At 36.3% G+C, this 72,089-nt stretch overlaps 3 protein-coding genes and 1 long non-coding RNA gene across 4 annotated transcripts; 3 read left to right on the top strand and 1 right to left on the bottom strand.

Annotated features, from left to right (window-relative positions):
* The first annotated feature begins 47,466 nt into the window (after positions 1-47,466).
* On the top strand, positions 47,467-49,336 carry LOC145103021 (trihelix transcription factor ENAP2-like). Its single transcript, XM_079040555.1, has 2 exons — positions 47,467-47,650; positions 48,015-49,336. Exon 2 carries the CDS (start codon positions 48,053-48,055, stop codon positions 49,178-49,180), a length of 1,128 nt encoding a protein of 375 aa, XP_078896681.1. The 5' UTR covers positions 47,467-47,650; positions 48,015-48,052; the 3' UTR covers positions 49,181-49,336.
* A 1,511-nt stretch (positions 49,337-50,847) lies between these two features.
* Positions 50,848-51,519, top strand: LOC145103020 (uncharacterized). Its single transcript, XR_013706334.1, has 2 exons — positions 50,848-51,151; positions 51,244-51,519. It is a non-coding gene; the product is annotated as an uncharacterized LOC145103020 (long non-coding RNA).
* Positions 51,520-53,621: 2,102 nt separating this feature from the next.
* On the top strand, positions 53,622-54,080 carry LOC145099057 (secreted RxLR effector protein 161-like). The gene has a single exon (XM_079036643.1). The coding sequence runs from the start codon at positions 53,622-53,624 to the stop codon at positions 54,078-54,080; it is 459 nt and encodes a 152-aa protein (XP_078892769.1).
* A 3,097-nt stretch (positions 54,081-57,177) lies between these two features.
* On the bottom strand, positions 57,178-60,391 carry LOC145103019 (Pentatricopeptide repeat (PPR-like) superfamily protein). Its single transcript, XM_079040553.1, has 3 exons — positions 60,023-60,391; positions 59,526-59,627; positions 57,178-59,391 (listed from the first exon to the last, which is right to left on the bottom strand). The coding sequence occupies exons 2-3, from the start codon at positions 59,608-59,610 to the stop codon at positions 57,554-57,556; spliced, it is 1,923 nt and encodes a 640-aa protein (XP_078896679.1). The 5' UTR covers positions 59,611-59,627; positions 60,023-60,391; the 3' UTR covers positions 57,178-57,553.
* Between the last annotated feature and the right edge of the window lie 11,698 nt (positions 60,392-72,089).

The raw sequence follows: 72,089 nt of genomic DNA, 5'->3' as shown, positions 1-72,089 counted from the left end.
TTAACATTAGGTTTTCCTTTATTAAGAACTTCATAAGGGGTGATGGAGAATCTTTTATTAATCAGAGATCGATTATGAGTAAAACAGGTTGTGCCGATAGCTTCTGCCCAGAAGTAAAATGGTAAGTTCGCAAACGATAACATGGTCCACGCAGCTTCGCACAGAGAGCGGTTTCGTCTTTCAACAACTTCGTTATGTTGAGGAGTGTAAGGAGCAGAGAAGTTGTAAGCAACTTCCTTTTCAGTCAGGAATTCTTCAAACACGTGGTTTTTGAACTCCAAACCATTATCGTTGCGAACAAATGGAAGTAGCTTTTGCAGTTGAAGCTCGATCTGCCTGATAGAGTCCTTAAAATTGAAAGTTGCTTTAGATTTATGTTTAAGAAAATAAACCCACGTAAATCTAGAAAAATCATCAACAATAACTAAAATATACTTGTTACCACCAATGTTCCCGATGGTAGATAGACCACAGAGATCTATATGTAAAAGCTCAAGTGGTCGATCACTTTGGTGTTTATAATTGTTGAATGACTCTTCCTGCTTTGCTTCCCAAGTTCGCAGGCTGCACAGAGATGTTCTTTCTCAAACTTTAGAAGTGAAAAGCCCCGTACGTGATCACTAAGCACGAGTTTGTCGGTATCCTTGAATTTTAGGTGTAAGAGCCTTCAGTGCCAGAGCCAACTATCGTCTGAAGATGCTTTCGTAAGAAGGCATATGGCCGGCTTTCCTTTGATAGGATTCAGATTCAACGGATACATCTCGCCTTTTCTCTTGGACTTTAGAAGCACTATTTTGGTCTTCTTTTCTATGATCTCAGATCCCTCATCATCAAATAACACTTTTAATCTGGTACCTAGGACCAATTGAGATACACTAATTAGGTTATGTTGCAAGCCCTCAAGATAGGCTACCTTTCGAATCGAAAATTCCCCATTTGTAATCATGCCATATCCTTTGATTTTTCCGAGTGATTTATTTCTGAACTTGACTCATCCTCCATACTTCAGCGATCTAAATTCCCTTAATTCTTCCTTCCTTTCGGTCATGTGACAAGAGCAGCCACTATCAATATACCATTCAGAGTCAAACTGCTCGTCACGAATCACCTACAAAATTTAAAGAGATTTAGGAAGCCAAAGTCTTTTTGGTGTGAGGTTTTCGTAGTAACGGGAAAAGTTATTGCTTCATCAACCAAGTAAGATCGTTTTTCCAAGGTGGAATTATCTTTTCTCATGATTTTGAAAACGACAATCCTATTATCTTTAGGATTCTTTTCTTGGAAAAAGGAATTTCTTTGTTTAGATGCGATTTGTTTTTTGTCAATATTTTTCTCAAACTTCTTTTCCTTCCCTTTTAAGTGTGTCTCAGATTTCTTGATGGGAGTTTTAGGTTCCAAAACAACCTTTGTTTTTCCCTTAACATCTTTCGATGTGTTGGCAGATTTTGAAACATTAGGATTTGGAGAAAAATAAGGCTTGGCCTTTTCAAAAGATTTCATTGGTTTTGAAAGTGATGGTTTTTGAAAAACTTTTGGTTTTGAGGTTTGTGAAGATGATGACTAGGGTTTTGAAAATCTTTTAGGATTCGTATTTGATGAGATATTCGCATTCGGAATTACAGGTCTTTCTTGAGTGACAAAATTGTAATTTTTGAATCTCCAGAAATGCTTTCTTTCTTTTAGATTTCTATGATATCTAGCGTTTTGTTGACTATTTTGAGCAACAAATTTCTCAGCAGACTTATGAATACTAGCCCTAGGTTTTGCTTTTCTAACAGTGTTTCTGTCTATTCGGATGACGTTTTAGTAGGAATGTCTTTCATTCTACTCGGACTTCCTTTCCCGTATCTTGAGTTGACCTTGTTCAGTGGTTTTGCCACATATCTTCCCTTCTTTTTCCAAGAGGTCATTTTGGAAAGAACTTTGGTTTCATCTGCATTGTCTATAGGAGAGGACCAAAGGTACTCGTCACACCTATCATCAGCATTGTCTTCTTCCATGAGGGATGATAATTCCAAAGTCTGATTTTTGTTCAGTCCAGAAGTTGCGAAAACCTGCTTTGGAACAGTGTAAAGTTTCAGAAAAACTGTTGCCTTTTCTTTTAAAATCTTTGAACCTTTATTTTCATAAACACGAACATACTTAACTAAATTTCCAAAAATCAGATTTTTCTTAGGTTCAGATTCACTTGTTATAAATTCCAAGCAATCAACCTCACCCTCCACAGAAATCTCACTCATGTCACTATCATCATCAAATTCAGATACATTTTCAACATTAAGAGTATTTTCTGAACTCAACTTAGTGCATAATGAGACAAATTTCTATACAGTATCATATTTAATTTACTCTTTATCTTTTTCGCTCAAAAAAAAATCAGCATGTCTTTATGTTCTTTGGAATGTATGTAAGCTTCAACTTTGTCCGATCCAACTTTGTAAGAGTCAAAGACATCGTCAAAGGAGACAATGGATTCGCATTTATAGCAGTTCGCATCGATTTTGTCCTCTTTCAATTCGAGAAAGGGAAAAATCATTTTATGGATATTCTTTCCTATTTCACGGTCAATATGTAGCTAGGTGGTATTAAAATAAAGACGTTTAGCAATCAAACAAAAAATGTTTCGTTGTTTCAAAAGACCTAAACTGTCTCATTGCAAATAAATCAAATCATCCCTAGACCTAGACAAATCCGACTCCAACTTCTCAATACACAGTCGTCTCTCTTCACTCTTTGATGTTACCCTGTTGATTTGATTAGTTAAGTTAGTATTACTTAAACGGGTTCTTTTTATACTATCACTTAAACTACAGACTGTAAATTTTAAATCATCTAATTCAGTTTCATAATGAGAGAAAGGAATATTTAGAGATTTGAGAATAGAATGTGCCTTGTTGATCAGCTTCTCACGTTCGCTGATCTGCTCGGAGACAAGTTTAGTAGTGAAGCAGTTGTCCGAAGTCTTGCCGCCATCAGTGGTGTATCCTCTTTGCTCCAAAACGTCATTGTGAACCATCATACACTTTCCCTCGTACTTAGGGAACTCAGCATTCGCAACAAAACACTCGCCATGTGTGGGTCTGCGAACCTCTTCATCCTCCGAATCAGACGACCAGACTTCAACTCTTCCGAACTCATCATCATCTTCCTGCACAATCAAAGCAGGCTTAGCGTTGCCAATGTTCTTTTTATTTCTAATCTCTTCTATCTTCTAAACATAGTAAGCTTCATATTTTTCTTCTTCATCCTTCTTCTCATTCATTCTCTTCAACATACACTCCTTTTCTAAATGATTCTTTCCATGACAATAATTACAATCATAGCCAGAATCTCCCACCAGCTTGTTTTCTTTCTTCACTTCATCCTTCTGCGAGTTATTGTAGATTTCATCCTTTGCCTTGTTTGAGCTGTAGTTCCCTTGCAGTTCTTATTGTTGAAGCTTCCAAAGTTCTTCTTTGTAAACTTTCTGGGATTTGACACCATTAGAGTGTATTCCTCTATTGTAAGTTCGCAATCAGAGAGATCAAACTCTGAATTTTCTTCTTCTTCAACCTTCTTGCCCTTCACAACCAGGGCCAAAGATCCCATTCCAGAAATAAACTTCCCTTCATTTGTCATTTCATCTTCGTGGGACCTAAGAGTTCCTACTAGCTTTGCCAATGAATAGTTCTTAAACTGTTAATGAGCTTTTACAGTCAAAACCACTACTTTCCATTCTTACCGCAAACCGTTCATAAATGTGACCTTTTGTTCTATTAATTCATGTTTTCTCTTTTGTTTCATCATCCTACTTAAAAGATGGTTGTAACGATTGAAATTTTGATCAAGTTTATCCTCTGTCTTCTGAATAAAGGCACCAAACTCTGAAAGAAGTAGCGTCTGAATGTAGTGCTCCAAATCTGCATCACTCGAGTAGAGCTCTCGTATCCTATACCAGATCTCCTTGGTTGTATCACAGGAACTCACTAGACGAAAGGTGTAAAGCCCAGACTTACTTCTATTATGGCTTGCCAAATCATTGTTCCATGGTCTTCAATACCTAGAACATAGTCCTAAAAATGTAAAGCCCAGACTTCATAGTCTTTTGGGAAGAGGATAGGGATCCTAGTAGTAGATTCGATGTTGCTTGAAAGATTAAAAGATAAAGTGTGTGGATCTTCAGGTTGCATGTTGTCGATTCACTTAAACCTGTAAAGAATCAAATGTGTAAAACTTTGATCGAGTTAAGGGCAAAATAATGATCAAGATCCAACGTCTACAAGCTATGAAAGACGATGAAGACGGCTAGAATAGATCCAATAAAATCCAAAAACCCTAGAATACTCGACATAAGAATTGTGTATGGTTTACACAATCTCCTACTCTGATACCAATTGTTAGAATAAATAAGAGTAGAGCAAAAGATTCTTAACAGAAAAGTAAATCAAACAATGAATTCAAAGATCAAGTTTGAGTCAAATGATTAAAAACCAATGCCTTAGAATATCTCGATGAAGAACTTCTACTGTAAAGGCAAGTTGGGTAAAATACAATTGATCCCCTAATACGGTGCATGCATGCACTATATATAGTTTAACCCTACAAACATTAATGACTAGGTGGACAGGACCAACCCATTACAAAATGGAATATTCTAGTACAAAACATAATTTACACAACACTAAATAACCCAACAAGCTCTCCATGCTTTAGTGTCACACTTTCCTCTAGTCCTTGCATATCCATATCAAATGCGACTACCACATTCAGTATCAAGAACCCAAGAATTAGAAGTTGACATACTATGGAGTTTTATCATAAAAATACAGGGAGTATCACACCCTTTGGCCTAGTTCTTCTTCAACTCTTCCAAGTGCTTCGGGAAGCTATGTTTCAATGTCCTTCTCTTAGCAGTAGAAATATATGGCCTCTTTGGGGTCAGTGGTCGGAGTTATGTCATAATCGAAATTTCTATTAAGACCTTGGCTGGCCATTCCTTCCTTGGCCTTTCCTTTAATCTTGGGATGAGAAACCTTCTTCTTCTTAGTAGGATGACCATGGTTAATGGCAAAGACGGGAGCAGAGGAGGTGGAGCCTTTAGACTTAAGCATACTTGCTTTGATGGTTTCAACATGTCATGAAGCTCTATCAAGGTATTTTCTAGATTGTTCATGTTAAAGTTCATAACGAGCTAGTGGTATGAACTTGAAAGTGAGTTGAGAACCATGTCAATGGCCAACTCCTTAGGAAATTGGACACCTAGATTTTCAAATTTATATATGTATGACTTCAATTTTTGAATGTGGGTACATATAGAAGTCACATATTGATGCTTACAAAACATCTAGGATTTAACTATCTTGAATATTTATTGCGTAGCTTGCTCTTAGAACATTTCTTTAAGTTGATAGTTTATGTCATATGCACCCCAATTCTCAAATCCCTTTTGGAGCTTAGAGAACATGGTTTCCAACATAAGGCAAGCAACATTAGTCGACTCATCGTAATGTTTGTTATAAGCAATAATGTCTTCATTTGAGGATTCTTCAGTGACTTTAGGGAGCTCTTCATTGAGAACAAAATCATTGTTCGTGTACCTTAATGTGATCCTTGAGGTTCAAATCCAATCTAAGTAGTTTGGATCAGTGATCTTCTACCTAGAAAGAATTGATAGGGGTGAGAAGTTTGAGGGAAGTGGTGGAGGAAGAGGATGAGGAAGATTATTGTTGTTTTTGTTTGGGATCAGAATTTACAAAAGAGAGAGTATATTTAGTGTGCCTTCATCCTTAAAATAGTTTACCCTTGAGAATTATTTACTAAGGCTAGGATCCATATTTGGCTTTGTAATCCGTAAAGGGATGTCTTAAACACACCACAATGTTATTTAAGTAGGAAAGGCCCTTTGTCAATTTCATTCGTTATGAAACTCCTAGATCGTTTGATATTTAGTGACTATCAATGGCATATTAATCTCAAATTATACTCATTTCATTTTTATGACAGGGATGTCATGGATCATAGAACAAATGGTGAATCAACCATGAAAAAATTGAGTGATCATCGGCTCAAGTTACGCTTCATATTTGCAAGATGCAAATCATTTCCAACCAAAATCCTCACACTGATGTGACGGCTAACCGCACACGCTCCATCAAAAGATTATAAGGAAAATTGTGTATTTCATAAGTTACACATGATTCATGTTTTCAATTATATAAAGTTGTAATTTTTTATTACTTTAGTTAATACTTTTAACATTTAACATATATCCTATCAAACTATATCGGTAACCCCACTCTCATAATGCAAAAGGATAGTGAGGTTGGTATATTATGAGATTTTAAAAACCGATCTCATTAGGAATATAAGAGACCTCCTGTCACACCCCAAAACCACGAACGGCGGAAACGTTCAGGGGTGGAGGACGTCATGTACAGTATCACAACAGTGTAATATAATAAACAAGCAACAACATCATCCATTTCATTATAAGTAGAGTTTAATACATGTGTGTTCTTTCATTGTAATAAGACACCAAAAATATACAATCAAAATAAAAGACGAGACTTGTCTGCTCCGACTTCTCAAAACCTGGCCTCCATACCTGTCTACTGATGACCTAAGAATACAAGTTATTTTTGAAAGCGAGTATCAGCTTTAAGCTGGTGAATTCATAAGTATATAAGTGTCATTGCCTTGTTTGTGAAAATCTGTTATGAAAGCCATGTAAACCTTTAAATGAAAATGTTGAGGTAAGTATGAAATCCCTAGAAAAACCCTTATTTTCTATAAGTATGAAATGTAGTCTTCTACCAAGACCCGAATGTTCTGTATGTATGAAGTGTAGTCTTCTACCAAGACCCGAATGTTTTGTAAGTATGAAGTGTAGTTTTTCCTTTGTATTGGCTAGTACTAAAAGTGCTTAGTCTAACTCATCGTTTATGTGAAAGGTATCACAAAATAAAGTAATAGGAAATACATAATAAAGTAAATGTTAGCCGGAGGTACTGGTTCTAACATGTACTTATATAACCTAATGAACATCCGAAGATTGTCCAATTGTCCTCTGTAGCAGCAGCAGGGCGAGGGAAGGGTTAGTCCCCGTAAAGGTACTCCTAGTATAAGTAATAACCGTAGGCATCCGTAGATGTTCATCACCCACTGTTGCTAACAGATGGGTTCCGGAATGGTTAGTCTCGTACGTATATCCCGAGGTACTGTGGGATAGAGGCCCATCTAGCTATCCCGAGGTACTGTGGGATAGGGTCCTGTCTTAGATATCCTGAGGTACTGTGGGATAGGCAGGAAGATTTACACAGAAGGTACTAATAAATCATCCTCGCAATTTGAGATACAAATATTCACGATAAACAAGTATACACAGGTAAAGGTATCTACGTAAAGGTACTCTTGTAATGTGTTCATGTATCATGTAAGCATATGAAAAAGTACTCATGAATGAACTGACTCTTGTGTGATTCCTTGTAATAGAAGTAATGTTTGATATCTTCAAATTATCCCTATGATAATCTACTGTAATATAACTGGATGATCATGTAGGTTTGTACACTCTTACTACTCAAGAGTGTGGGAAACTAAATGAAAGATGTACGCTATAACATCAATACATATATAAGAATATAAGTGTATATGCATAGTTTAGTTCAAGAATGAAAAATGGTTTTTGTAAGACATCTATGGGTTTTGAACAATAATTAACAATGACTTGATGTCATTTTAATAAACATTTCAAAGGTAAAAACATTTGGTAACAATGTGTTTTTAAGATGTAAAACCATTTCATGCATCACATTTTGTAGCATGTGAAATATGTTAAATGACAAACACAGTTATAAAATACATATCAATGATTAAATAACATGTTTGTTTCTACTTGTATTCCCCCCCCCCCCCCCATTAAAGCATTTAAAATCATTTAAAATATTGATTAGGGGTATGAACTCACTTGAAAGTTTGAAGATAGCGAGATGGAAAACCGGGCAGAGTTTCGTCTCGGGAAACGGATTTTTCTCGGGATTCTCGGGAATAAAATCGACCTTTGGGATTTGAGCAAAAAGACCAGGGCTTCGGGTTTGAACGGGCACGGAAAACGAGGCAAAATGCAAGAGAAATGAGAAGAAATGAGCAATTTTTTTGGAAACCCTCGCATTCTATTTATAGGGGTCTGAGAAGCCTCGGTACGCGGGGCGTACGCTCGTACGCAGCGCGTACGCGTACGTCATGCATGACCAAGTCCTCGACTGCCTCGGCTTCGGATGGGACGGGTCGGACGGGGCGGGTCGGTAGCTTCGCATAGGGGCGACATGGACGGACCGAGACCAAGGCCCTCGGGTACGCGGGGCGTACGAGGTTACGCAGCGCGTAACTCGGATGAGGACGCTGACTCCTCCCTCGGATATTACCGGATTTTTGAATTAATTTTATATATAATTTATTTAATAAACTTCAAAAAATCATATCTCCTTCATACGAACTCCGTTTTCGATGGTCTTTATATCCACGCGAAGGTGAGACTACGCTCTACAACTTTCGTTTAGACTCCGTTGGCAAATTCCGAAATTATTTTTATTATTTAATTATAAAATGACGTGATTAAGGAATTTCTTTAAAAATTCATAACTTCTTTATCTGACGTCGGTTTTCGCCAGACTTTTCACCGTTGAAATACCATTGTCGAGACCTTCGATTCTCGTTTAGGTCATTCCGGCCAAAAGTCGCTCGATCTCCGATTCGAGTTTTTAGCTGTCTGTTGCTAAGCCGAACTTGGAAAAATCTTAACTTCAATATACGAAGTCGGATTTTGGCGTTCTTTTTACGTAAGATCCCGGTTTAATGACATTTAAACATAGAGGGAATTAAAATAGAACTTTTTGGACATTTTATTATCAAAGTTAATTTTATTAATTCAAAAGTGGTTACAATACTTGACTTTTTAGGTCATTACAAAGATTTGAAATATCGGGTTGTCACATCATCCCCCCGTTAGAGGGAATTTCGTCCCAAAATTTAAAGTAAGAAAACACTTGTGGACTAGGGAAATAGATGTGGGTACTTGTGTTTCATCTGATCTTCGCGTTCCCAGGTGTATTCAGGTCCTCGCTTTGCATTCCAGCGGACCTTCACGATGGGGATGCGACTTTACTTGGTTTGCTTGACCTCTCGGTCCATGATTTCTACTGGTTCCTCCACGAAGTTGAGGCTCTCGTTGATCTCGATCTCATCGAGTGGAATAACAAGAGTCTCGTCGGATAGACACTTTTTCAAGTTTGACACGTGGAAGGTAGGATGTACGTTACTGAGTTCTTGCGGTAGATTGAGTTTGTAAGCTACAGGACCGATCCTCACAAGAATCTTGAAAGTCCCTACGTATCTTGGATTGAGCTTCCCACGCTTTCCAAAGCGTATCAAGCCCTTCCAGGGTGAGACCTTCAATAGGACTCGGTCGCCTACCTGGAACTCCAATGGTTTCCTGCGCTTGTCAGCGTAGCTTTTCTGTCGGTCTCTAGAGGCTTTCAATCGTTCACGAATTTGAACGATCTTCTCTGTCGTTTCCCGAATGATCTCCGGACCCTTAAGAGTGCTTTCGGGAGCTCGTTCCTTAGCTAACTGGGTATCACCCACTTCAGCCCAGCACAGAGGGGATCTGCACTTTCGGCCATAGAGGGCCTCGAATGGAGTTGCCTTTAAGCTCGTATGATAACTATTGTTGTAGGAAAATTCAACAAGGGGTAAATGAGTATCCCAAGCTTTTCCAAAGTCAATCACACAGGCACGCAACATATCTTCTAAGGTTTGGATAGTTCTCTCACTTTGCCCGTCGGTCTGTGGATGGTAGGTTGTACTCATGTCCAGCCTAGTTCCTAGGGAACTTTGTAATGACTGCCAGAACCTCGAAGTTAATCTACTATCTCAGTCGGAGATGATAGATAAGGGAACACCGTGCAGCCTTACAATCTCCCTAATGTAAGTTCTGGTAAGTTTCTCCATCTTCTATGTTTCCTTGATCGGTAAGAAGTGTGCAGACTTGGTCAGTCTATCGACGATGACCCATATGGAATCAAGTCCCCCCCATCGTCTTGGGCAACTTGGTTATGAAGTCCATAGTGATCCACTCCCACTTCCATTCTGGTATCTCCGGTTGTTGTAGAAGACCGGAGGGTTTCTGGTATTCGACCTTAACCTTTGCGCAAGTAAGGCATTTACTCACGAAGGTAGCAATATCTGCTTTCATGTTAGGCCACCAGTATAACTTTTTAAGATCCTGATACATCTTATCTGAACCCGGGTGGACGGAATAACGAGTGTTGTGAGCTTCGGTCATGACCAAGTCTCTAAAGCCACCGTGTTTCGGTGTCCAGATCCGATCCATGAGGTATAAGGCTCCGCCACCCTTGACTTCCAAGTTCTTATCCATCCCTTTAAGGGATTCACCCGCCATGTTTTCAGGTTTCAAAGCGTCGAGTTGAGCCTCCTTTATTTGCGTGGACAAGTGTGAATGGATGGTTAGAGTCAAAGATTTGACTCTACGACCAGTATATTCTTTCCGACTTAGGGCGTCGGCTACTACATTGGCTTTACCCGGATGATAACGAATTTCGCATTCGTAATCACTAAGTAGCTCGACCCACCGTCGTTGTCTCATGTTGACTCTTTCTGGTCGAAAATGTGTTGTAGACTCTTATGGTCTGTAAAGATCGTGCTTTTCGTACCGTATAGGTAATGTCGCCAGATTTTCAGAGCAAACACAACTGCTCCTAGCTCGAGATCGTGGGTTGTGTAGTTAACCTCATGTGTCTTCAGCTGTCTCGAGGCATAGGCTATGACTTTACCTCTTTGCATCAGTACACATCCGAGTCCTTGATTGGATGCATCGCAATAGACAATGAAGTCTTCTATTCCTTCGGGAAGGAATAGTATCGGGGCAGTGCACAAGGCTCGTTTGAGCGTTTGGAACGCTCTTTCCTGTTTCTCTTCCCAGTCGAAGGCCACGCCTTTCTGGGTCAGGGTTGTAAGGGGTTTCGCTATGCTGGAGAAGTTCTGAATGAACCTGCGATAGTAGCCAGCTAGACCTAGAAATTGATGAATTTCAGTAGGTGTCTTTGGTGCTGACCAGTTCTCGATGGCCTTAATTTTGGAAGGGTCCACGTGTATACCTTCTTCGCTAACTACATGGCCCAAGAATTCGACTCGTCGAATCCAAAATTCGCACTTTGAGAACTTTGCGTAGAGCTTCTCCGATCGCAATGTTTCTAAGATTTTACGGAGATGTTGACTATGCTCCTCCTTACTTCGAGAGTAGATGAGTATGTCATCAATGAAGACGATGACGAACTGATCCAAGTAAGGACGACACACCCTATTCATCAGATCCATGAATACTGCGGGTGCGTTAGTTAATCCGAATGGCATCACTACAAACTCGTAGTGCCCATAACGAGTTCGGAAGGCTGTCTTGGGAACATCCTCCTCTAACACTCGTAGTTGGTGGTATCCGGATCGCAGATCTATCTTCGAGAAGTAGTTGGCTCCTTGAAGTTGATCAAACAAATCGTCAATGCGGGGCAAGGGGTAACGATTTTTAATGGTAAGTTTGTTGAGTTCTCTATAGTCAATGCACATGCGAAACGATCCATCTTTCTTCTTGACGAACAAGACCGGTGCTCCCCATGGCGAGAAGCTTGGTCGAATGAATCCCTTCTTGAGAAGTTCGTTAAGTTGACTGGAAAGTTCCTGCATTTCAGCCGGTGCCAGACGATAAGGAGATTTGGCTACGAGGGTAGCCCCTGGCACTAAGTCGATTCTGAACTCGACTTGGCGTTGTGGTGGTAACCCGGGAAGTTCTTCTGGGAATATGTCGGGAAAGTCGCGTACTTCTGGGATTTTCTGAATGTCTTTCTGTTCTTGGCTGTTATCGACGACGTGTGCTAGGAATGCATGATATTCCTTTCGCAAGCACTTCTGGGCTTGAATGCACGAAATGATGCGAAGGCTCGTACTAGGTTTGTCGTCGTAGATAATTAAAGTTTCGTTGTTAGGAAGGTTAAGACGAACTGCTTTTTCAAAGCACATAATATCGGCATGAAGAAGACTCAACCAATCCATACCGATGATAACGTCAAAACATTTAATTGTGACTGGCATGAGATCTATCTTGAAAGTATGGCCATCTAAAGTTAAGGTGCAACCTACGTATATGCAGTTTGTACTCTCTGTTTTCCCGTTAGCCATTTCTACCGTGAATGAACTATCTAATGCACATGGTTTTTGTTTAAGCAGGTGTGCAAATTTGTGACTTACAAAACTTTTCTCGGCTCCGCTATCGAAAAGTATGCAAGCATATGAGTTATCGAGGAGGAACGTACCAGTAACTATCGTTGGATCAGCTACTGCGTCCTCGTGGCCTAAGGCCATAACTCTTCCTACTCCGCCAGCCATCCCCGCTTTAGGGCAGTTCCTCTTGTAATGGCCCACCTCGCCACATCCGTAGCAAGTTTGGCCCATCCCGACGTTTGGGACCTGGGCGGATTGAGCTGTTGGAGCCTTGCAGTAACGGGCGGTGTGCCCTTTCCTGTTGCAGTTAGATCAGAACATCTCCTTGCAAGGTCTGTGGTGGTGGTAGTTGCACTTGGTGCACCTCGGAAGAGTTCCAGCATAAGTTTTTGCTGGTAAGAGGTTCGCAGGGGCAACAGGAGTCACTGTGGCAGCATTGATCGCCACAAGTTGTTGCGTATTGGAAGATCCTTGTGGAGCCCCTCTTTTCCTCTTATTCCACCCCTTCTTGTCGTAGTCGGGGTTGGATTTTTGTGGTACAGGTGAAGGGATTGTTGTGTTCTGAGGTTTCCGGTGATCGATAAGAGATTGTGCTAGTTCCTTGGCACTATCAAAGGTAATGGGCCTGGAAGCGATCACACTTGACTGGATCTGGGGCGACAGTCCCCAGATATATCTCTCGATCTTTTTGCTCTGGAGAGCAACCATATCAGGGCATAAGTTTGCCAAATCACAGAACCTATTTGTGTAGGTAGTGATGTCGGATCCAACCATTTGTAGACCTCAAAATTCTTGCTCGAGTTTTTGTATTTCACCTCGAGGATAGTATTCCTTCATCAGCATGTCTTTCAACTTTTCCCAGCCGATGGAATACGCCACCACCAAATTTAGATAGTTAACATGGCTGTTCCACCATGTTAGTGCTCGGTCAGAGAAGGCACAAGCTGCGAACTTGACCTTGCTGCCTTCTTGGCATCCGCAGATTTCGAAGACAGATTCCATCTTCTCAATCCACTGTCTTAACACCATAACACCCCCAGTTCCATTGAAGCTGCGGGGTTTGGCGTTAGTGAAGTCCTTGTAGGTGCATTCCCGAGGGTGTCCATGGCTTTCGCCGTGGTTCGAGGGTGGTGCACCTGTTCCTGATCCGCTAGGGGCAGGAACGTTGATTGCTGACACAGCAGCTGCAACTGCTGCTGTGAAAGCTGCCTGGAACATGTTTGCATCGAAAGGATTTGGTGGTTGAAGAGGTACAGGTGGTGGTGGAGGTGGTGGTATTGGTGCTGCGTTGTTTGGGTTCCTCCTTGGATTCCTGCGTGGCGGCATCTTTAACTATACGTTTAAAAGATGACGAAATGGATAAGAATAAATGATTAATGAATGTGTCTCATGGACTAAATCCCCATAGCCCAACAACAGAAGGAATAGCTAAAATAGACGAACTGACTAAGATAATTACAGTAAGACCAAATACCCCTATGGTATTTCTTTATGGTTGTGTTGGTAAGTTTTTAGACTTGCTGCCATATCACAACCATTCTCGGGCATATTCTAATCACTCCTCGGACCAGCATAGTTGATCAGGCTATGTCATTCCCAAGACTGACCATATATCCCCAGGCTTACTTGTGATATTCAACAATCGTAATACTTTTTTTCTTGTCGTTGTGACACTGATTTTAGTATGAATGCAGGCACGTATACTTTGTTAAATATTTTATTATTTAAAAGTATAAACTCTTAGACAGAGTGTTTTAATCCCATGTATTTATAGTTAGTATATCTTTTATGGGTTGATATAGTTAATTCACTATAAACAATGCTCTGATACCAATCTGTCACACCCCAAAACCACGAACGGCGGAAACGTTCAGGGGTGGAGGACGTCATGTACAGTATCACAACAGTGTAATATAATAAACAAGCAACAACATCATCCATTTCATTATAAGTAGAGTTTAATACATGTGTGTTCTTTCATTGTAATAAGACACCAAAAATATACAATCAAAATAAAAGACGAGACTTGTCTGCTCCGACTTCTCAAAACCTGGCCTCCATACCTGTCTACTGATGACCTAAGAATACAAGTTATTTTTGAAAGCGAGTATCAGCTTTAAGCTGGTGAATTCATAAGTATATAAGTGTCATTGCCTTGTTTGTGAAAATCTGTTATGAAAGCCATGTAAACCTTTAAATGAAAATGTTGAGGTAAGTATGAAATCCCTAGAAAAACCCTTATTTTCTATAAGTATGAAATGTAGTCTTCTACCAAGACCCGAATGTTCTGTATGTATGAAGTGTAGTCTTCTACCAAGACCCGAATGTTTTGTAAGTATGAAGTGTAGTTTTTCCTTTGTATTGGCTAGTACTAAAAGTGCTTAGTCTAACTCATCGTTTATGTGAAAGGTATCACAAAATAAAGTAATAGGAAATACATAATAAAGTAAATGTTAGCCGGAGGTACTGGTTCTAACATGTACTTATATAACCTAATGAACATCCGAAGATTATCCAATTGTCCTCTGTAGCAGCAGCAGGGCGAGGGAAGGGTTAGTCCCCGTAAAGGTACTCCTAGTATAAGTAATAACCGTAGGCATCCGTAGATGTTCATCACCCACTGTTGCTAACAGATGGGTTCCGGAATGGTTAGTCTCGTACGTATATCCCGAGGTACTGTGGGATAGAGGCCCATCTAGGTATCCTGAGGTACTGTGGGATAGGGTCCTGTCTTAGATATCCCGAGGTACTGTGGGATAGGCAAGAAGATTTACACAGAAGGTACTAATAAATCATCCTCGCAATTTGAGATACAAATATTCACTATAAACAAGTATACACAGGTAAAGGTATCTACGTAAAGGTACTCTTGTAATGTGTTCATGTATCATGTAAGCATATGTAAAGGTACTCATGTATCAGGTAAGGTTCTAGTAAGAACTCATGAATGAACTGACTCTTGTGTGATTCCTTGTAATAGAAGTAATGTTTGATATCTTCAAATTATCCCTATGATAATCTACTGTAATATAACTAGATGATCATGTAGGTTTGTACACTCTTACTACTCAAGAGTGTGGGAAACTAAATGAAAGATGTACGCTATAACATCAATACATATATAAGAATATAAGTGTATATGCATAGTTTAGTTCAAGAATGAAAAATGGTTTTTGTAAGACATCTATGGGTTTTGAACAATAATTAACAATGACTTGATGTCATTTTAATAAACATTTCAAAGGTAAAACATTTGGTAACAATGTGTTTTTAAGATGTAAAACCATTTCATGCATCACATTTTGTAGCATGTGAAATATGTTAAATGACAAACACAGTTATAAAATACATATCAATGATTAAATAACATGTTTGTTTCTACTTGTATTCCCCCCCCCCCCCCCCCCATCATTAAAGCATTTAAAATCATTTAAAATGTTGATTAGGGGTATGAACTCACTTGAAAGTTTGAAGATAGCGAGATGGAAAACCGGGCAGAGTTTCATCTCGGGAAACGGATTTTTCTAGGGATTCTCGGGAATAAAATCGACCTTCGGGATTTGAGCAAAAAGACCAGGGCTTTGGGTTTGAACGGGCACGGAAAACGAGGCAAAACGCAAGAGAAATGAGAAGAAATGAGCAATTTTTTTGGAAACCCTCGCATTCTATTTATAGGGGTCTGAGAAGCCTCGGTACGCGGGGCGTACGCGTACGTCATGCATGACCGAGTCCTCGACTGCCTCGGCTTCGGATGGGACGGATCGGGTCGGATGGGACGGGTCGGACGGGGCGAGTCGGTAGCTTCGCATAGGGGCGACGTGGACGGACCGAGACCAAGGCCCTCGGGTACGCGGGGCGTACGAGGTTACGCAACGCGTAACTCGGATGAGGACGCTGACTCCTCCCTCGGATATTACCGGATTTTTGAATTAATTTTATATATAATTTATTTAATAAACTTCAAAAAATCATATCTCCTTCATACGAACTCCGTTTTCGATGGTCTTTATATCCACGCGAAGGTGAGACTACGCTCTACAACTTTCGTTTAGACTCCGTTGGCAAATTCCGAAATTATTTTTATTATTTAATTATAAAATGACGTGATTAAGGAATTTCTTTAAAAATTCATAACTTCTTTATCTGACGTCGCTTTTTGCCAGACTTTTCACCGCTGAAATACCATTGTCGAGACCTTCGATTCTCGTTTAGGTCATTCCAGCCAAAAGTCGCTCGATCTCCGATTCGAGTTTTTAGCTGTCTGTTGCTAAGCCGAACTTGGAAAAATCTTAACTTCAATATACGAAGTCAGATTTGGGCGTTCTTTTTACGTAAGATCCCGGTTTAATGACATTTAAACATAGAGGGAATTAAAATAGAACTTTTTGGACATTTTATTATCAAAGTTAATTTTATTAATTCAAAAGTGGTTACAATACTTGACTTTTTAGGTCATTACAAAGATTTGAAATATCGGGTTGTCACACCTCCTTAAACCTTTCTTATAGATTTAGAGTGAGTGAGCCTAATCAAGGGTCGACTGATAATGTTTTAATTAAATATGTGAGGGCGCATGTTCTAATTATGTGACACTTATGGTAATCATACTATATAATAAATTTAAATCCTCTAAATTTACGTCTTATTGAATATTCAATTTTAATTCTTCATTAAGTAATTTTAATAATTTAAATTATATATTCATATTTACATTTAATTTAAAAACTAGTGATGTGGCCCATGCTCTGCATGGGTCGGGAGGGTTATTGTTTTTTATGGTGCATTTGATTTGGATTTTATGAACGGACCGTGGTTATATTTACACAGATGTAGACACTATGGTTCAACAAAGGAACAAATAAGAGCAACATATCATCACATTATTGGAAAGAGTGTCCAAAGTCATTAACTATTGGTAATATTTCTAATAATAACATGGTCATTTTGGGTTTCTCTCAAGACCTAAATAGAGTAGAATAAATAAATGAGAAATTGGTTTATTAATTATTATGGTTAACAATTTATTAGAAACTAACTAAAAAATATTTTCAGAATTAATTAGATGGTTTAATTAGTTAAAGGGATGAATATTCATTAATCGATAGTTGATTAATCACGAATTTTCCAGAACCCTTATGGAATTTAGGTTGGATGAAAATCACTCCAACCAACATGGGAAAATGAGTGAATATCTTTTTGGCCTCCTATCCCACATGGGAAGGAGTACAAAACCTAGGAAGATATTTAAGGCTATAAATTGGGACTTAAGGATTTCATTCTTCCTTGCATCTTGGTTTGAAGTTTCACCAACACTTCTTCATCCCCCCTAAGGGAAGATTTCTAACCTTATTAGGATTTGTAAAATTGACCCTTCTCCTACTTATTTTTATTCCACTCTTTGGTGTCATTGGGTGTGATACCATTAGAGGGATTATGGTTTGGGTCCTCTCATCCAAGTAACTTCGTAGAGGACAAGATCTCAAGCAAGGAGATCAAGGGCATACATAAGAGGTATGTTATTCATCTTTATTTTTATGTTTTCTTAGGGTAGTTTTAATTAATAGGAAACTATAGATCCTAGGGTACATGTACACTTAGTTATATCATAGTTTTTTTCTGCTACCTATTTTATGTGTATTTGATGCATAGAAAACCCAACACACATAACTTTAGTCATAGCCATTCATCAAATGGATTCACAATAACTCAAAATTGATTCAAATTATATGACTTTGTTTAACTACAATAAGCAACAAAAATGGGGAAAGAGTGAGTCTTATAGGGTCAATTACGTTGGATGAAAAAATGAGCCAAACCCCTTTCATTATATGTAGTCTCTATATTGATCTGGATGACATTAGTGAAATGCATATTTTTGTGCAATCATATGCCACATAAAGATGGGGGAATAAAGAGTACTGACCTCTAAATAGGAAAATAAATTACTGCAAACTAAAGTGGGGTTTCAAGTGATGATTGCAAATTGAAGTGGGGTTTCAAGTGAGTGTCTTGACTCTTTACATCCAACCCTAAAAGACAAATAAGAAATTCAACCAATAGAGTCACAACAAAAATTTAAAGTTACAAAATTAGAATCACTTCCTTTTTGAAAGTTTGAATTTAGAGGTCAAACCTGATCATTTCAAATGAAAACCCCACAAAAATTAGGAACCAATGGTAATTACCGTAAAGTTGCTTAATTATTTTACGAAAGAGATAAAGTTGCTTAAATAAGTATAATGTAAATGCTATCTTAGAGGGTAAAAGTTAGCAACCAGGCTGGGCAAAGAAAATAGCCTTTTCAATACTTAGTTGGATAAGATATAATAGTTTTAATGAAATATTGGATTCAATGGGTTTTAAATCAAGACAATGTAATATTGAGTTGATGAGGTTGTTTTTTTTGTAAGCAGAGACATTGGACTTCATCGATTTTATTTAGTATATGGATTGCAAATTAACTTACAATATATATATATATATATATATATATATATATATATATATATATATATATATATATATATATGCAAGTTTATATTGTGTAAATGGTGAGATGTAAATACGTTACATGTAGTAGATGATGCAAAAGAATTTTTGAGACTTATTTATCAAAAATATTAAAACCAACATACATATAATTAAAGCCAATGAAAGTTAAAAATGATTTAAACACCTGAACATTCATTTCAAATGATGACTAACATCAGACTCGAAATAATTATGCAATAAAAATATAATTTAATTTATTTTTTATTTACTACGTTTAGCAGCACACTTTCCTTATCCCATCTTTGGGGGTTCCTTTCCACAACGCTTCAACATATTAATTTTTGACAAACGCCTGCAACAAACAAATAAACAAACATTCTCAATATCAAATAAAAATACATGTATTTTAATTTTCAATTTCACTATATCTAGAAAGAAAAATGCATAACTTAACAATGTTATAATAGAAAAAAAAAACAGAAGAATGCTACAAAAAACAAATACACTAAAGTACACTACGATTTATTGCATTTATCCGTAGTTTATGTAGCTAATTTGAGCTAACTCTAGTGGTTATTAAATTTTCAAAAAATGAATAAGTGCACAGTCAATTCTTAATAACAACATAAAGCAATTAACTTGAACAAGAAATAACAATATGACATTCAAAAGTTATTACTTGTATTCAAGTATGTGTGTGTAAAGTAGAGGAATATTACTGTTGTTCTTTGCATGAGAAGGTCTTCTTTCTGGATGTCATTTGGATACCATAAAGCAACTGTTTCACCAATGAAATTTTTGCGTAAAAATTTATGAGCAGACCTTTGACCAATTATGATAAGTACATGACTAAATATCTTTGCCCTTACTTTGCTTACACCTCTAATTGTTGCTTCAGTCAACATGCTTCTTAATCTCTTCTTTCTTATCTCTTTTCCAACAAAAAAGAAATTTAACATTCACTTATTCATAATTATAATCTAACCTACTCAATCATTTGCCTCATGCAATCAACCAAAAAGTTAAATGTTATAATAAATATAACAACCATAGGCTATATCAAGGTTAAGTTAGATAATTGTGTGTCTTGGCATCACATTAATTTGAAAATGATAGATGTACATTAGATAGTAGCAATTTTCTAACACCATTACACAATCACAGTCCACCTTGCAGAAGATGTGCGACAAAACCCGAATCAAATGAATGAATGGAACCAGAATAAATACCAATAGGGTGAGAAAATCATTGTATACAAAAAGGGGGATTCCATATTTATCATTTTATCGCAAAAAAATATCAAGCATTACGTTTCTAATACATAAATTATATCCAAGTTTTCACGAAAACACATCAATAAAATTAAGAGAGAGGGGGAGAGAGAGAGAGAGAGAGAGAGAGAGAGAGAGAGAGAGATCATATATTGCATGAGTGTGTCTCAGCTGAGCATCAAATGTGAGAAACTGGATAAAGTTACATACTATATAGATAATGAACACTAAAACAGTAACATATAACCATCCGTATTTCGCAAATTTGCTATATAAGTTCTAGGCCAAATACATGTCTCAATGGAGTTATCAATACAATCAAACCATGGAAATTAAAGAGTACAAATATGATTATAACATTACAATCTTACATATGCTAAATCGGATTATACCATTACAATACAAATCATATTCAACAAATTCATAGGTAGTAATTTGCAAACACCAAACACTCAAACCAGATTTCTGATTCAGGGGTTCAAGAAAACATCCGAGATATGAGAAAGTGAGAATGAGTAGTGAGAAGGACTTACAGTGGGTCAGATTCCTTGCGTCTATTTAGGGATTGTAAGTTGCAAAATCTAGAGAAGACAGGTTAGCACCTGAGTGTTTGAATGGAAAATCCCCATATTTCTATCCTGCTCCTTCCATTTCACCATTTTCTTCCACTAGAGATGTCACCAACACTTTCCCATGCACAAAGAAAATACGAATACCGACTGTATTCTTCCTCTCCATCCAGATTGTCAGACCTATCCACCTCTTTTCTACATCCAATTTCGATTATTTCACAGGTAGCTTCGAATTTTCATTCGAAGTCAAAAACGGGATCCATAGGCGGATCATTTGAAATAATGGTTTGGAAGTTGTAGCTCTCCGATTGAAGAAAAACGTAAGCAAAGAGAGCTGAGATCTAGAAAAAAAAATTGATGGTTGCTAAGACTTACCCATTTATTTTGTTTTTTCCTTAAACTATTCCTCTTAGACAACACTTTTTATCCTTTTTCATGCTGAAATGCAACCATCGAAAACATAAAATCTTAACCCTAAATCGTATAAATGTTTTCATGAGAAAGGGAAGAAGAGAAAAAATTTGGAATAAGAACCAAGCAATATCATGAATGAAAAGAAAAACCCCTAAAACCACACTAAATCCTCACCCATAATAACATCCTTTGAAACCAACACAGCAGGTATCATCGGACCACTAAAATTTGCCTCCTAACCAAACCTCCATATGCGAGTATCGATAATCGAAATTGCAAACAGCCATCAGACCAGGATTCCTTAATCTTAAGGATAGAAAAAGAAAAATCATTGCCACCTATGAAACATTTGTGAATTGAAGCAGATATTTGAATCTATGAACCCCAAAATTGAAATCAATAAGCTACAACGGTGTAGGTAGAGTAGAAAACGACCTTAATTCGATAAATATTTCATTCATAACCAAAATATAAAAGTTGTGTGTTGACAAGTGGTAGGGAGTGATTTTTAGGAAGAATTTCATTGGACAAAAAAAGGTGGAGCAAGAAAGTAACACATAGTAATTGGAACGCAAGCCTCACTAAGCCATTGACCATGAGGGACTAAAGTTACCAATCCCTCAAACTATTGTGACCAAAGTCTGAAGAAGAGTAAGTTAACTATTCCTAACTCCTTTCACATTGTTGCCAACCAAAAAGAACCCAGGGGCCAAAAGTGTCAACGCAACAAAGAATTGTGGCCAAAATCTGAATGAGCAAAACATTACTAATCATTTTCCATCCCAAAATTTATATGTATATATATAATTCAAAATTTCAAATCTAATTAAAATAATATTTAAAATTAAGCTACTTATCAATTTAAATTTATCTTAAATATTCAAATTTATTTAACTATTAAATAATATTTAAAATTTGAATTAATTTAAATATTCATATTTAATTCATTTTTACATAATATTTTAAATTAAGTATTTATGTAAACCGAAAAATCAGCAAAAATTCTGACGGGGCGGGTCGCGTCGTTCTACAAGTGTCATATCTTCTGAACATTTTTTTGTTTTTCTTATTAGCAATGCATATTACTAAAACCTATTGAAATTATACAACTGTTAGGAATTAATACAATCTTTACACAGTAGTTTTACGTAGCAAAATCAGACTAATAAACCCTATGTGTACATGCACCCTAAGGATCTAGATTTTTACTATAATAGTAATCTACTTTAAAATAAGATATTACTAACCTTTAGTTCTTCTTAATTTATCGATTGAGATCTTGTGACAGCCACAATTACAAAAGTTGACAAGGACCCAAATCAGGAAGCTCTTTAGTGGAATCACACCCAAAATACCAACTAACACAAGGATCTTTCGGAGAGAGGGAGTATAATAAAAAAATCTCAATAACCTTAGCAGGGTTATAAATTTTGTCTATATGAGAGACTGGGGAGAGATGAACGGTTTTGGAGTGCAAAACGAATACCAGGGTTTGACCACTAGTAGTCTATTTATAGTCTCTAGTTTAATTCAAATTTCCAAGGAAAATCCTTTTCCTTATTTGAATTAGTTAGTATCTTTTAATCGCTAGATAAAATCAATCTCGTTCTTTATTATGGAAAGTTCTGGAATATTCCAATTATTTATTAATGAATTAATCAAAATTCAACCCATTTAATTAGTTAAATAAAATAATTTCTAATTAATTTATTAATTCATAATAAATCAACAACATATTTTCTCTTAATTTCGTATTGTTTAATTGGTTATTAGGTCAAAACAACCCTACTATTATTTTAAATATTACCAATTAGTTAATGACCTTGGAGACTCAATCCAACACGTGCCCATTCCACTCTTTATTCCTATGCAATCCCCTTTGAATCCTTAGAACCTCTCTCGTTCAGTTTTTCAGATCTCTCAACCGTTCGAAATGGTGAAATCGTGGAATTTGTCGGCTCCTAAGGACAAGTACAACATTGCATCTCATAATTATGTGGCTGATTTTGATCTCAGCAACTATGATTGTCAGGTTCACATCATCATAGAGATCATCAAGAAATCAAACCAATTTCTCCCTTTCACTCACACCATAATTAGGAACCCACTCAATTTTCATCATAAAGCTTCTTCAACTGCTATTATTCTGAATGATAAAGTTTACATCTACTTATCTCTCATTAAAAACACCAAAGTAACTAAAGTCAAAGACACATTCCTCGAAAGTATCAGTTTTCCTCTAGAATCCCATGAACCAATTTATGAGAATCCATCAACATAGTAGTTAGTAACAATGATGAAGAAAATGGGATATGATGATCCAAACCCAAATCCAACCAACTGAAAGAAAGCAAGGTTTCCAATAGTTTGGCATTTATTTATTCACTTCATCATTTGTTGCCTTTCAGGGAAAATAGGTGGAACATATTTTTTTTTTAAAAAAAACTCATGGTTAAAGGTTATGTGGAGCTTATTTTATAATAGGTCAGTAGATGTTCGTACCATTATGTGGAAGGATTTCAATCTATACAATAACAATGCAAAGTTGGCCAATCCAAGTGTTAGGTATTGGGCTTTGTGTATAAAGAAGGTATGTGTTGATTTGTATGGAACTGATGATACGAAAGATTTTCTAGCACCCAAGTCACCAGGTATAAAGTTATTGACTTAATCTATTTTATTCAAGCTAAGGTGATGGAGGGCTTTTGAATATGATGGGCGTACATTAGGTACGCACGACGTACTCGTTGGATGCGTGCCACCGGGGGATCCCCATCGTACGTTGGGCGTACCCATGTGTATATGTTGGGCGTAATCAAGCCAGGGGAAACCCTAATTTTTAGGGTTTGCAGCCTATTTAAAGTCCTTAACTCCCACAAGACCTTTACCCTTCAGCCTACATTGTCCTTTTAGTGCAAATCTTGAACCCTAGCTTTCTTAAGTGCATCTTTGAGCTTGCGTTGGGTATTTTGGTGTTCTTTTGTGCTTTTGAAGAATAATGAGGGTTGGGAAGAAGCAAAGGAGAAGAAGGAGCTTGTAGATCCAAAAGTTTTGCACCATTTCCATCCTAGTGAAGGTATAAAGTTAGAACCTTGATCATTACAAGCTTACATCTAGGTTTAGGGTAGAATACGGCATATTTTGGTCCCATAGTTTGGTTTCTCCCCCTGGATTGGACTTTTGTGGTTTACCGGTGGAGTTACATGTATTTTAATTTTCAATTTCACTATATCTAGAAAGAAAAATGCATAACTTAATAATGTTATAATAGAAAAAAACATAAGAATGCTATAACAAAACAAATACACTAAAGTACACTGCGATTTATTGCATTTATCCATAGTTTTTGTAGCTAATTTGAGCTAACTCTAGTGGTTATTAAATTTTCAAAAAATGAATAAGTGCATATATACAGTCAATTCTTAATAACAACATAAAGCAATTAACTTGAACAAGAAAGAACAATATGACATTAAAAAGTTATTACTTGTATTGAAGTATGTGTGTGTGTAAAGTAGAGGAATATTACTATTGTTCTTTGCATGAGAAGGTCTTCTTTCTGGATGTCATTTGGATACCATGAAGCAACTGTTTCACCAATGAAATTTTTGCGTAAAAATTTATGAGCAGATCTTTGACCAATTATGTTGAGTACATGACTAAATATCTTTGCCCTTACTTTGCTTACACCTCTAATTGTTGCTTCATCCAACATGCTTCTTAATCTCTTCTTTCTTATCTCTATTCCAAAAAAAAAAACTTAGCATTCAGTAACTCATCATTATAATGTTACCAACTCAATCATTTGCCTCATGCAATCAACCAAAAAGTTGAATGTTATAATAAATATCAAGGTTAAGTTAGATAATTTTGTTTTTTGGCATCACATTAATTTGAAAATGATAGATGTACATTAGATGGTAGCAATTTTCTAACACCATTACACAATCACAGTCTACCTTGCAGAAGATGTGCGACAAAACCCGAATCAAATGAATGAATGGAACCAGAATAAATACCAATAGGGTGAGAAAATCATTGTATACAAAAAGCGGATTCCATATTTATCATTTTATCTCAAAAAATATCAAGCATTACGTTTCTAATACATAAATTATATCCAAGTTTTCACAAAAGCACATCAATAAAATCAAGAGAGAGAGAGAGAGAGAGATCATATATTGCATGAGTGTGTCTCATTTGAGCATCAAATGTGAGAAACTGGATAAAGTTACATACTCTATAGATAATTGAACACTAAAACAGTAACAGATAACCATCCATATTTCACAAATTTGCTATATAAGTTCTAGCCCAAATACATGTCCCAATGGAGTTATCAATACAATCAAACCATGAAAATTAAAGAGTACAACTATGATTATAACATTACAATCTTACTTATCCTAAATCGGATTATAACATTACAATACAAATCATATTCAACATATTCATAGGTAGTAATTTGCAAACACAAAACACTCAAACCAGATTTCTGATTCAGGGGTTCAAGACAAAATTCAAGGTATGAGAAAGTGAGAATCAGTAGTGAGAAGGACTTACAGTGGGTCAGATTCCTTGCATCTATTTAGGGATTGTAAGATGCAAAATCTAGAGAAGATAGGTTAGCACATGACTGTTTGAATGGAATATCCCCAGATTTCTATCTTGTTCCTTCCATTTCACCATTTTGTTCCACTAGAGATGTCACCAACACTTTCCCATGCACAAAGAAAATACAAATATCGACTGTATTCTCTCCATCCAGACTGTCAGACCTATCCGCCTCTTTGCTACATCCAATTTCTATTATTTCACAGGTAGCCTCGAATTTTCATTCGAAGTCAAAAACTGGATCCATAGGCGGATCATTTGTAAATAATGGTTTGGAAGTTGTAGCTCTCCGATTGAAGAAAAATGTAAGCAAAGAGAGCTGAAATCTAGAAAAAAATTGATGGTTGCTAAGACTTACCCATTTATTTTGTTTTTTCCTTAAACTATTCCTTCTAGACAACTCTTTTTATCCTTTTTCATGTCGAACTGCAACCATCGAAAACATAAAATCTTAACCCTAAATCGTATAAATGTTTTCATGACAAAGGGAAGAAGAGAAAAAATTAGCAATAAGAACCAAGCAATATCATGAATGAAAATAAAAACCCCCAAAACCACACTAAATCCTCACCCACAATAACATCCTTTGAAAACAACACAACAGGTATCATCGGACCACTAAAATTTGCCTCCTAACCAGACCTCCATATGCGAGTATCAATAATCGAAATTGCCAACAGCCATCAGCCCAGGATTCCTTAATCTTAAGGATAGAAAAAGAAAAATCATTTCCACCCATGAAATGTTCGTGAATTGAAGCAGATATTTGAATCAGTGAGCCCCAAAATTGAAATCGATAAACTACTATGGTGTAGGTAGAGTAAAAAACGACCTTAATTCGATAAATATTTCATTCATAACCAAAATATAAAAGTTGTGTGTTGACAAGTGGTAGGAAGTGATTTTTTGGAAGAATTTCATTGGACAAAAAAAGGTGGAGCAAGAAAGTAACACGTAGTAATTGGAACGCAAACCTCACTAAGCCATTGACCATGAGGGACTAAAGTTACCAATCCCTCAAACTATTGTGGCCAAAGTCTGTAGAGGCAGATGTTAACTATTCCTAACTCCTTCCACATTGTTGCCAACCAAAAAGAACCCAGGGTCCAAAAGTGTCAACGCCACAAAGAACTGTGGCCAAAATCTGAATGAGCAAAACATTACTATTCATTTTCCATCCCAAAATTTATATGTATATATATAATTCAAAATTACATATCTAATTAAAATAATATTTAAAATTAAGATACTTATCAGTTTAGATTTATCTTAAATATTCAAATTTATTTAACTATTAAATAATATTTAAAATTTTAATTAATTTGAATATTCATATTTAAATCATTTTTAAATAATATTTTAAATTAAGTATTTATGCAAACCGAAAAATCAGCAAAAATTCTGACGAGGCGCGTCGCGTCAATCTACAAGTGTCATATCTTATGAACACTTTTTGTTTTTCTTGTTAGCAATGCATATTACTAAAACTTATTGACTTTGATACAACTGTTAGGAATTAATACAATCTTTACACAGTAGTTTTACGCAGCAAAATCAAACTAATAAACCCTATGTGTACATGCACCCTAAGGACATAGGTTTTTACTATAATAATAATCTACTTTAAATAAGATATTACTAACCTTTAGTTCTTCTTGATTTCTCGATTGAGATCTTGTGACAACCACAATTGCAAAAGATGACAAGGACCCAAACCAGAAAGCTCTTTAGTGGAATCACACCCAAAATACCAACTAACACAAGGATCTTCCGGAGAGAGGGAGTATAATAAAAAAATCTCAATAACTTAGCATGGTTATAAATTTTGTCTATATGAGAGACTGGGGAGATATGGATGGTTTTGGAGTGCAAAACGAATACCACGGTTTGACCACTAGTAGTCTATTTATAGTCTCTAGTTTAATTCAAATTTCCAAGGATAATCCTTTTCCTTATTTGAATTAGTTAGTATCTTTTAATCACTAGATAAAATCAATCCCTTTCTTTATTCTGGAAAGTTTTGGAATATTCCAATTATTTATTATTGAATTAATCAAAATTCAACCAATTTAATTAATTAAATAAAACAATTTCTAATTAATTTATTAATTCATAATAAATCAACAACATATTTTCTCTTAATTTCTTATTGTTTTATTGGTTATCAGGGCAAAACGACCCTACTATTATTTGAAATATTACCAATTAGTTAAGGACCTTGGAGAATCAATCCAAAACTATTATGTGCCCATTCCTCTCGTTATTCCTATGCAATCCCCTTTGAATCCTTAGAACCTCTCTCGTTCAGTTTTTCAGATCTCCCAACCGTTCGAAATAGTGAAATCATGGAATTTGTAGGCTCCTAAGGACAAGTACAAGATTGCATCTCATAATTATGTGGCTGATTTTGATCTCAGCAACTATGATCATCAAGTTCACATCATCATAGTGATCATCAAGAAATCAAACCAATTTCTCCCTTTCACTCACACCATAATTAGGAACCCACTTAATTTTCATCATAAAGCTTTTTCAATCGCTATTATTCTGAATGATGAAGATTACATCTACTTATCTCTCATTAAAAACACCAAAGTAACCCAAGTCAAAGACACATTCCTCAAAAGTATCAGTTTTCCTCTAGAATCCCATGAACCAATTTATGAGAATCCATCAACATAGTAGTTAGTAATAATGATGAAGAAAATGGGATAGGATGATCCAAACCCAAATCCACCCAACTGAAAGAATGCAAAGTTTCCAATATTTTGGCATTTATTTATTCACTTCATCATTTGTTGCCTTTCAGGGAAAATAGGTGGAAATATTCTCAAAAAACCTCATGGTTGAAGGTTATGTGGAGCTTATTTTATAATAGGTCAGTAGATGTTTGTACCATTATGTGGAAGGATTTCAATCTATACGTTAACAATGCAAAGTTTGTCAATCCAAGTGTTGGGTATTGGGCTTTGTGTATAAAGAAGGTATGTGTTGATATGTATGGAACTGATGATAAGGAAGATTCTCTAGCACCCGAGTCGCCAGGTATAAAGTTATTGACTTAATCTATTTTATTCAAGTTAAGGTGATGGAGGGTTTGTGAATATGATGGGCGTACATTAGGTATGCAGGACGTACTCGTTGGATGCGTGCCATCAGGGGATCCCCAGCATACGTTGGGCGTACCCATGCGTATTTTGGGCATAATCAAGCCATGGGAAACCCTAATTTTTAGGGTTTGCACCCTATTTAATGTCCTTAAGTCCCTCAAGACCTTTACCCTTTCATCTGTCATTGTCCTTTTAGTGCAAATCTTGAACCCTAGCTTTCTTAAGTGCATCTTTGAGCTTACTTTGGGTATTGTGGTGTTCTTTTGTGGTTTTTAAGAAGAATGAGGGTTGGGAAGAAGCAAAGGAGAAGAAGGATCTTGTAGATCCAGAAGTTTTGCACCATTTCCAGCCTAGTGAAGGTATAAAGTTTGAACCTTGATCATTACAAGCTTACATCTAGGTTTAGGGTAGAATATGGTATTTTTTGGTCCCATAGTTTGGTTTATTGGAGCATAAGAAACTGCAGGCCATTTGAGTTGTCGTTTTGGACTCTTAGGAGTGTTTTGAGTCATAAAACTTGGATCTTGGTGGGTAAGACTCAACCATGCAAGTGTTAGAACCATCTAAGTGAGTTACTGGACTTAATTCATGGTTTGAGTCCCATACATGCATGAAAAAGCATAAAGGTTGCAACTTTATGGCTTAAGACATTAATATTGTTGGATTAGGTGTCTAAGCCCATGACTATAATTGGTATATACTTGAATTGATAGTAGGACAGTCCTTTTAGGTTGCCTTCATACTAACAACTAGACAAGATGACCTATTGAGGAAGAGGAAGAATTTATTATTTGATTAATAAATTGAAATGAATGATTATGTATTATGGAAATAATATATTAATTAGAAATCATATTATTCAATTAATAGTTAATCAGAAATTAATTGGAATTAATTTTGGGATTTAATGAATTAATTAAAAGTGAAGGGGTTGTTTGGCTATTTATTGATAGTTGAGGAAGAATCTCTAGAACCCTCCTAAAGAGGCTTGGACGAAATCTTCTAGCAAATCCCAAGAATTTTCATTCAAGGGCTTATGGATGGAAGGTTTAGGGTTTGCTTGGTCCTTAAGCAAAGCAATTAGGGTTTCCTACTTCTAACCCTAGCTTTGGCTCTAAGTCACCTCACTATATAAAGACCCATACCCTTGTTAATTTTCGGCCACTAGAAACTCTAGAGAGTTATAGTTGAAAATTGAAGCTTCCTCCTCCCTCTCATATCTCATCCTCTTGCTAAGTGTGTTTGTGATTCATTAGAGGTGTTACACTTGTGACACTTGCTCTCAAGCTTCAAGATCTTAAGGATTATTGGATTATTGTTAGTACATAACAAACAAAGGTATGTATCATAACTCTTTATTACGTGAATTTCGATTATTTATCATAGATCTAGGGTTTGCATGATGTTGTTCATATTATATGTTCAATTAGAGAAAACATAGATCTTATTAGGGTTGCATGCACACATAGGATTGTTTGTTATGCTCAAAACTCATCAGTGGTATTAGAGCCTAGGTTTAGTTTTCTATTGAATTGATACTGATATGAACTTGAACAAAGAGAAGAATAACAAAATCGTCATTCTGTTACGCCACCATGACGTGGTGATTTTCAGCACGGCGTGGTGCCTTTTTATTTTGCTCTGCCACGACGTGGTAATGTTTACCAGGACGTGGTGGGCTGTCAAATCCTATTTTCGAATTTACTTGCCTAACTTGATTTATTTGGTTATTATTTGGTAATTATCTTTTATTAAATTTGCTATAATCCAAATTTTGTTAATCAAAGATAATTTAATAAGACCTAAATTTTAGGAGATAATTATAGATTACATAATGATGAATTTATTTGATTATAATTATCTTTGTGGATGTTATTGTTAATTTAATTAACTAGTTAATTAGAGGATAATTAATAAATCCATATTTGGTTTAAATTTAATTAAATTAAAAGTTTAATTTATTAAAAGATTAAACTCTTGCTATTTTAAAAATATTTTTAAATTCACCCGTATATTAAATGTAACATTAAAAGTTATATATATATATATATATATATATATATATATATATATATATATATATATATATATACACACACACATACACACATAAGAAAGGTCAGTCGAACCACTAGTACGTCCCATTCACGAAGTCGGTCTATAGAGGGAGTTTAAGGAAGCAACCTATAAAATGACCGTCATTGGATATCCACTATTACCCACCGCTCCCCTGATTGGTGGAGGTTCGTTAGCCGAATGGGTTTGATTGGACATAACCTCATTAAAAGTATAATAATAAAATAGTAACTAAACTATTCTCTAAAATCTCACTATTAGTTACTTTAGAAAAAATGTGAATTTGATGCTAATCCATGAAATTGCACATTGCACTTTTTATAAGTCGTTGGTGGAGCGTGTGTGGTTAACCGGCACACTGATATGGACTAATATAGGTGGCAATGGGTGTATTATAAATTATTGGTGACTAATAAAGCGTATCTGACTAACCCACACATTGATTAGATGATAAATGACATCGAGAGTACCAAGCTAATTTTCATGGTTATTCACATCTCGTTTGTGATCCTCGGCATCCCAGTCACAAAGTGAGAGCATAATCAAGATTAAACATACCATTGAATAGTTCAATGAATCTCAAAAGATCTAGGAGTTTTATAAGATTGAAATTGGTAAATGTTTTACCTACATAAAATAGATTTGAATTTGATTACGGCATCCCTCTTCAAAGTTCGAATCAAAAATATGGATCGTAGTCTTAATTTAAATTTTTGGGTTAATAATTAAGTAATAAAATCAACTAACTTTCTCTTATTATAGATGTCAAGTTCGGACAACAATGGTCTTCCTCATTCTTTTGGAAATGTTTTTACTCCCTCTGAAGATAATCTTCCGCATGTTGATCAAGATGAAAGAATGTTCCCTTCTTCAAGCAATGGTGGAACTCGAGATCATGCTTCTTCAACTCTTCCTCCACCTCCTCCAGTGAATCTCCCTAAGTCATGTATCCTTCAAGCTGAAAAATACGAAATTACTCAAGCCATGTTGGCATGCAAACATCAAGATGGAAAGTTTGTGTTTGCGCATGTTCTGAAAATGAAATCGTACATTGATAGATTAGGAATGTTGAGTGTCATTTTCCCAAGGGAGATAGCCATTGACTTGGTTCTACTTTCGCTTCCTAAGTCATATAGTAAGTTTATTAAGGACTATTATATGAGGGACCACGACGTGACCCTAATTTATCTAACACATATGTTGATTCTTGTTGAAGTAGAAATGCTTAAGAGCACAAGTTAAGCAAAAGTGTTTGAAGGATTTGAGTCCCAAATTTCCATGGATATTGACAGTGGAAACAATGGTAGTCCAGAAAAGGTTTCTCTTCCCAATGGAAAAGGATCAACAAAGGTCAAACCATTTGACCATATGGTAAAGAGAAAGGCTAGTTCTGAGATAATTCCATGTGCCAATCCTAAAAGGTCCATATGTTTCTATTGCCAATTGGAAGGGCATTGGTTGCAAAGCTTCCCAGACTACCTGAAAGATCTTAGAGATGGTAAAGTCAAGTCGTGTGACTCTGCTTCAGGTACATCCATTATACATTATTTTAATAAGTTCTTATTCGTAGATTCTTAATACATGGTGTGATGATCACATTTTGATGTTTTGCAAGATCTAAGAGAAAGAATGAAGCTTAAGAAGAGTGAGTTGAATCTGATCGTGAGAGATGGATTTCGGTCGCATGGTTTGATGATCAGATTTTGGAAGCTACTCTTAAGAGTGACGATAACTTAATTGATTGCTTAGGAGATGTTTAGAAGCAAAGTTTTCATGTTTTTGCATTGTAAGGAAAAAAAATTCGCTTATCATCAATACAAGTGAATTTTTGATTTATGTAGTTTACTTTATATTTCCTTGCAATGGCATTTATGAAAATTGGTGGTTACATTTCTATTATTAGCAATGTTAAATGTGGATTTGAATCTTGATTATTATCGTTTGTGGTATTATCATACTTAACCAAGTAAAAAGGAATTCTCATCTCCTAATTTTCAATTGGATAGAGATTTAGAGTCATGCAATTTAAATAGTGCGATGAATGAGAATCTTGATCATTGGAAAATTATTTCTAATTCGTTGATCACATGTTTTTGTGAGTCAAATGAAGGACTAAAGGATCTAGTATACATTGATGTGGAATATTCAGATCCGCCACAAAGGATGATAAATTTATTCGTCATGATTGTGGAACCATGTCATAAATTGATCTTCGAAGAACGTCTTGGTGTAATTGTTTGACTAACAATGGGAATCAGATAATGTTGAAATGGTTCAATCATGAGACAAGTCATACTTTGTATCCAATTAAAATTATAGAGTCATACTCTAGTGACTATAAATCGTATCTTGATGCTTGTTTCGTACTAATTAGGTTATAACACCTCATGAAATGTGGAGTAATAATGTTTTCTTACTCTAGCATATTGGAATTGGAAGTTGTGATGTTTTGGTTAAAACAAAGGATGGACTAAGGCCAATTCCATGAAGTGTTTCTTGTTAGGAATCCACACTAAATTTTGAATATTTGTTTTTGGTCTTCAAGGAATGTTCCTTGAGAGAGAAACTTATATGTCAAGAAGTTAGTTGGAGTCTTAATGATCTTGAAGAGTTTCAGGAGTCAATCAAGAATAAACCTTTTAGTTATCACTAGCACACGACCTGAGGTTGATCGTGTTAAGTTGGCACATTCGTGTTTCTCTGCATCTTCCAGTTGATTTGGCAATTCTTATGAATTATATGGTTCTCATTTGACTTCTAAAGGCAGAGCACATTGGTTAGTGAACGCACATTGATCAATATGGGTGAGCTGCTTAAAAAACATGGGAGCACTGGTAGACCCTTGTGCTGCCAGAAGATAAGAAATTAAGAACAAGTAAGGTTCAGTCCATGTAAGCGAAATTAGAATTTGAGTTTGTCATAAACCTTGTCTTATGATTGTAGGTTAGAGATGATAGATTCACATGGATGGGAACGCATACACCAAAAAATCTAGGTGGCAAAAGGTTTCGCTCTAATTCATGAAAATGATTATGAGGAAACATTTTTGCTAGTACATTTTAAATCTGATTAATATCATTATGGTCAACAGTTGTGAAATTGCATTCTCAAATTTGAAATATGATTACATCATCCCTTTTCATAGTTCAAATTGTGAGAAATGGCAAAAAATAGTTTGAACGTTCGGGACTTATAACTATAAGTTCTGAAAGGGTTTGAACACACACATAGGCTATCTAATGAAAGGTGTATGAGCTTGAGAAGTCTGACTGAAGAGTTATCGAAGCATTACATATCAGAAATATGCACTTTAGAAAGAAAGTCAAAAAGTATTGAATTCTAGAGGTTCAGTTGATTTTTTGATACATGTCAAAGCTAGTAGGATCATAATTGTTATGCTAGTGGGAGCATAGTTGTTATGCTAAGTGTTGCAAGTTGGCAATATTAGTTGTAGGAAACAAAGATTTCGAATTTGAAAATTGCAAAGTATGGGAATTGTTTTGCTATAGAAAGGATTTAGGGGAGAGTGCACTCATACTTCATTTTAGATCTAAAAGTTTAGATTGAAGGTTTTTAAATGGAACTTGGTCTTGGACATATATGAATATCGTGTTAAAATAGTTCAACATAGGAAATTTGATACATGGAAATATTATAGCAACATGGAGGGAACAGATATCAGGTCTCTATGTAAGAAATTATGAATCAAGTCATACATACTTCAGATATAGGATTGATTACATATGATATAATATTCACTTGTTCTGATTTTTTTTCCAAATGCTTTGGGCATTGAGAGGGAAAGGGGACTAGAACCTTATTGAACAACTGTCAAGAACATTCTAAGGTTATACCAAGGGATTGGATTCTTGTGGATAGTTGGAAGTATAGTATTATATTATACACGCCATATTGACATAATTATGGGTGGAGGTGTTTCTTATCCAGAATATATGGTCATATGGGAATATGAAAATGTTTCCATAAGTAAGGTTGAACTCTAACACATTTTAGTAGCAACAAGAATTTGAAATTGTGAAATGAGCATCATTGGAATAGTGTCCAATCGATTTCTTCACAAAGGAAGGACCACAGACAGACATAGTATCCATGTTTATAACATGGCATGATTGATGTTTAAATCAAGTGTTTAGTTGATTATTTGAAAAATTATACAATGAATAAAGTCTAATTAATATGGTGACTAAATAACAAGATTTTTATTTATATTCAATAGTTTGAGACCATAGTTAATTTGGTTATTATTGTGTTTCACTTCACATGTTTTACTTCCCGAATAATTGGATTATTCATGAGTACTTGGAAATGGGGATTTTGATTATTGGATAAATCCACACTCAAAATTACTTCATGGATTTTATCACGAGTAATTTTGAGACGATAATATCTTATATTCTTGAAACGCAGATATATGAGTTGTCGTTTACGAGTTGGTTGTGCATTGATAATACGTAAATGCATTAGTTCGGCGAGGGCTGCAATCATTTGCGCTTGAAACGATTCAGCTTGGAATTGGGCGTTGTCTTGCATCTTGTCCAGCCTATGGATGTCAGAAGTGTGAACCTGCACTTCCACGTTGATATCCCGGAGTCGACTAGCTTGTACTCCAGACTGATAGGACTGATTGGCTAACTTACCCACCATTGCCGGGAGTGCTCGATCAGCCGAACCTCCGCCGCGGACATCATAGAATTCCCGGCACATGTCGTAGGGAGGGCGTAGGTTTTGCTGTTGGCTCCAATGGTGGAGGTGACTTCCCCAGACGGGAGTCGGTCCTTGAAAGTTCCTTATGAAGACGGGAGGTTGAATGGGTGGTGGATCGATAACTTCCGGCTCTGAGTCGGTACCGGAGTCATCACCCACTTCTATGGGTTCCTCGTCCCCTTCGGGATCATCTTCGATCCATCCTCCGTTGCCTTGGTTGGGAAAGTAGGGGTCGCCAGGGTGGTGAAATCCAGCCATTTGGCTGTACGAGAAATAGGGTTATAAGAATTGAGTAAAGTCGGAACATGTAAAACATGTAAGTTAAACTAGTTTAGATAGCAAATACTCCTATAGTATTTAAATTCTTGTGTTTGATTCTTGAAATGGTTTGGTAAGTTTTGACTTGTTGCTTACTATGATCATTCCTCGATATACGTTGGTCCAATCTTGGGCAAATATAGTTGATCACGCTATATTTGTCCAAAATCTGATTACATATATCGAGTCTCAATCGTAGTGTCAACTTGTCTAAATACTTGTATAGTTGTATAACATGAAAATAGTTCGTGGTATGCATGTATTTGTACTTAAATGAACTACCAATTTAAGTTGAACGAAATGCTGCTTAAGTGTAAAAAAGAAAATTTGTTTTGTCAGAGAGTATTAGTCCCTTAAGCATTTATAGTTTGTATATCTTATGTGGTTCGATATACTTAGTTCACTATAAACATTGCTCTGATACCAATCTGTCACACCCCCAAACCTGAACGGCGGAAACGTTCGGGGGCGGATGACTTCATGTGGTAACGTAACAAATGAATACATAGTAAAGAAAGCAATACAACCATCATATATATAATTGAAAGTTTACATTTGTCAAAAGTTACATGTTCAAAACTCAATTACAATATGATGTCAAAATACGAGATTAAACTGGCGCCGCAGCATCCCTTCATCAAAAGCGAAATGAATACCTGAAATTACTGATTTCCTGGGACATACAAGTAATTTTGAAAGAGTAGATCAGCATTTAAGCTGGTGAATTTCATAAGTATTTAAGTGACAATGTTTGAATGAACTGAAATGTTTTATCTTCGTTTGTTTGTGGTTAGAAAATCCAATATTTTCTACTAGTATAAAAGTAGCCTTCACTCAAGACCAATGTTTGTTTCTAAAATGTATGTAAATGTAAAAGAACCAATGAATTTGAAAACCTTGTAAATCAATGAATTTTAATACCCCTTGTGAGTTTTATAACCATACTATTGACTCTGAATGCCTATACACAACGTTCTTCAGGCGTTGAAATGTTATGACGTTTGTCACCCCAAACGGTGGACTGCAGCTAACAGTCAGGGCGCGGGTTTGTCAAGCCCGTATAGATCTATACACAAACACCATGCTCCCCCTCCAAGGGATTCCGGTATATAATACAGGACTTGAAATGTGTACTCGAACGTACATGAAGTTAGTGTCTCACAAATCCGTGGTATAAAAACAGATCTACTTGTTAAAATGTTACGTTTGTTCTTGTATACGAAAGTAAACTTCTTGAAATATGTGTTTCTAGTACATAAGAGTTAGAAATCTGTTCGTAAACTATACCTATTATAGTTTCCAAAAAGCGTGTCTTGTTTGTTTAGAAATATTGAGAAAAGGAATCACTTGTTTATGAAAGTATAGATTTTTGGTGTAGAGTCTAGGATAGACAAGAAAAATCTAAGAACAGTTTAGTTTATACATGCATTACAACAACATTATATTTTAAAAGGTAAAATGCTATTGTGACATATGTTATATATATATAAAAGTTCCTTTAAATGTTTATAAATCGCATGATATTTGAATATATAACAGTATATAAAAGAGTTTCCTTATGGAACACACGATAATACTCGTGTGTTTTACTTGTAATCCCCCCCTTGAAAGCATATAAAAGTATTTAGAATAATTAAAACGGTTGATTAAGGGGTATGAAACTCACTTGAAAGTTTGAAGATAGCGAGATGGAAAACCGGGCAGAGTTTCGTCTCGGGAAACGGATTTTCCTCGGGATTCTCGGGAATCTCGGGAGTAAAATCGACCTTCGGGACTTGAGCCAAAAAGACCAGAGCTTCGGGTTTGAACGGACACGGAAAACGAGGCAAAGTTGGGAGAGAGAGAAGAGAAATGAACCCTTTCTTTGGAAACCCTCGCATTCTATTTATAGGAAGGCTGGTCTGCCTCGGTACGCGGGGCGTACGCTCGTACGCGCTGCGTACGCGTACGTCATGCATGACCGAAGCCTCGACTGCCTCGGTTCGGATGGGACGGGTTGTTGGGTTCTCGGGTCGGATGGGACGGGTTGCTGGGGAGGTGGGTCGGATGGGACGCCGGGTCGGATGGGACGTCGGGTCGGACGGGTCGGATTCCTCGGATATGGCGACGTGGACGATCCGAGGCCAATCCTCTCGGTTACGCGGGGCGTACAAGAGTACGCAGCGCGTACTTCGGAGGAGGATGCTGACTCTCCTTCGGATAATATCCGAATTTTGAATTAAATAAATAATTAATTTATTTAATAAACTTCAAAATTCCATATCTTCTTCATACGAACTCCGTTTTCGATGGTCTTTATATCCTCGCGTAGGTGAGACTACGCTCTACAACTTTCGTTTAGACTCCGTCGGCAAATTCCAAAATTATATTTTTATTATTTATTAAAAATCCATCGTGTTTAAGGAATTTCTTAGAAAATTCATAACTTCTTTATCTGATGTCGGTTTTTGCCAGACTTTTTACCGCTGGAATACCATTGTCGAGACCTTCGATTCTCGTTTAGGTCATTCCGGCCAAAAGTCGCTCGATCTCCGATTCGAGTTTTTAGCGGTCTGTTGCTAAGCCGAACTTGGAAAATCACATCTTCGTTATATGAAGTCGGATTTGGGCGTTCTTTTCACGTACGATCATGGTTCAAAGACATTTAATCATAGAAGGAAATTAAATAGAACTATTTGTACGTTTTATTATGAAAGTAAATTTTATTACTTAGAAGCGGTTACAATACTTGACCCATTCTGGTCCTTACAAGGAGTTGAAATATCGGGTTGCCACAGATGCCTTTTTGGACTTTGTATAGATTTGAACCTTAGAAGGAGGGAGTCCCAATGGGACAAGGGTAAAGAAGCCCTTTTTGCCTTAAGTCAAGAATTAGGGTTTTGAACTTTCGGATTAGAATGTGGCTTAATTTCTAATTAGCATTGTATGCTTGTATGATAGGGAGAGGAGTTCACGAGTCATCCACTAAGTACGATTTGATACCTAGAGTCTGAGTTGAGTCTTCCTTCTCCGTATCTGCGGGTCAAAGGCACCAATGTCGGCCCACTAGTTTATGATATAGTGTGATGATTATCTTTGTGACAATTGTCAGTTATGCCTGTATTTGCTTGATGATTCTATGATTCTTGTTATGATATTATATGGTAGTAGTAGGGGTGAAGTAGACCCGATATCGGTTGAAATAGACCGAAGGGGATTGTAAGCACCCATATATGCTTGATAGTATCCGATTGAAATAGACTGAAAGGGTAGGCAAGCACCCATATATGCTTGATAGTATCCGATTGAAATATATCGAAGGGGTAGACAAGCACCCATATATTCTTGGCAATATGTTGATTAGTATGTGGTATTTTGGGGGAACTCACTAAGCTTTGTGCTTATAGTTTTTAGTTTATGTTTTAGGTACTTCTAGTTCGAAGGGGAAGAGCCCGACATGATCGCATCGTATCACCCTATGATTTCCGCACTTGGTGATTTGGGAATTTGCACTCTGATAACATGTCACTATGATACTCTTTTGACTATTTTGATATTAGTGTCGTGTGATTTGAATAAAATTAAAAACAAAATTTTATCCATATTATTAGGATGTTACAGATTTCAAGCAGTTCCTTTAAAGCACTATATGCCAAATGAAAATTCTCAAGTTGATGGAGTCAGACTTTCAATCACAATGCTAAATTTGCTAAATACCAACTCTAAACTCTTGAAGGCTTATCTATCATATTCAAAGCATCTTCTTTCAGACACACATCATACGGAATCTATAACTGCTTAAAGCAAGCCATCAAAATCACCTACTGGTGAAGCACCAAAACCCATTGTTCCCAAAAGAAAAGCTACTCCTATGAATATTTCAGATACCCGTAAGAATCATAAATTTGGTCTTGTATTGCAAACGACCTCTCCATGGAATAAGAAGAACACACTTAATGAAATGGCCCTGCCATAGTAGCCCATGCTACCAGAACAAAAGGGATACCCTTTAATCCTAGGATCATATATCAATGATCCTTTGGAAATTCGACCAAGTTGGCAATGAAAATTGGTTTTGGGTTTTGACCGCTTGAGTGATCTAGTTGGATCTGCTTATAATGAAGTTGAGCTCCACGGAGTGTCGAGTACAAGTCCCACCTTTCGAGAGCTGGAAAGCCAATTCGTTGAAGAGAGGTATGATACAATAGTGTCAAGTGATCCTCAATTCGGTACGATTGAAGGTGAGCTGAGTGATTTTGGTGAATTTCTACAAGTTTTTGGTCCAATTTTAATTTATAGTGAACAGAAGCTAGCATACCGAAAGAAGAAACATGAAGCTCGTGAACAGTGCATGGCTAAGATAACAACAAATACAAGTAATGTCACTAAAGGTGCCAAATTGATTGCAGGTGCAATGACCTCTGGGAATTTAACTAACGTAGAACAACAAAAAGAGAAGGACAATGAGGAAAATAAAGTGAGGTGCTATGTTAAAAGCTCTACAAAACAAACTATAATATCTATTGGTCATCATCAACGTATACTTGTAATTATTACACTTTATATAAAAAATTATGTAAATTAACTTTAATTTATCTATATTGGTCATCCTAAATGAACCTCTTTAGGTACATGTATGTTTAGGTCCCACACCATATGTATAGGAGGGAGATTCATTTAAAATCATATTATATTAAAGCGAAATAAGTCATCATGGTTTTATAGCTCTTACATATAATCTATATCTAGTTTATAACTAAATATTTTTTATTTTACTTGTTAGCAATAAGATAGAGTTTTTAACAAAGTCATAGTAGATTGAAAAATTAGAATATATTTACAAAATGATGATATAAATATAGTTATCTAAAAATAAATAAAATAATAAATGGTTATCCTTTCTTTCCTTCAATTAATTCTCCTCGAACATGATGATCAATGGACGATGTGTCTTCTTTCTCGAGTCGTACTCCTCAACCATCCATCATCAACTTCCCTTACAACCAAGCCAATCAAACTTGATGTCATCACTCCCAACTACTTTGGACGTTTGTGGGTATGCAATACCCGATCCATTGGTTCCACTAATTCTCCTGCATTATTGAGGAATACAGATCTAGAAAAATCGAAGGAAGTAGAGGTGTCGGAGTGTCACCACCCCTCTATTCACCCTAGACAAACCATATGTAACTAAGACAAATACAACAGTAATGGAACAAAGGGATAAAGAGGATGCAAGCATGAACAAAACTGACTTTGGATTTCTACAGGAGGTGAAGCATTCTCGGAAGCGAACTTAAAGTTAAAATACAACTTCACTCATGAACCTTTCATATTGCACCATCAGTGAACTTCTCTTCCTTACGTAGATCTGATGAACCCATCTAATTCCCTACGCACATACAATGAACATTTCAAGACAGACTCATTCATTTTCATTGTGCACACTCAGCAAACATCCTACTGCACTACAAGCACTGATGTTGAACCCTTCTCAATTTTTGGGTTTGCTATTAAAATATCCAACAAACAAGACGTAAAATGTTAACTTTGTTATATAGTTGATCTTTGTATGTGGATTCAAATGCATAATGGTCACCCACCCACGAGTAATGTTAGTAATTTTACATCACTAGTATTATTTAAGTGTAATCGTATTAATTTGTTGATCAATGTCACCTTGATAAATATTGAACAAGTTAGGATGGTGTGTAGTGCAAATTTGTTTAAGTTTCTCTTGGTTGAAAGTACATTTCTATTTAGGGTAGAAGCCCCTAAACGAACGGGGGTCTGGGGGCAGCGCCCCTAGGAGCGGGGTCCAAGGGGCAGAGCCCCTAGATGGGTTCGAGCGGATTTTTTTTTATATATGCTATGTTACTATATTAAAAATGCATCATAAATCCGAATTTTTGGTAAATGAACCCGTTTTTGTGATCCATATTCTAGACTCAGATTTAAGTTGGTTTATGACCGTTTTCGACAGTTTTAGGACATAAAACTGTCATGTGGTAGTTTTAAGACAATAAGTTTTTCTTGTTATATGATCACTTCGAAATCAGTTTTGGTACTCTTCTTTTTCATAATACCTTTGAAACTCTCTCTTCTGTTTCTCTCTTTTCTGAGTCTTATCCGATTAAATATTGGGAGTACCACCCAAATACTTTAATCTGAAAGTAGATGGCAGAAGAAGATGAAGTTTCTCCTTACCACTCTGAAAGTGGTTTATGTTCTGAGTACACCCATGTCGGTCTTACCAGAATCTGTTGAATATGAACCGTTGGAGGCAACAAAAAGGAGATCAAAGTGGGAAAATGATGATTACATATGTCGTGGTCATATATCAATGGTATGTCTGACTCTCTGTTTGATATCTATCAAACTTTTGAATTTGTAAAAGGACTGTGGGATTCTCTTGAATCCAAGTACATGGCTAAAGATGCTTCTAGCAAGAAGTTTCTTATCGGTATCTTTATGGGTTACAAGATGGTTGGCTCCAGGCCTATTATGGAACAATTACATGAAATGTTAAGGATTCTGGGATAGTTTTCTCAACACAATCTGAAAATGGGTGAAGCCATTTATGTGGCTGTGATCATTGACAAACTGCCCACCTTCCTAGAAAGATTTTAAACACAATCTGAAACATAACAAAGAGGATTTGACTTTGACTCAACTTGGAATCCATTTACTGATTGAAGAGTCCGTAAGGACTCAAGAACTTGATAACAATCCCAATGGCAAGAACCAAGTTGGTTCCTCTTTTGTGAACATGGTGGATAGAGAAGGATCAAAGAATCAAAAGAAGTCTAATGGAAAAATGAAGTTTAAAGGAAAGGATGACAAGTCTTCCAACAATAAGGCTAAAGTGGTTTGTTGGAATTATAACAAACCGGGTCACTTTAAGAAAGATTGTTGTCTTGGTAAAGTGGACAAGGATGGTGTTGGCACAAGTGGATCTAAGGATCCAAAAACACAACAAGGTCAGATTTCTGTTTTCATGCAGAATTCTAAATATATTCAAAATTATATTTCTAAGATTTCTGAAGCATTTTATGTGCAGGATGATAATGTTGCATGGTGGGTTGATTCGGGAGCAACAAGTCATGTTTGCAAAGATCTACATTGGTTTAAGGACTTTCAACCAATTGAAGATGGATCTTTTGTGAAGATGGGAAATGTTGCAACTGAACCAATCAAGGGTTTAGGATCTGTTTTACTTTACTTTACTTCTGGAAAGTGTTTGTGTCTGAACAATGTTTTATATGTACCGAGGATCCGAAAGAATCTTGTGTCTGAAATTTTTTTAAATAATTGTGGTTACAAACAAGTATTAGAACATGACAAGTATATCTTATCAATACATGGTTCTTTTATGGGTTTCAGATATGTATGTAACAGAATGATTAGAGTTAATATTAATTATCCTAATTATGATAATTTTGTTTTCATGGCTTCTTCTAGTACTAGCAATAACTTTAATAAATTTGATTTATGGCATGCTAGACTAGGACACATTCATTACAAGAGATTAAAAGACATGTCAAAAATGAGTTTAATGACTGCTTTTGATATAAACAATAAAAAATGTAAAACATGCATGTTAACTAAAATCACAAGACAACTTTTGAAAGATGTTGTTAGGGAAAGAAAAGTGTTGGAACTTATACATAGTGATTTATGTGATTTCCATGCAACACCTTCCCTTGGAAACAAAAAGTATGTTGTTACTTTTATTGATGATGCATCTAGATATTTTTATGTCTATTTGCTAAATTCCAAAGATGAAGCTCTTGATAAATTTAAGATTTATAAACAAGAGGTTGAACTTCATAAAAATGAATTAATAAAAGTTTTACATACTAATAGAGGTGGTGAGTATTATGTTCTGGTTTATTTTGAATCAACTAGAATAATACATCAAACAACGACTCCTTATACACCATAACAAAATGGTGTAGCTGAAAGGAAAAATAAGACTTTAAAAGAAATGGTTAATTCCATGTTGTCCTATTCAGGTTTAAGTGAAGGTTTATGGGTTAGGCTATGTTAACCGCATGTTATATTTTGAATAGAACTCCAAACAAACGAAGTAAGAATACTTCTTATGAACTTTGGTGTAAAAAGGTACCAAATTTAAGTTATCTCAAAGTTTGGGGTTGTCGAGCAGTTATGAGTCTCACTGAACCCAAAAGGAAAACATTGGGTGAATGAGGTATAGATTGTATCTTTATTGGATATGTTGAGCATTCCAAAGCTTATAGATTCTATGTTTTAGAATCTAATGACTCTGTGTCTGTGAATACTATTATAGAGTCAAGAGATGCTATCTTTGATGAAGAAGATTTGCATCTATACCTAGACCAAGGGACATGATTCAACAATCTTTCAGCAAGAACACAACTCAAGCTGAAGATGATTATGGTGGTACAAGTTATGTATCTGAACTTAGAAATAGTACCAAAGCTAGAAAAGATAAATCTTTTGGATCTGATTTTCAACTATATTTAGTTGAAGGAACAAGGGATGAGAATGTATCTCAACGTCAATATTGTTTTAATATTGAGGAGTATCCAAAGACTTCAAGTGAGGCTAGGCTTCTAAGGAAGTTCATTTCTAGAAAGAGGCAATTAAGGATGAGATTGATTCTATCATGCATAACAATACTTGGGTATTGTCTGATTTACCTCCTGGTTGCAAGGCATTAGGATGTAAATGGATCCTCAAAAGAAAAATGAAGGTGGATGGCACAATTAATAAGTATAAAGCCAGATTGGTTATCCAAGGCTTTAGACAAAAGGAAGGCATTGATTTCTTTGATACTTATGCTCCTGTTGCCAGAACTTCTACTATTAGGTTATTACTAGCTCTTATAGCTACACATAATCTTGTGATTCACCAAATGGATGTGAAAATTGCATTCTTGAATGGTGACTTGGATGAAGAAATATACATGAAATAATATGAAGGGTTTGTGATGCCTGGAAATGAACAAAAAGTGTGCAAGTTGAAGAAATTATTATATGGTTTGAAACAAGCACCAAAACAATGGCATCAAAAGTTTGACAATGCTGTCTTGTCTAATGGTTTTGCATTAAACCAAGCTGACAAGTGTGTATATAGCAAATTTGATACTTCTGGTAAAGGAGTCATGATTTGTCTATATGTAGATGATATGTTGATTTTTGGTACTGATTTAGAATAAGTTGATAAAACCAAGAAATTATTATCATCTAGTTTTGAAATGAAAGACCTGGGGGATGCTGAGGTAATTCTTGGTATAAGAATTAAACAAGGAAACAATGGGATTTCAATTTCTCAATCTCATTACATTGAGAAGATATTGAAAAAGTTTAACTTTGAGAATTGTTCTCCTATTAGCACTCCTATAGATCCTAGTCTTAAGCTTCTACCTAATAAAGGATCTCCAGTATCTCAACTTGAATACTCAAGGGCTATTGGTTGTCTAATGTATGTCATGATTAGTACTAGTCCTGATATAACATATGTTGTGGGAAGGCTTAGTAGATATACTATTAATCCTAGTACACATCATTGGCAAGCTATGAGTAGAGTATTCAAGTATTTGAAAGGGACCAAGGATTATGATTTGACTTATAGTGGATATCCTTCTGTTTTGGAAGGTTATTCAGATGACGACTAGATTACCAACTTAGAAGATCACTCTTCTACAAGTGTTTGGGTATTTCTTTTTGGAGGAGGATCCATTTCTTGGGCATCCAAGAAACACACTTGTATTACTAAATCAACTATGGAGTTTGAGTTTGTAGCATTGTCTGCTGCTGGTAAGGAAGTTGGGTGGCTAAGGAGTTTAATTTATGAAATTCCATTAAACCAATATCTACCATTTCTATAAGATGTGATAGTGTTGCTACCTTGGCTAAGGCTTATAGTCAAGTATACAATGGGAAGTCTAGACACTTAGGTGTTAGACATAGCATGATTCGTGAGCTCATCATGACTGGTGTGATGTATGTGGAGTTTGTGAGAACTCAGTTGAATTTGGCCGATCATCTAAATAAAGGGTTAGCAAGAGATCTTGTGCACAAGGTGGTCATAGGAATGGGTTTAAAGTCCACCTAAAACCTTTCATATTGAGATACCCAATTCCCATCTAATGTGAGGTTAGATGTTGAATTCAATGTGGAAAGCTTGATATTGGAATACATTATTTACTCATCCCAATGTATGTGTTCAGTACTGCAAGTAAAGGAGGTTGATTTTATTTCTTAATAGTTCTTTTGAAAAATTACATTTGTAGGTGCAAGAAAAGGACTACCTATATAAGCATGAAGTTTAGCTACTTCAAGAAGTTGGGACTTGGCTTTGATATGCTTATTGAAGGATGGAACACAAACTAGTAAAATATAGTGTCAAGTTAGAATTTATGAGAACGTAAACGGTTGTGTATATTATCTTCATGTATTCACCTTGAATAGAAAGGGTTCAATCCTTAGTGACACCCTAATATTCAAATATTTGAAATGAGTAATATACTAATTTGAAATTCAATCGTCACGATATTTCATTTATGCATCAGTTTGTTGTTATGATTTTATTTTAAGTTAATCAATATTACACTTAAATGGAGGTGGTTTGTTGTGATTTTACATCACTAATATTATTGAAATGTAATAGGATTAATTTGCTGATTAATGTCACTTTGATAAATATTGAACAAGTTAGGATGGCGTGGAGTACAAATTTGTTTAAATTTATCTTGGTTAAAAGTACACTGCTATTTAGGGGCAAAGCCCCTTAACGAACAGGGGGTCCTGGGGTAGCGCCCCTGAGAGCGGGGTCCAAGGGCGGCAGAGCCCCTGGATGGGGTCGAGCGGAAACTTTTTATATATATGTTATGTTACTATATTAAAAATGTATCAGAAATCCATATTTTCAATAAATGCGCCCGGTTTTGTGATCCGTATTTTAGACCCGGATTTAAGTTGGTTTATGACCATTTTGGATAGTTTTAGGACATAAAATTGTCATGTGGCGGTTTTAAGACAAGAATTTTTTCTTGTTATATGATCATTTCGAAATCAGTTTTGGTACTCTTCTTTTTCATAACATCTTTAATATTTTCTCTTGTGTTTCCCTCTTTTTTGACTCTTATCCGATTAAAAATTGGGAGTACCATCCAAATACTTTAATCTGAAAGTGGTATACACGATTTTCAGAATTTCCAAGTGTTTTTACCCTTCTTTTCTAAAAGTAAACTATTTAATTTCCGGCCACAAATGTGAACTTTTCGACGAGCAAAAGGGTTAAAATGGTTACTTGGTTGAAAAAATGGGGTTTTTTTTTCGAATTTTTATAAGAGAACGTGGATCTGCACTCCACATAAAAACGTTTTTAAGCATGTTTTTGTAAATAGTTATAAAACCACGATATATTTGTAAGTGCTTTTCTAAAAGACGTCATCTTGGTACAAAACTCCATTAAGATTAGGCATTAATCTATTTCATAGGAATAAGGTGCAATGGAAGAATATATGAAGTCCATTCGGACCGTCCACAGTGGATGAGACCCACATCTAATGCGGGTAGGGCCCATATACCCGGAACATTACAGCCTCGCGGCCTACAATATAAATCCCTTCCCGATGCACACTGTCCACTTTCTTAATTTCTTGCATATCCCCAAAACACAATCAAATTTCTATTCTCTGATTTCACATACAGGTTGAATCTAGGGTTTCTATCCGGGTATTTATGTTTCTTGATCCGTGTCTGGTCGAAGAAAAATCCCAAATTTGCTCTTTCCCTGTATAGAATTTCATTAAATCGAGGTAATTTTTCATTTGTAGCTTGTTTTTTCTATCAATGAACTGAAATTGAAGGATGCTTAGATTTGACTTACTTGTTTGGAACCTTTAGTGGTCTTTTTGGTGTATGGTTCTTTAACAGGCCTAGATTATTTCCTTTCGAGAATCGATTTTTTTCTACTGAAAACTGGATTCTTGCTAATTCTGAGAGAAGATATCCCTGTCTAGAAATTGAATTCGCCTTTTTTTTTTCGTAGAGGCGATGAATTTGATTATTTTGAGCTGATATTGATGTTGGTCAGGAGAAATGCATATTATCTAGGGTTTTATTCGAATCATGTGCTGCAGTATAATTATTGCTGAAATATACGATCTTTCATTTCTGCAGTTTAATTCTCGCTGAATACTTGGAGCTGTTATCGCTTGATGGCTGACACTCAGGAAGATTCTAAGTACAGGCCCAATTATGGCTTGAATCAAGGTTTCACACAGTCTCAGATTGTTGGAAAGTATGCTGACGAGGATGACGATGAAGCAGAAGAAGATGATGAAGAACAAGAACACGAACAAGAAGAAACAGATGTTGGTGATAACGAAATGAACGGTACTTCTACTCAGCAGAATGGAAATGATAATGATCATCATCATCAATATGATGATGATGAAGATGATGATAACGATGATGATGATGATGATGATGATGGTGATGATAATACCAGAAGAATGACCAGTGTTAACCTCCAAAGACATCCAAAGAAGCGGAAATTGAAGAGCTTGTTATCAAGTTTTGAATTTTCACCTCGAGTGGCACCTCCATCATCAGTGGCCCCACCAAAACCATCATTTGGTGGAAGAAACACACTTACAGATTGGAGTGAACACGAGACATTTGTGTTACTAGATGCATGGGGGGAAAGGTTTCTTCAATGTGGAAGAAAGAGTTTAAGGTCTGAAGAATGGCAAGAAGTTGCAGACAGAGTTTCTCAAGAGTCAAAGATAGAAAGAACAGACTCTCAATGTAGAAACCGTTTGGATACATTGAAGAAGAAGTACAAAAAGGAGAAAGCTAGTTTAACAGGAAGCAGAGGTGTAAATACTAAATGGGTATATTTTAAAAAGATGGATATGTTATTATCAGGGGAGAATGCTTACATGAACCCTAATGATAATCTAAATCCTGCAAATGGGGTTGATGATATGAGGGATAGTGGTGGGAATTCAGATTCTCAAGAGGGTGATGATGATTCCGATTTGCTTCCGCCCAAGAAATTGAAATTTAAAGGCGGCGGTGGTGGTGGAGGTGGTGGTGGTGGAGGTGGAGGATCATTCAGATTGCTTGCGGAATCGATTAACAAATTTAGTGAGATATATGAGAAGATTGAAAATGGAAAGATACAGCAGATGATAGAGTTGGAGAAGATGAGGATGGATTTTCATAAGGATTTGGAAATGCAGAAAAGGAAGATTCTTGATAGAGCACAAGCTGAGATTACAAAAGTAAGACAAGGAGATTATGAAGAAAATGATGGATCTGCTGAAAATGTTAGCGGGTAATGTATCTTTTTAATTATTAACTAGATTTTAATTTTATTATTGTTAATGTTAGTATATTGACTTGTTGTGTAATATTGAGGATGCAAACTCTGATGAGATTGTTCTCTATGCAATAAATGGATGTATTATTAGTTGCCATACAAGCTTATTTTGTCATATCCATCATCTTTTTTCTAATTTGCTATCTATAATCTGTATTTCTCCATTTTCTTGCGTTGTAACTTTGGATCATTTACTAGTGGATCTTTCATTCAATCTTTTCAAGTAAGCCTTGGTATTAATGTCTTTTATCTAACGGGGGTTTGAAGGTGAAACAAAATTTATATTCATGACAATCCACCGGGATATGATGACAAAGGTTTAATGTCTTGCAAGTTGCAACTAAATTTGGTTTGTTTATTAATTTAGTTAGGGCATCTCTCATATTTTTTAAACTTTTAAATAATTATTGTTTTTGTCATGACTGTTGTCCACTAACTTTTATTTATTAAAAAAAAAAAAAAAACTCTTGTTATAAACTCTCTCTATGGTTATCAACTTAACATTTTTAAAAGCCTATTTTTTACATGAAATACGTATCTTTTTCAATGAAAATGTCAACTAAATTCGAAAGTTGGGATAAACCCTAAAGTTTCTAGCAATTCGAGAGGCTAGTCTCTCCAAAACAAAACCATTGATATCTAAAAAATGCATGATTTTTCTCCCTTCCCACTACGTAGTAAGTACTACTCACATAACAAACTGCAAAAGACCTCTCTTACTAAGTTGCTCTTCAAGCCACCAGAAATGGATTTGGTTTGGCAGCTTTCCCAATTTACCCCTTCTAGAATAAGTACAAATTATTTTGACCTTAGCAATACATTCGCCTCAAGGAGTCACCTTGTCCTCATGGTGAAAAAAAAAAAAAAAAGTGTTGTGAATAGTCTCTAGTCCTCTCATGTGGCCTGTGAAACTGGTAATCCCTTCTTTTTATCAACACTTCTCTATGTGTTCAAATGCCTGATTTTTGGATCACACCCTGAAAGTTTCTTCTGGTTCAACCTCTAATTTCAAGTCAGCGATCAACTGAGGAGGAATGATTGGGTTGAAATTTGATTTCCAATTAATCACTTTAGAGAGTGAGACATGTAACACTTTGTGTGTGCGTGAGCCATGATGTGTCTCGGTTATCTGGAGACGATACACTAGTGGACCCATGAGTTGGACCACGGTGAGTTTGGTGAGGGATTGTTGATATTAGGACTGAAGTTTTAAATATACCTAATCCCAACTCAAAATTCACATCTTTTCGTGTTCTGCCCTCCATCTTCATCTTTTGTTGTCCTTAACATATTGAATTTCAATTCGCATCCCTTTTCATTAGTTGCTCATGTTGGATTAAGTGTCTAAAATCTTAATTAAATTGATATAATCTTAAAAAATAACAGTGAAGTCCTTTTTGATTTATCCTCATAATCAGGAAATAACTTAGATTGATTATATATATGTGTATGTGTGTGTGTGTGAGAGAGAGAGAGAGAGAGAGAGATGAATTATTAATATATTAATTGGAAATAGTAATAATTAGTTAAGAGTTAATCACATATCTCACCATTATTTTAGTTCATCCTAACCTATCATTTGAACAATACTGAGACCATATTGATTAAGTTGCATAATCTATTGCAAACAGCTGAAACTGGAATGAAGAAGTGTCATTCTAACAGTGTTACAAGTGCCTCAATCATGGCTATTCAATAAGGCAAGGGAAAGAAGAGAGAAGCCTATTCCCAAACGAACTTGAAAGGGAAAGCCACATTGGAGATTCCAGTGGGTCAAAGGGAAATGTCAACTTTAATGCTCCTCCTATCGGTGATTCGAAAGAAGATATGTGCTTTCATTGTGGCCAAAAGGGGCATTGGAAGAGAAGATGCCCTAAGTACCTACAAGAAGTGAGAGGGGCAAAGGGAAATGTGTCTGGCTCTTCATCTGGTATGTAATCTATTCAAATTAGTAACATTTATATTTCAAACTCTTGGATCCTTGATATGGGATGTGGTTTCCACAATTGTTCGGATATGCAGGGACTAAAGGAAAGTAAAGAGGTCGAGCATGGGAAGTTGAACCTGATCATGGGGATGATTATGGGGAATAGGTGAAAGTCGGTTGTTACTAGGTTTGGAACTAATGGGCTTTTATTTGATAGTGTTAGGTTTTATTTGAACAATTGTTGTTATTCGTCAAAAATGATAAGAAACATAATTTCATTTCATGTTTTATTTAGACAATGATATCGTTATGGTGTTGATGATAATGACGGTGTAATTTTAGTTTATAAAAATGGTGCATTTATTTTCAAAGCTTATCCTTCTAATGGTGTATATGATTGTGTGTGTGTGTGTGAATAAACTTGGCAATAGTGTTTATAGTATTGATTCTTCTAATGGTTTAGACAAGGCATACTTATGGCATTGTTGTCTTGGACACATTATTAAGAAACGCATCACACAACTCCAAAAAGGATGGAGTGTTAGAATCGCTTGACCTTAAATCAGACGATGAATGCGAGTCTTGCTTATTGGGTAAGATGAATAAATCACATTTCACTTGTACTTGTGAAAGAGGTAAATGATTGTTAGACCTCATCAACATTGATGTATGTGGTCCTTTCAGATCCACTACATGGGATGTTAATTACTACTACATGACGTTTACTTATGATTACAGTAGATATGGGTATATCAATTTAATAAAGCATAAATCGGAAACCTTTGAAAAGTTTAAAGAGTTTAAGCACCAAGTAAAGAATCAATTGGGCAAGAAGATAAAGATGCTCCGATCTGATAGAGGTGGAGAATATATTAGTATCGAGTTCAACGGCTATCTTAAGGAATGTAGAATTGTTTCACAGCTGACACTTCCTAGGATACCACATCTTAATGGTGTATCTGAAAGGCGTAATCAAACATTGTTGGACTTGGTTCGTTCCATGATGAGTTGACTTTTTCTCCCTATATCATTTTGGGGGTATGTCTTAGATACAACCGCCCATATCCTCAATCTTGTTACTATCAAGAAGGTTGCCAAAACACCTCATGATATGTGGACAGGGAAACATCCCTCGCTTGTACATATCAAGATCTAGGGTTGTGAGGCTCTCGTTAGGCGCGAGACTCAAGATAAACTAGAACCCATAACTGATAGATGTATTTTCTTTGGCTATCCCAAAAGTCTTTTGGGTACTTGTTTTACAGACCTAGTGAGAATGTGGTATTTATAGCTCGAAAAGGATTTTTTTTTTCGTGTGAGAGAGCTCATATTCAAATAAGATTGTGAGTACGATTGATCTTGAAGAAATTCAAAAGTCATCCAATGAAGTAACCTTTAATGAAACTAGCTCTCTGAGGTTGAACCTGTTAAGTCCATTGACAATTTGTTATCTTGTCGTCGATCTAGTAGAGTTAGTATGCCACCAAATTTTTATGGTTTCTATAAGAATAGATGGGGACATGTTTATAAGTGATAATACATTGATAAATTTGAATGAGGCGACTAACTATAAGGAAGAGATGGAAGGCCCTGAGACTGCAAAATGGAAAGAGGCAATGGATATTGAGATCAAATCCATGTATAACCAATTATGGACTTTGGTTGATCACATGCCTGGCCAAAAGACAATAGGGTGCAAATGGATCTTCAAGAAGAATACTAACATGGATGGTAATGTACAAACCTTCAAGGCAAGGTTGGTTGCAAAGGGCTTTAGTCAAACATAAGGGATTGACTATGATGAAACATTTTCACCAGTTGTCAAGATTAATTCAATTAGGTTAATGCTTTCCGTAACTGCTTATCATGACTTTGAAGGATGTCAGATGGATGTTAAAACTGCTTTCCTTAATATGAAATTAGATGAGGATGTTTATGGCTCAACCAGAAGGTTTTGAACATGCCAAATTCCCTAATAAGGTGTGTAGGGTTGAGAAGTCCATCTATGTAGTGAAACAAGCATCTCGTAGTTGGAATCTTAGCTTCCATGAATAGGTCATAAAGTTTGGATTTTCTAGAAGTAAGGATGATTCTTGCATGTATGTTGAAGCTAGTGGGAGTGTAGTGACATTTCTAGTTTTATATGTTGGTGACATACTCCTTATAGGAAACAATGTTCCAACTTTTCAAGAACTAAAGTCTTGGCTTGGGAAATGTTTACCTATAAAGGATCTAGGATAAAATATTGAAACGGTTCAATATGGAGAATTACAGGAAAGGGGATTTATCCATGCATCATATTGTCAAATTGAGCAAGGCCTAATGTCCTAGAAGTGATAAGAGTCGAATCTCATATGTTTCGGCTATTGGATCGATCATGTATGCTATGACATGTACTCGGCCTAATGTGGCTTATGCTTTGAGCATGGTTAGCAGATATCAGGGAAATTCTAACATAGCTCATTGGATTGTAATGAAAAACATTCTTAAGTATTTGCGAAAAAAATGTGTGATCTTAGTTTTTGCTGGCAAAGATAAACTTAAGGTGAATAGTTATAGCGATGCTAGCTTTCAAATAGATCGGGATAATAGTTATGTGCAATTTGGATGGGTATTTCTATTGAATGGTGGAGCAGTAACTTGGAAGAGTTCAAAGCAGCAGATGGTGGCTGATTCTACTTGTGAATCAGATTACATCACAGCAAGCGAGGTGGCAAAGGAAGCGGCATGGTTAAAGAATTTCATTGGTGATTTTGGAGTTGTTCCATCAATCCAAGAACCCATGAATATTTTCTACGACAACGAGGGTGTGGTTGCTTTGACCAAAGAACCAAAGGATCATGGTAGATCAAGACACATCGCAGTAAGCGAGGCGACGAAAGAAGCGGCATGGTTAAAGAATTTCATTGATTATCTTAGAGTTGTTCCATAAATCCAAGAACCCATGGAGATTTTCTATGACAACGAGGGCATGGTTGCTTTGACCAAAGAACCAAATGATCATGGTAGATCAAGGCATATCCAAGGTTGTATAACTCATTACTCGGTACCTGTTCGGCCGACTACCGAGTAACGAGTACTCAGGAGTACTCGGGGAGTACTCGGATTCGGTAATTTATGTATAAATATTTTTAGGGAACTTATATATGTCAAAATCATAAGTTAAGATCTTAAGTTGATTGAAATATATAACAAATTTAGATACATGTGAATACAAAAAAACTGAAAAACACATAATGGTCTCACTTCGTGAACAATTATAGAAAATTTAAGATATATATATATATATATATATATATATATATATATATATATGTGTGTGTGTGTGTGTGTGTAGTAATAATCACATATGTGTGTGTTAAATAATAAATCGTTAAATATATTATAGATATGAACCACTGAGTTGACTGGATTTTACAACACTGCTCAGTTCAGTAAGGGGCCGAGTAGCGAGTACTCGGAGGAGTAATCGGCCAACTCGGCGAGTTTTACAACATTGGGCATATCGGAAGGAAATACCATTACATCTGACATCAAGTTGAAGAAGGCAAACTCATGGTGAATCGTGTATCGTCAGAGGATAATCCTATTGATCCTCTCACAAAGGGTTTGAGCAAGATTAAGCACTTCGAGCATGCTAGGAGCATTGGTCTAAGAGATGATATTAGATTTTAGATTTTGGAAGTTAGTTGATAGTTTTGAAACAATGTAACAATAATAAATTGCAATTGAATGGTGATTAAATAATATAAATTTATTTAAGTTCAAATTGTGTGATACCATTTGTCGATTAATTTATTCTTGTGTTTCACTTTGCATATTTTACTTCCCGAATATTAATTTATTCGAAACACCACAATGAGTCATACTTTGGGAGTAAGTATTAATTTAAGATTGTCATGAATCGTTTGTAAATTGTCCATAAGAATTGGACATTGCATATAGATTTCTGCAATATTCATGAGTACTTAGAAAATTGGGATTTTGAGTATTGGTTAAACTTACGCTTAGAGATAACTTCATGGATTTAATCACGATTAATTCGAAGACGATTACATATTTATTCGTAAAATGGAGATATATAAGTCATAGTTTACGAATCTGTTGTACATTGGTTTGCATCAACGTATCCGTAACTAGATGGTATAAAATGTATTCCTATTTGTGACTAGATGAGTAAAATGTGTGATTATATAGTTAAAGTTTATTCGTTTTTTTTGCTTATTAAGGAAAAGCAATATCTTTGGGACCCTTTGTTATTTGATGTTGACATTATAGTGTTGGGCCCGGATGAGACTAAATTGATGTGTTCAATTAGTAGTGTGATGACGTCATCACAGATCGAGAAATCAGGAAACAGAAATTTGGATCATGAGATTGATTCTTATCCATGTCTTGTGTCCATACGATATCAAAAAGAAGGAAAGGATAGTTGATCGCTTATCTAAAGGCTGACGTCTGATTTGATTAGAGTTTAGCATTGTGTTTGAAAACACACTTTACTGATTATTCTGAATTATACTGGCAGTTGTAGTTAGCGATTTATCCAAGTGAAAGACTGTTGGATTAAGTGTCTAAGGTCTTAACTAAATTAGTATAATCTTAAATAATAACAGAGAAGTCCTTTTTGGGTTGTCCTCATAACTAGGAAATAGCTTGGATTGATTATAAAATAGAGACAAATGATTTACTAATATATATTATGTGATTGATATATTAATTGGAAATAGTAATAAGTAATTAAAAATTAATCAGAATTAATTTGGAATTAAGTCTAGGTTAATTAGAAATAACTAGAGGTATAAGGGTTGGACTGCAATTGTTCAACAGTTGAGCAAAAGAGACAATCCAGAACCTTCTTTAGGGTTTTTGAAAGCCTCCAACACAGATAAGGAAAAAGAATTTGAATAGGGATAAAATACTGTTGTTTTATCATTCAAATTTAGGGTTTCTAGATTATTTGGCAAGTATAAAGAAGGGTGTCCCCTAGCCAAATTTGTTCATAACCTTTCGTACCTCAAGAAATTAGATTTCTCCTCTCCCCTATCTCCTATATTCGATGCTAGGGTTTTAAGTGTAACACATTAGAGACTACCACACAATTGTAGCTTGTTTTCGAAAGAGATCTCGAGGTGTTTGATTAGCTTAATTCGAATTAAGCAAATGTATGTTTTCTACTCATGATTTCAATTATCATAGGGTTCTAGTTTTGTTTCATAAAATATGTTGTTATTAATAGTGAAAAGCCATAGATCCTTTTAAGTTACATGTGCCCATAAGTGTTTATATGAAATTTCGCAAGTACGTATGATTTATAACCTAAAAACCCCATTAGCTCATCCAATGTAGAAATGGTTGTTTGATTTGATCCATATTTATGTAAGTGGGGTCTCTCCAATACAATACTTGGACTACTTTGGACCAGGTGAAGTGTTGTACCGGTAATCGGTCCAAGGTAGCCATTGGGCCTAAGTTTTAGGCTTTCTTTGAATGAAACACCTCAAATACGTCTCCATCGTCTTATTCACCATTTTGGATTGCCATCCGTCGTTCTCTATTTAAGCAAAGTATCATGAAAACGAAAATCTCTTTCAAAAAAAAAAATATAAAGTCGGAAAATTTCTTTAACAAATAATGTCGCCAATGATACCATGTGAGTGGATGTTTCAAGCTCAAAAATAGTCTATCTGCCATTACAAGCACCATATCCACCGGGGTGAGACGTAGGCAAAGATTCCAACAAATAAATCGATATCGCATCCTACCCATGGTTAGGAAGGCTCAGGGGCTGAAGTAGATCCAAAAGATCATAGTGGAGCGTTTATCTCGTTGGCATATCTTACACTCCTAGACATATTTGATGACCGCTTTTTGTATTCCCACCCAAAACCACTTCATGGCAAGTGGTTGGTATGTCTTCAATTCACTGGAATGCACCTGAATTGTGTGCCTACTAACTAAAAAAGTTGATTTTTTGGCATTAAGAAATTCAATGCACCAAAACATCCTTTACTCTTTTGCTACCAATATGAGCAATGTGCTTTTATCTTTTACCCATAATAACAACATACTTACGTTTCTTTACATATACCTGCAATCTACTTTATGGTTACCTACAAAAGCAACATACTTACATTTCACTACTTATATGGGCATAGTACATTTGTTACATATTGCTATTCTTGATAAAAGACGTACAATGCTATTATGAGTAAAGGAGTTGCTATCACATTTCAAGAAAATGAAATTATGTTTCTGTTTTGGGTAAAAATGATATAACCACATTGCTATTACGGTTAAAAATAAAGTATATCTTCTTCTGCAGCCGACCACCATCTCCAACCACACAAAACCTTCATCAAAAACTTCGAGTAAACACTGTCATACAATCCAATTTGTTCATTTTCATGGAACTTGATGTGTTCCATGTTCATCATCAATCTTCCCAACTGCATCAAGTATTGATGAATAAGTAATAGCATCATATTCAAAACCACATGATCTCATCTCCCTCATCAACTTTGCAGCCTCTTCAAACATACCCGCATGACTAAGACACCCAAGAAGAGTATTATAAGTCACAACATCCGGTTTCATCTTCATACGTTTCATATTTTCAAACATAACAATTGCGCGTTGTGGACCCCCACTTTTAGCCAATCCATTTAAAATAATATTATGCGAGTTTATATCACCCACACAACCACTTTCTTCCATATCCCTCATTAAAGAACACGCTTCATCTATCAATCCACCCCTTACCATACCTGACATGAGTGCATTATATGCATACACATCAGGAACAAATCCAAGTTTCTTGATTTCATTAAAAAGATCTTTAGCTTCATTTAAACGACCACATTTTCCTAAGTTTTTTATCATTATAGCATAAACCCTTGAGCTAGAATTCCCACAATTCTCTCTTAGTTCTTGAAACAACTCGTTTGCAGCTTCATAACGTTTTGCTTTTCCAAGTGTGTTGATTAAACTGCAGTAAGCAGCTGGGCATGGAGGGAAACCCTTTTCGTCCATTTCTTCTAGAAGTAATAATGCTTTTTCTACTTTATTTGTTTTACAAAAACCATCGATTAATATGGAGTAGGTGAAAGAGGTGGGAACAATGTTGTTAGTTTTCATCTTCTCAAACAATGAAGAAGCTTCATGGGAAGCTTTGGATTCAAAAAGAGCTTTTATCATAGTGTTGTATGTCACCACATTTGGTTCAATTTGAAAAGATGACATTTCATCAAACACCTTCCGGGCATCAGATAAACGACCACTTTTCCCCAATATGTTGATGACATTGTTTATGAGAATGACATCAGGCTTACAACCGTGTTTGACCATGTCTATGTATATCCCATATGACTCTTCTACCCTTCCAGCTTTCCCAAGCCCCCTTATTAACTCTGTGTAGGTGTACACAGTAGGCATACAACCTTTCTCTTTCATCTCTGTTACTAAATCTAGAGCTTTTTCTACTTTACCAGCTTTGAAGTATATTGATAATAAAGTCGTGTAGATCTTAGCATTTGGATGAAACCCGTTTTCCTTCATTTCATCAAACAATCGTATAGCAGGATTATCATGGCCTAATTTGGCAAATGCTGACATTAGAGCACTGTATGTTATAGTGTCGGGGAAGCAATTACCTTCATTACACATCTCACTGTAAAGATCATACACTTTTTCAGGGTGATTTTCTTGCATTAGCATCAGGATAATGGAGTTATATGTACTTGCAGTTGGCTTGCACTTGCGACCTTTGACTTGATAAAAAAGTGAGAGTGCTTTGTTGACCATTTTAGCCTTGCCTAATAATCTCACAATGTCTGATAAATCTTTAGGATCGATGACAACTGATTGTCGAACCATTTCTTGGATCATCTTCCACATCTCCCCGAACATTTCAGAGTCAGATAAACAAGAAATTAAAGTCATGTAAGTAGTGGAATCATGCACGAAATGTCGTCTCTTTCCAGCCCACTTGAAAAATTGCATCTTGACATTAATGTCCACATCTATGTTCAAAACCTCACGAACTAATCGATGATCAACTCTTAATTTCAGTACCTCTAGAGCCTTTTCTGCATCAGGCCCCCACTTGAATATCTTCAAAATCCTGATAAATCTCTCGTCCAACATCCTTGCAGAGCTCTTTCTTGATGTTCTTTGATTGGTGGGTAAATTCCTTGAATCTTCTCTGGGACGCGACAACTGGAACATTTGAACAATTTCATTTTCTGCAATGACAAATAAATATGCCCAATTTAAGATACAGCAGATGGATGGAGATGATGCAAATATAGGATAATGAAATGAAAATGATGAACTGTCTTTGAAGCTGTAAGAGAACAAAAAGAACAATGCACATTACCTGTTTGCTTAATTCTCTCAGAAAGAAAAGGCGTGGTAGTGATCGACCTCCGTAAACTAATTGACATGTTCGTCGTCTTTGTCATCACTTCACAAAGTATAGCTGAAATACATACCCAACTTTAATTTTGAAAAATATTCACAATAACTTTAAGTTTAATCTAGACATTTGAAGCTATAAAAATAAGCAATATGCTTGAATCGTGTACTTTGTCCACTGAAGAAAAACAATTCAGCTACTACTATAATACACTTTATTAATCATAAAACAAAACAATTAGAAGACAATGTCAGACACCAAAACCCATATATCTTCCAAATGCCCACAAAATAAATTAAATTAAGAGCTCTTAAGACTGTAAACCCTTAGATCTTTCCAAAGTCAGACCCCAAAACTCATCTGATTAACCTAATTCTCGATTTCGTCAAACCCCCATTAACAATTACATGTAATCGAGCCAATCAAGTAATCAATAACAAGAGCAAATCTAATTATACCTTCGAATATGCAGTTAGGGGAGAATTAAGAGTAGATGAATCAAGCTAAACCCAGATGAGATAGCAAAACATATGACTTCGCAGCATTTGGTCATCGGCATATCCCAACTCATGATGTGGCTTCGTCTAAGGTGGTCACCGGCGTCGGAGGAGAAATCCACAACGAGGGTATGACGGTGAGTAGACGACGAGGGCCTGATGGTGAGTGGAGGACGGTGATGGAGCAAAGACTAGGGGTGAGCGACAAGGGAGAAGAGCGGACGAGGGACGAAGTGAGAGAGATTTTGTATTTTTTTCCTTTTAAAACTTTGGAGAAATACACATTCAGTACTTATTTTTAGAAATTAATTCGGACCGTTCCTTATTATTTCAAAACTTACACGGTTCATCCCTTGTTATTTTAAATATACACATTGTATCCTTTGGCAACCATAAAATGACTATATTGCCCTTAATGTTTTATTTTTTGTTTAAATATAAATTATTTTATATTAAAAAAATAAAAATTAAATACCCAAACACCCCCTCCCCCCTTTTCGTTCACTTTCCCCCTTCCCTTCCACCTTCCTTCTACCTTCTTTGTTTCCCGGTCACCGAACCCGACCAACACTTCACCGACTTCATCTTCCTCCGACAACATGGTTACAGAGGGTTGTGGATGATTTCTATTGTGGATCTTAGCATCGATTTTTATCTATGGTCCGAATATGGTTACAAATTGTGACCTAGAGGTGATGAGTGGTGTCAGAATAGGAATATGGTGGTGTTGCCGGAGAAAGAGGAATATGGTGGTGTTTCCGTCTCCTTCCCTATCATCGAACCCTTGATGTTAGAAGCAAACCCTCGCTTCAATGTTGTAGCCAGCTAAGAGCAACCCCTCCAACCCCGGACCACAACAGCTACACTCATAACCACTGCCACATGCGGTGGAATTGGTGGTGGTTTAGTAGTTCTACAAAACAAGGTAAGGAAAAGGAGGGTGAAGGAAGCAGTCAACAGGACCCTCTAATTTTTCTTCCATCTCTGCTTTATGTGAAGAGTCAACATGTCTTTGGTTCAAGCTTCTAACAACGTAAATCCCCTCACAAAATCACATTATAGTTTTGTTACTTTATCCAATTGAAAACGAAAACGAGATTTGATTCGTTTTCACTGGGGATTTTTGGTAGGGGATTCGATTTTAGAGATTGATTTTGGGGGTGATTTGATTATTTGAACTGTTGTGTGTGATTGTGTAAAAATAAACAAAACTTGTGAAATGTTTTGATTTTGTGGGAATGCATCTATTTGGAGTTATTGGTGGCAGATTATGGGGCTAGAGGGTGGTGGCAGATGGTGGTGGTGATGCCGGACTGATATCCCAGATGCAAACAACCAAACAAACGAAAAAACAAAAGAATGGTGATTGAAAAAGCCGGTGTCAAAGTGTGTGTGGTGCATATTTCTTTTCTTTTTGTTTTTTTATATTAAAAATAATTAACAAATTAAAAAGAAACTAAAAAAAGAAATGAAAAAGGGCAGAATAGTCATTTTAGGTCGGCAGGGATGAAACGTGCACATTTAAAACAAATGAGGGATGATCCGAGTTAATTTTTGAAAATAAGGACTAAACGTGCATTTTGACACCCGTATGAGAGACGATTCGTGTAATTTACTCAAAACTTTGCCCTAATCATTCTGCTATATTTCAAAGAAATTCACTAAGATTAGTGAATTTTTAGGGAGGCGCATTTTTTTGGTTTCTTTAAAAACTAGATTATAACTCGCGTTAAACGCGGGAGAACACATAATAATTTAAAAAAGAAAATTTATGGGAAACATATGAAAAAAAACATAAACTTTTGAAATAAAAACAAATTACTTGTTAAAGAGATCCATAATGATGATTTCCATGACTTTAAATAAGGGAATTGAACATTACAAGGGTTTAAATTAGCTAAAAAGTAAAATTTGCATATCACTATGGTGGGAATAAATACAGTATACAAAAATACATTTTGAATATTTATACTATGATTTTATTCTGTTACTATGCAAATGATGTATATTTTTGCAAATAAAATTTAAATTTCATTTAGACAAATAAAAGTATGTGTAATAGTATATATAATAAAAATATTAATTTGCGTGTGTATATATATATATATATATATATATATATATATATATATATATATATATATATAATAAATGTATAAAATCAAATGATGAAGGAAAGAAAAAAATCAAAAAGTTCAATAACTTGAAATTGTCATAAATAACATGAATATCATCGCGTTCAGACCAAATAACAAGTCAATAAAATTTTAAAAACAACCAAAAGAACATAAACATACAATTAAAAGTGCGACACACAAAATATTAAAAAGAAAATGTTTGTAAAAGATGAAATGTAAAGTGTTGATGGGTGACTTCATATTAGTCCGACCATATTAGGATTGTTCTTATAGGTCTACATCCAAAGCAAGAGGTTTAACATGTATATTCCAAGACTCTTTGTGTAATACCCTGTTTATTTATTAGATAAATAAATAAATTAATGAACAAAAGGTAGCCCTAAAATAAATAATTATATATCAAAGGATGGTCTCGAAGAGCTAATTGTCACAAGTTTAGAAGATGGGGGTTAAAAGTGTAAATCTTGGACTTGATTTGTAAGGATTCTCAGAATGAGGGGTTAAATGGTAATTTATGGATCTTAATTGAGAATAATTTGTAGAGGAAGGGTTATTTTGTAACTGTTGGACTAGTATTGAAAAGAGTTATGGGAGCAAGGGTTTAAAGGGTAAATTAAGGATTTGTTTTGTAAGAAAAGAGAGGATGAGGGACTATTTCCGTCAATATGGTTCCTTGTTTGGATGGAACGGGTATAACTGTTCCATTGCTCATACCCTAACCCTAAATGATAAGCAGCCGTCACCCCCTTTCCCCCTTGTGCCTCCCTCCAGCCGGCACCGTTCGGTAAAGGCATTCCTGTCGTTATTGAAGCCCGCCTCCATCACCAATATCTCGCCATCGTAGCAGCACCACCATTGTCGGGAATGCAGTGTACATCCGGGAAGTCCACCAAAAGCCAGCGGCGGAACGCGGAGCGAAGATGGGCCGTGAACCGCCGTTAGAAGCTGTTGTGACCGCCAAGGAAAACGATATGCGTGTGTTGTTGCCGCTGATGTGCCCCATCGTCAAGACATTCAGCCGCTGTTGCTGCTGCTGCGTTTCTTCCTCTATGTCGTCTTCTTCTCTTCTCTGTTCTCCGTTCGACTGCCTCACGCCACCACATGGGTGGCTGGGATTGGATGATTCTTCCGTTAAGAAGCCACTGTGGTTAGAGGGATGCGGGTGTAGATTTTGTTTGGCCAGAAAAAGACCTGAGAAAAACCACCATGGTTGCCAGCCATGGTGGTTGTCGCTGATAACATTGTTGTTGCTCGCCACTCCGAGTCACCGCTGTCGCCGTACGCCACCAGGTGGGTGGCTTGGGTCCGTTTTCAATCAGAATATGTGTGGCTAGTTGATCGGATTTCACTAAAGGGCCACCACCACCACCGTTAGGTGGTAGCTGCCACCATGAACTGTTGGGTTTTGAGCAATCTAACACTCCTAAGTGTACATGCAACCCTAAATACCTTGGATCTATGTTTTCTCTATTATACATGCAAATATCAACTTTCCAAGGTATTGTTCTATTCTAGCATACAAAACTTTGAATAACACAAGTTAGAATAACATACCTTTTGTCGGTGCTTGTCTTCATGAAGATTGAGTGCCTAGTGCCTAGTGCCCCAAGCGTGACACCTCAAATGGTTCACACAACACCATAAGCACTTGGAATAACTTAGAGAGAAATTAGAACACTTCAATAATCGGCTTGCCCTCCATGCATATCATAGTCGCCCATTTTCCCAAGAAAGAGATCATTATATAGTGTGTTATAATTAGGGTAAACCCTAATTGTCATGGCTATCCATTTCCATGGATCCATGGGTTCAAATACACCATGGAGCATCCAATGGGTTTTAGCCCAACTTGATAATCCATGGAGCATTAGCCCACTATATAAGTACGGATGATTTACACAATCAACCCATATATTTAATTAGTCTTCTTTTGATCACATAATTAATTCTAAATTAATTATTGATCAATACTAATTAAATAATATTATTAATATATTAGAACTTATAATATATTAATAAACCTTAAGTGTTATTTCTCTCATTTTAGTCTATCCAAGTGCATGATGCCATGCAACCCAAATGGACCATACCGGGTCGGGTCAAGTCTTACCAATTATAGTTATGGACTTAGACATTAATCCAACAGTCTCCCACTTGGATAAGTCTAAAACTATTATTGCAAGTATGACTTCAGAACCCAACTAGCAATCGTAGCTCTCAAAAGCTTCTGTCGATCTCTGACCTTGTCGATGAACTCTGACCTCTGTCAATGACTTGTCCATTAGATAAGTGATCATATATTCCTCCATTCTAGATATCATATGGACTGAGACATGGATTATAATCATTCTCTCTGTCCATTTGTTGTTTCCCGATTTCTGATTTATGACGACTGACTAATTGAACAAATCAAATCAGTCCAGGCCCGGCCGAGCACTTACTTTTGTCATCACTAAATCATCGAGGGGCCCACAGATATCGCTTTTATCCCTTTGAGGGTAAAAGGAATGGATAAACTTTGACTCATATGCTTGTACTGACTACTTGTTGAATCATACACAAAGGCACGTTTTATAGCATCGAGTTACCAATGCGTTTTCGTACAATCAATGTATAACCAACTCATAGGCAACAACTCATATCTCTAGGTTTGAAGAATATAAGATATTATCGTCTCATGATTCACTCGTGATAAAATCCATGAAGTGAATCCAAATGAGCGTGGGTTGAATCCAATACTCAGCCCTTATGAGTACTCATGAACGTTGTAGCAACCATTGCATTGTCTAAAGCACTTTAGACAAATCATACAAGCCAAATTCACGACAGTCTTGATTCATATCTACTTCCAACATATGACCGAATGTGGATGGTTTGAATAACTTGGTCATTCAGGAGAATGACCTAGTTATTCTGGAAGTCAAAACATGCAAAGTGAAACACAAAATAATACTAGTCCTATATGGCATCAACGCTTTGAGCGTAAATAAAACACCTTTTATCTAAGCACCATATTGATCACTCATTATTCATGTTTCGATTAATCAACTTAATACTTGAATTGAAACAGTAGTGATGCCATGCTCCAAGCATGCATACTATGTTTCTCTAAACAATAGTTATGCCATACTTCAAGTATGCACACTATGTTTATATGTGGTCATCTCTTTGTGAGATGTATATCAATTGAACATGACTTCAATGATTCTCATTTCACAATCCCAATCCTTTTTGTAAATGTAAGAATACCAAGTTCTTGTCATTTATCGTAATCTATGCAATGATCCTCTTGTAGTGATATTCACACAAGTCACAAAGACTTGGCAACAAACATTGCAAAGTATTCCAATGGAAAGCAATTCCATGGAGATGAAGTCTCAAATTCAAAGTACATTCATTTGAACATCCTTATTTGCATTAAGTTCTTTAATCTTACACAGATTCAAAGAATAACTTCCACCTATGGAAACAATTCCATATTCCCATCTTGACCATCACTTTTGAACAATAGTTGCCTATTTCCAAAACATGTCAATACGATCCTTACTCTATACTTCCAATTGTCCATAAGTAACCAAACTTTGGAAAACCCCAAATTGTTCTCGACAATTGCTTAATCATCTTAGTCATATCCAGTTCTAATCCCTTTTCCCTTCTTAACGCCCTAAGCATTAGGAAAATTTAGAATGGATGAATATTATAACACATGCAATCGATCCTATATCCGAAGCATATGGGATACGAGTCATGCTATAAAATTTTTATTTGCCATGTTCTCATAATTCGAACTATGAAGAGGGATGCCGTAATCATAATCGAATTTTAAGAAAGCAACATATATAGAAATTCCTTATGTTGAACCATTCCAACATAACATTCATATATATTCTTGACTAAAGTTGATTAAAATCTCAATCTAAGCTTGTAGAATTGGAATGAAGTATAAATTTCTCTCCCTTAATTATAGTAAAACAACTTTTTCAAAGCGAGTTGAAACTTTTGTTTTCTATAATTAACATTGCTAACTGTCACACCCCAAAACCGAGAACGGCGAAAAACGTTCTGGGGCAGAGGACGTCATGTATAATATCAACAACAATGTAAAGTAGTAAACAAGCAACAACATCATCCATTGCATTAATAAAATAATTATTATACAATTGTATTCTGTCAAATTTTGATAAACACTAAAGCATAAATCAAAATGAAAGATAAGTCTTGAACAAGCTCCATCTTCCTTTCTCCTTGCATCGGTACCTGTCTATGATGACCTGAGGATACAAGTAATTTTGAAAGCGAGTATCAGCTTTAAAGCTGGTGAATTCATAAGTATATAAGTGTCATTGCCTTGTTTGTGAAAATCTGTTATGAAAGCCATGTAAACCTTTAAATGAAAATGTTGTGTTAAGTATGAAATCCCTAGAAAAACCCTTATTTTCTATAAGTATGAAATGTAGTCTTCTACCAAGACCCGAATGTTCTGTACGTATGAAGTGTAGTCTTCTACCAAGACCCGAATGTTTTGTAAGTATGAAGTGTAGTCTTCTACCAAGACCCAATGTAGTCTTAAACAGGAAAAATATAATCATGTAAGTGTTAGCCGGAGGTACTGGTGCTAACAAGACGAATGTAAATGTTGAGGTAAGTATGAAATCCCTAGAAAAACCCTTATTTTCTATAAGTATGAAATGTAGTCTTCTACCAAGACCCGAATGTTCTGTACGTATGAAGCGTAGTCTTCTACCAAGACCCAAATGTTTTGTAAGTATGACGTGTAGTCTTCTACCAAGACCCGAATGTTCTGTTTGTAAAATGATAGTTTTTCCTTTGTTTTCACTAGTACTAAAAGTGCTTAGTCTAACTCATCGTTTATGTGAATTGTATCACAAAATAAAGTAAACAAGAAAAATGTAATACTGTATGTGTTGTCACTGGGTACTAGGACCAACACAACATCGCATTAAGCGAAATGTATAACCTAATGAACATCCGAAGACTGTCCAATTGTCCTCTGTAGCAGCAGCAGGTGGGTGGAAGGGTTAGTCCCAAATCGATCTTCCTAATATAAGTAGTAACCTTAGACCTTCGTAGATGGTCATCGACCACTGGTGCTAATCAGTGGGGTTCGGAATGGTGAGTCCCGCCTAGATATCCCATTGAACCGGGATAGGAAAGATAATTTACACAGAAAGTACTAATAAATTATACTCTTAGTTCTAAGTACAAGTATCCAGGTAAGTATATGTAAACATATTCATGTATCAGGGAAACATCTGTAAATACTCATGTATCAGGTAATGTACTAGTATAGACTCATGAATGAACTGACTCTTGTGTGATTCCTTGTAATAGAAGTAATGTTTGATATCTTCCTATTATCCCTATGATAATCTACTGTAATATAACTAGTTGATCATGTAGGTTTACACACTCTTACTACTCAGGGGGGGGGGGGGGGGGTGAGAAACTAAATGAAAGATGCAAACTATAACATCAATACATATATAAGAATATAAGTGTATATGCATAGTTTAGTTCAAGAATGTAAAAATGGTTTTGCAAGACATCTTATGGGTTTTGAACATTAAATAACAATGACTTGATGTCATTTGAATAAACATTTCAAAAGTAAAACATTTGGTAACATTGTGCTTTTAGGATGTAAAACCATTTCATGCATCACATTTTGTAGCATGTGAAATTTGTTAAATGACAAACACAGTTATAAAATACATATCAATGATTTAATAACATGTTTGTTTCTACTTGTATCCCCCCCCCCCATTAAAGCATTTAAAATCATTTAAAACATTGATTAGGGGTATGAACTCACTTGATTGAAGTGGTTGATTTGAAGTAGTCGAGAGAGGAATCGAGCAGAACTTCGACAGGAAGAGTTGAAAACGCGGGAAATCTCGGGATTCTCGGGAATCTCGAGAACACAAAACCTTCCTTCGGGACTTGAAGGTGAAAACCGGGGCTTTGGGAGGTTCTCGGGGGCTTAAACGCAGAGTTTCGGCGCGAGAAAGAAGGGAACTAAGCAATGGAGCTCGGAACCCTTGAAATCTATTTATAGGGGCATTTTTGGGGTGTGCCACGTCGTGGCAAGTGATGGCCACGTCGTGGGGAGTTAATACTATCCTCTTCCATTGATTGGACGCCCTCAGTCACTTGCCGGGTCGCGACAAGCTTGTGCCACGTCGTGGGGGCCTGACAGCCTCGGATTCTGGACCCCGAACTTGTAAAATCCATAACTTTCGCGTACGAGCTCCGTTTTCGACGTTCTTTATATGCACGCGTAGCTAAAAACATGATCTACAACTCTCGTTTAGACTTCATCGGTAAATTCTGACTTTATTTTTAATTATTTATTTTTAACGGGCCGGGACACGAAAAGTCCGTTAAAATTCCATAACTTCTTCATCCGATGTCCGTTTTCGTCAGACTTTTCGCCGTTGCGCTACTAATGTTGAGACCTTAGATTCTCATTTAGGTTGTTTTGGTCAAAAGTATCTCGAGCTCTATTTCGAGTTTTTAGCTGTCTACTGCTATACCCGAATCTTGGAAAAATCATAACTTCCTCATACGAAGTCAGATTTGGACGTTCTTTTTATGTACGCTCACGGTTTGAGGTTATCTATAACTTTCATTTAGATACTTAAGGCTATAAACTATTGTATTGAAACTTCATGTTTTTCGTTTAATCGGTGTTGCCGGTTTTGCCGAGAATCTTCGGTTGGTCATAACTTCTTCGTTATAACTCGGATTTTAGGGTTCTTTATATGTACGAAAACCTTGATACGATTCCTACTACTTTATTTAACCAAAATAAGATTTTAGGAAAGTTATATTTTGACCTAAATTTGATTGGTTTTACATTACATTGTCTCGAAATATCGGGTTGTCACATCATCCCCCCGTTAGAAGGAATTTCGTCCCGAAATTAGAATTTAAGCAAGAAAGTATGCACGAATGATCGAGTCATGAGGAGGAAACTTCCTAGTCGATTGGTTCTAGCGCACCTAAGTGATCACGGGTTCACGATTGGCATTCCAACGAACCTTCACTAACTGGCGATGACGTTTCTTCGTCCGCTTGACCTCTCGGTCGAGGGTCACTACGGTTCTAATACGAAGGCGAGGATCTCGATGAGTGGACTTGCAAGAGTCCTAACGGAAAGGTATGGTTTCACGATCGATATGTGAAGAGTAGAAAGTACGTTACTGAGTTCGCGGAGTAGGTCTAGTTTGTGTGAGGCACAGGACCGATTCTGATAAGAATCTCGGAGGTCCTGTCTAACTTGGATTTAGCTTTCCACGCTTTACGAAGCGTATTAAGCCATTCCCAGAGTGAGTTATCCTAAAGAACTTGGTCACTCACTTGGAATCTCAAAGTTTCCTTTTCTTACGTAACTTCCCAGTCAAAGGCCACCCCTTGCTGGGTCAAAGTCGTACGAGTTTCTGTAGCTTGCGAGGAGTTCTGAATGAACTAAGGCGGTAGGTCGGTAAGACCTAGAATCTGGCGAAAAACTGTCGGCGTCTCTGGTGTCGATAAATGCTCAACAGTTTTGACAAATTGAAAGAGTACTCAAAATTTCTCACATTACTAACAGTGTGTCCTAGAAATTTGACTCTTCAATTTCAAAACTCGTGCCTAGAGAACTTTGCTAAAAGTTCCTCTGTAGGAATGTTACCATGGGCTTTCTTCTTACTACGAGGGTAGATAAGTAAGTCATTACATGGAGAAATGATGACTGATCCCAGTAAGAAAGATGTAACTCTATTTAATTAGCTCATGAAAACTATGGGCGTATTGGTCCTATCCGAAAGGTATCACTACGAACTCGAAGTGTCCGCATCGAGTTCAGGAGATAGTCTTCCGGACATGCTCCCCTAACACTCGAACTGGTGATATTCGGATTTCAGATCCATTCCTGGAAGTAGTTTCTTTCCTTGCGTTTGCTCAACCATTTTGTCTATGCGAGGCAGAGATAACGATTTCTATGAAAATCTTGACGGAGTCCTCGATATCCGAGGCTCATACGTTGCAATCCGTCGATCTCCGCGAGAATATGATCGGGGTTCTCTAGTGTGAGAAGCCTAGTCTTCTAATTCTCTTTCTGTGTAGTTCGTCAAGCGGTTTGTACTGTTCTGGTATCTCCGAGGGTGTTTAAACTATAGGGCGATCTGTTTTCGGGAGTCGTACTGGGTTCTAAGTTTGTTCACATGACGATGTGATTACTCGTATACTTAGGCAGTTCTCCGTCCTGAAGTCCATTTTACAATTTATACAGGGCTTCACGATCACAATCTCGTGTATACGAGTCGTATATAATTAAGATTGAAAAGGTAGTCGAATAACTGATTCTTCCTTACTCTCACATCCCATCCGGGAAAAGAAGTTAAAGTGGAATCATCAATTCTAAACCTGTAGAACCTTGATTATATATCACTCTTATGCATACATTTCTCAGTGATAGATCAATCGTATAAATCCTTGGATTGAACTTGACGTACTGCACGAGTGGTACTTCGGGGATTTCTTCGGAAAGAAAATAACTAAGTGGTACTCCTGGCATGAGTACTACTGTGTTCTGATATGACGGTTTCACTGGAAAAACGATCTAGAAGAAAGAGATGTACGTATGAAGCTGTTTTGGCATCGATCAAATTGAATCAGATTGTATGATAATGTCGGAATCATACAGAAACTTTAAAGACATTAGAATTTAACATAGACGATTACAGACAAAACACAACTGTGCAACCATGAACAAAGTTACAGTACTTTAGATTTACCACAAGACTATTGTTGCGAATAAGATATACTACAAAAGACAAGTATATGCAGCACGAGAATTCCTATACAAACAGGATCTCGCAAAAGGTAAGACTCTAGTTGCACTAGTTCTAGATAGTTTATAAGTCTGTTACAACGAAACGCCTAAATTACATTAACGTGGTTCCGGAGCAGGCTCTCCTGTAGCTGTGATCCTGAGAATTTAGATTGTTCATGTAAAGAGTACGACGATGTTCTCGAAAGTTTGACCTACATCCCTATGATGCAGTCCTAGTATAGAATGAAAGTATGTTCGCGAAGGTTTGACCTACATCCCTATGATGCAGTCCTAGTAATGAGTAGAGGTAAGTTCGTAGAATGGTCTCAAGACGTTTGTTGTACAAGTTGAGGTATCGTGGGTTGGTGAATAACAAAATCCAACCATTGAAAGAGACTTGGAAATGTCCCCGGAGCTAAATTACTATAGTCCAAATGACTTGACTAAAGCATGTTTCAGATAGACTCGAATGAAGGTAAAATAAAAGTGGTGAGAACAAGGATGATTTAAATATCTATCGTGAATGAGGATCTAATTTCACCTTATTCGGTGTATAGATCAAAAATGGTGAGAACAAGAAGTGGAGTTGGAAATGCTGATGAAAACAGGAATCAACCACTAGTGATTGAACAAGTACCTGTCGTAGCAGCAGCACCTGAGCCAATAACCATGGCTGGTGTGCAAATGATGATTCAGACGATGTTGGATCCTCAGATGGATGAAACTAGACGGTTGCTTCAACAGAATCGTGAAGAACTGTTAATTCGTGTGGAGGAGCCTGAATTAAATGAAGGGCACTCAGAAGGTGGAAACTTCAGTGGGTCTGTTGGTCAAGCCAACCCGCCGATAGTTAGGCAAGACAACCATGGTGGAAGGAATGATGGAATGGGATGCAAGTACAAGGACTTTCTAACTTGCAAACCATCGACCTTCAATGGAAAGGAGGATCCGATTGGAGTTATGGATTGGATTTCCGAAATGGAGTTAGCCTTCATGACTTGTGGTTGCAGAGGCAAGTTGCAAACTATCTATGCAGTACGTCAGTTCAGGGGTG

This window comes from Lactuca serriola, chromosome 4 (assembly GCF_051521515.1).
Source record: "Lactuca serriola cultivar US96UC23 chromosome 4, Lser_US96UC23_V15, whole genome shotgun sequence".
In the NCBI taxonomy this organism is placed as follows: Eukaryota; Viridiplantae; Streptophyta; class Magnoliopsida; order Asterales; family Asteraceae; genus Lactuca; species Lactuca serriola.
This window is presented reverse-complemented; position numbering and strand designations above follow the sequence as displayed.

Bases quoted from the DNA above. Each gene is read 5' to 3' on its own strand.
- LOC145103021 (XM_079040555.1), top strand. From the start codon at position 48,053: ATGGCTGACACTCAGGAAGATTCTAAGTACAGGCCCAATTATGGCTTG.
- LOC145099057 (XM_079036643.1), top strand. From the start codon at position 53,622: ATGAAAAACATTCTTAAGTATTTGCGAAAAAAATGTGTGATCTTAGTT.
- LOC145103019 (XM_079040553.1), bottom strand. From the start codon at position 59,610: ATGACAAAGACGACGAACATGTCAATTAGTTTACGGAGGTCGATCACT. The intron at 59,392-59,525 runs GTAATGTGCATT...TTGTCATTGCAG, and splicing joins TGAGAGAATTAAGCAAACAG to AAAATGAAATTGTTCAAATG.